Source organism: Chaetodon auriga, chromosome 4 (genome assembly GCF_051107435.1).
Source record: "Chaetodon auriga isolate fChaAug3 chromosome 4, fChaAug3.hap1, whole genome shotgun sequence".
In the NCBI taxonomy this organism is placed as follows: Eukaryota; Metazoa; Chordata; class Actinopteri; order Chaetodontiformes; family Chaetodontidae; genus Chaetodon; species Chaetodon auriga.
The window spans coordinates 8010288-8082376 of NC_135077.1; the positions used below are offsets into that span (position 1 = coordinate 8010288).

Here is a 72089-nt window from a genome sequence, read left to right on the forward strand (position 1 = left end):
CTGTGGCATCATCATTGTTTTCACAGGCCGTCATACTGTGAGACAACTGGTCTTCATGTAAGAAATCACAGAGCTTTACCTTTGATTTAGTTCAGCATGTAAAATCAATACGATGAAATTTTTAATGGAATTTTTACGATGCATTGTTCAAATTACGCAGTTTTGTTGAAATATACAGTTGTAACATGTTATTAAAGCACATACAAACTACCTTTCTGCTCCAGATCTTATTAAAAATGCAGGAAAGGGAGTAAACTAAAACTCAAAACTACATGTGTGCATGAATAAAGCTATAACAACAAAGACGTAACATAAAATATATGAGTACATCAGTGTCAACAAAAAATAATGAAAACTTAAATTCGTCATTGACACCGAACAACAACAACTATGATTTCTTTTAAGGTGGTGCATTATTTTCATTGTGGTAATGGAATGTACCATGAGAGAAAAAAAAAAAAAAAAAATTTCAGTTTCTGTGCATAAACTGTACTGTGGTTACTGTACTTCCCTTGTAAGATGAGGTGGTAGTTTCTGTTTCAAAGCTAAATTCCCCTGAAGAGAAAACAGATGCAACGACTACATCATCTTTCAAAACTGAACAGAATGACCAGGGCCAGCACATGAGGAGGTTTACCGAATGTCAGCAGAAGCAGCACTGAATATATCCCAACAGGTTATTAAAAGGAAACTTCTGCACACGTTGGAAAACCATTGATGCTGTCAGTTGTAGTGTTTTTGAATGCAGACCAGTGTATCTGTCAGTAGCATGTTAAGGCCTTTTCACATGTTTTTATTCAAATTCTTTGTTTTGCCTAGATAGTCTTTAACAAGTTGAGGCAACATAAAGTCCTGCTGTAACTTATGAAGTAAAACAATTTTGACTCCAGAGTGAATTCTTCTAAAATTAGGAATCAGCGAATTTCTCTTAACGACCTCCCTTGTGGCTTCTCTTTACTTCCCACAATACAACCGCTGCAGCAGCACAGCCTGATAAACATGTTACGGACAAACTGAAGAATGAACATTACATTCCTTCACCATGACAGGATGGTGTAAGTAAGACACATGACTGGATTATGTATGATGAGTGATGAGAGATCAGACGCAGCATTTTCTTAATTTGACAGTGTGACAGAGGAGAAAGAACATCTTGTGCTGTGGCTTATATCTTACAAATCAACTTAAAATGATAAGGAAAACATGAGTATGAGTTCTTTTCACTTGAAATTTTGACCATTTACTAAATCTGTTCGAAATATGTGTCTAAATAAACATGATTAGCATACTTCCCAGCATGCATTTGTGGGAAGCTTATTACTTCATGGAAACTGGGAAAAAAAAATGTTTAAGTACATGCTAAGATACGTTATGGTTCTCACCTGTCATAGTAATGAGAACAGTACAAAGTATTGAGAGAGCAAGTAGCAGCATCTGTGTTTAGCACCACTGTCCTATTTAAGCTTTGGTTTAAAATAAAAACAACACAAAACAGGATTGACAAGTTCAGGACGTGTGTAAAGCAAACCTGTGGATTCAGCACAAACACCTCTGATTAGAAAGGTCGTCCAAACATTGCTGTGGACATTGTTTAGCATGCAGAAGGGAACAGTTTCCTGTTGGCTGGCGTTCTCTTCCTGTCCCCACTCAGTCAAGTGACACACAACCAGCCATGTTCTTCCTCTACAACAGGAAATGGACCAGCTTTTGTCGGCAGGACTGAGGCAAAGGCAGTGAACCTTGCAGATACAAAGCCAAATGCAAGATTTATTTATCTAGAGACAGGATTTGCTTCTATTCTAAGTTCATATTGACAAAAGATTCTTACTTTGGAGGCACCCAGTGCATATCTGTGCAGTAAATATATGACGTCCTTCTGCTTTCATGCTCAATGACAAATGCTGATGCTGAAGGAACAGTGTTACGTGGTCATCCCCTTTACGTCTTCTAAACATGACCACCCAGTTTCCTGCTTTCCAGCCTCTCTGATTTTATGTAATCAGATGCCAAACTGTACAACTTTGCTATTCAAAGCCTAAAAAGTCACAGGAGATCAAGTCAAAGGTAAATCAGTATTTTTCTCAGGAAATAAGGTCAGAGTCAAAGTGCCAGAGACACAGAGGATGCAGTGCATGAGTTTGAGTGGATGTGGTCAGTGGTAACTGTGGTGAAATCAGCAGATGAATCTCACCACCACAGGGTGTACTTGAGTCATCACATCAAGCCCTCAGGGTCTGTCAACATGGACGGTGCCTTTGAAGGGGAATGCTTCGTTCACAACAACACTGAAACTGTGGTGACTGTGGCAACAAAACTCGGTTCTGTCAACATATATACTCATATACATACAACTGTGTGTGTGTGCGTGTGTGTGTGTGTGTTTGTGTGTATGTGAGGATGGGGTATATGTACAAGAAATGAAAGTGTGATTAGGAGAGAATTGAGAAAGCCTTTGCACATTACCGTATGTACTGGCTTGTTACCTATGAGGCCTGCATGTGTTTGTGTCTGTGTTCTTCGCAGGAATCACACCTACATTATGTCCCTCTCTTGGAGCGAAAGACGAACACGTCATTGTTGATCTACAATCACGAAGTTTCCTGAGGCTGATCCTGTTTCTTTGGAAGAGCTGTCACTTCCTATTGCACACTTGCTTAGTCAAAGTAGTCTGTTAAAATCATTTTAATATACAAATTTTAACAGCGTGAATCAGAAAGTCACGGGAGCAGTCACGTGAGTCTGTGCGAGAGTTTCTGAGTGAGACATGCAGTTGTACAATCTTTCACCATAAACTGGTACTGTGAGTGCCAAAACATCAAAATGTTGAGTGTGCTTTAGTTAGTATGAGCTGATGTTGTACATAAACAAATTAATTACATTGTAAGTGAATATTTTGCTGATTGGTTCAAAATTAAGATATTTTACATCAATATTTTAAAACTTTACAGGGAGTGCATGTTGATTAAAATGTTCATTATTATCATCATAAAACTTTTCCTCAAAAAGTCTTTGCTGTTGCAAATTAGTAGAACATCGCCATATTTTTTACCCAGCAAGGACGATTTGGTTCCCAAAACGTGGGAACTTGTTTGTGGGAACATTTTTGGAATGTTCCTGCACAACATTCTCTAGATGTTAAAACAGCAAATTTTTCTGATGTAAAACCAATGTTAGCGTGAAGTTCCCTGAACATTCCAGGAAAGTTACTTGAGGCTGTGAGAAATTTGCAACATAAGGCTTATTCAACTAACCTTCCAAGACCTTCCTGAGAACGTGGCCTCGTGTTAGTTCTAAGTCGAAAAAACTCTCCTTTCAACATCACAGAACATTAAAGGGAAACATTCAAGTCACCTTCATGGAACATTCAGCTAACCTTTCCAGAACATTCAGCTAACCTTTCCAGAACATTCATTCAATAAACATTCCCATATCCCAAAATGTTCCTAAATGTTTTGGGAACCAAATTTTTCGAGCATGTCTGCCTTCAGCTCCACCCTGTCAACATTAAAATGCAGTTTCTGCATCCATACTAGAGCTCACACAGGCTACAATACTCCACCGCAGTGTTTCTCTGTGAGTGTGTAAGCACACCAAGTCCAGTTTAATTAAGTCGAGGTAATAGACAGAACAGAAAGTCAGCCGGGCAGTAATCTAAATTCAAACAGCAGGCAGAGAAAAAAAAACATAACAACAACAGGAATAACAAAAGATGAACTGCTGATCTGCAGGGAGAATAAAGACAACCTGGCAAACAGGTGGTGGACTGATTGGATAATGACAACAGGTGGTGATAAAACTGAAGGGAAGCTGAACAATGACAGGAAGTTAAACCCATGAAAATGCATAAAAGAGACATACTACAAAATAAAACAGGAAATGCAGTGAATTAGAGTCCATGCATGCCACCACACAGGTTAGCATTTTCACTTCTTTCCAGTATTTATGGTACTATACTACTCTACAGACATTAGAGCTGTATTGATCCTCTTAACTCTTGGCAAGAGAGCATATAAACATATTTCCCAAAGCATCAGTCATTTTGTTTTAAATGTAAGAATGTGTACGGTGCCACTGTCACTTTTTCTGCAGTGACTCAGAATTAACAAAACTGTAACCTCCTCAAGCGTCGCCATGTTCATTATTTAAATCATGCAACTCCATAACCTCTAAACGGTCTGAATTCTCTGGTGTGCCATCTAGTGGTATCCTCCAGTAACACGCTCAGTACATAAACAAGTATGTGAACAAGATATTTGGGACGCAGCTGGTTGTCTACGTGAACACATGTTTACAAACGCAAGTATATATGCGGCCTATCTATTCTCTTAAAGAGCTAACAAAGCTCCATGGCTTTTCAAATGAATAGGACAAGTCCACCTCTGCCTTCTTTAACAAACAATTTGATAAAAGAAAAATGCACAAAGGAAATCTGCGAGTGCTCAGGTTACATATAAATGAATTCTTGAAATGTTGACCTGTTTGACCTGTTCTATCCTGTTACTCAGGATAACAGCGTAGACTATATATATAAAGTAATATTGTCGTCAAACTTGTACAGGTGCAGCAAGTCTCCTTTTCAGACATTGTATAGTTGCTTAATTGTAGTTCTTTCTGTCGCTGACTTGATTCCTATCTCCTGTCACATGGCGAACACTGCCCATCAAATTGTCTGGATCCTGAGGGGAAGGAGGCAGACATGCTGGGAGGTATCTGGGTCTAACACTCTGGGCCTCTAACTCTCCCTGTTTACCCATCAACATCCTGCACAAACAGCCCTGCCTTAAAGTCAGACAACAGTGAGTAATCTTGTCCAATCTGTTCTTCCACTCCTCTGGCTTCTGCTTCTTCCCAGCAGGTTGCAGCCTTGAGCGAAGAGCTCAATTCGCGTCACGCAGAGCTACCAGGCAGGAGGACGGTTCGTCGTGTGCGCATGCAGCCGGCTTGGCTGTTAAACTAGGTGTGATCTGAGAGGATGATAATAACTGGGACTAATGTCAGTGAGGATGAGGATGACAAGGCTGATATACAGTAGCAAATGGGATCCCATCTGGGGCAAAGTGCTGATTAGAGGTAGAGCTGGCCGTCTGGCTGACGCTCCCGTAGAGCTCTAGCTTTACAGGGAGCAGGTTTTTATGTAATTCATCATGACACACGAACTGTTTGCGCTGGGTTTGCGGTTGCAGTGGGAACATCAGCACATACTGAACAGCAGAGCGGCCAACATTAACCGGGGATGCGGTTATACTGTGACAGTGATTTGTGTCATTTCCCCTTGAAATAAGCTCAGTATCTTCAAATATAGAGCATGTGTTCCCTGCTTAGGAAAGTGAGGGAAATACATATGGAGGTTTAGTTTCAGGAAGTTTGAAAGTGAAACACCCACTGGAAAGCACCTTCAAGTCCCTTTTCCTATAGCTATTTTCTCCAACTTTTCCTGGTTTGGTTTGCTGTTGCGGATAAACTTTCCAATCCAATGTCCAAAGTCCAGTAGGTTCAAACAATGCAAATGATCTTTATTCTGTGATTGAGGGTTTCATTCTTTTACCCAGTCATGACCACAAGCTCCCCCTAACCTTAAAGGAAATTCAACATGTTGGGTCATATGTTTATATAATTTAGATGACTGATTTAGATGAGAGGATTGATATGCCACTCATGCTTGTTCATAAGGTTTATAGCTACAGCCAGCAGCTGGCTAGCTTAGCTTGGCACTGCTATGCACGTCTGACACATAAATCCTCAATAATTCAACAAACTGTAGTTTTCACTGTTTTTTGTACAGATTAAACAACAAGGTATAAAGAGGTCATTGGTGAGTTTTGGAGGTTCTGGTAGGCAGGTTTCATTATTGTTGGACAGACCTATGCTAGCTGTTTCCCCCTGTTTCCAAGCTTTGTGCTAAGCTAAGCTAACCAGCTGCTCATTGTAGCGTTACATTTAGCTCACATACATGCATGAGTGGTATCAATCTCCACATCAGGCTATTTGCGCAAAAAAAACCTAATAAGTCAATTTCCCAAAATGTCAACGACTCCTTTTGTCACAACACTTTCATGATGAAGTCATTCCACATTTCTGCTTATTTCCCAAAACTTTGTGAGTCTTTGTTCGGTGAGATAGTGCTGGGAATAAATGACAGCGTGCTCGGCAAAAGTCCCCAGTTACATAAAGATAGAAGTATGTATTTAGTTTCACATGAGGTATTTACTTTCATAGCCTGCAGGCAGGAGCGATGACACCTTCATTAACAACACAGGGAGTGCTGCTCAGAGGCGAGGCTGAGGTCTGTGACTCAGCCACGACAGCTCTCTGCATTCACAGGACTCCTTACTTCCCCATTACTTACTATTCCAACAACCTCTTTTTTATAATTCATTTATTATCTTTGGTTTGAATTAGTCATATCTGCTATTTACACTGTAAACATTCTGATATGCTTTATAACATTCATTAATCTTAGATGTAGATTGAAAGAAAAGATTGATAGGTGAACACTTTGTTGTTGTGTTTCAGTCACGAGGCGTTTCTCAGATCAGTCTGACTAAACGTCTCTCAGATCGGGTGGATAAGTGAAAAGTGACACACTTGTATTGAATCAAGTTTGCTGACATACAGAGAGACAGCAGAGGAGTGTCCGCCGAACAGCTCTCGATGAACATGCCTCTTGCTTGTGCACAAACATCAGATATTCACCTGGACACGCCCCTTGAGTTGTAACTGCACGTCTTCTTTGTGAGTCACCTGTGTTTGTGTTTTTTTTGGTAAACTTGATTTGCTGTGTCACATGTCGAGTCTGCACACGATCATGTGATCCAGTGACAACATGTAAGCCTCATTAGAGGGTGAACAATTTTTTCAGTCGTTGGTCCCGTGGCTCTCTCGCCTGACAGCCTCTATAAATACTTTTTTTTTTAGTCTAATAATCCATAAATACCATTATATCAAGTCGGAATTTTGTTACAATGTTTTTATTTTTTAATCTTTTCAATATTTTTTGCGTTATCGCTCATATTTCTTTTGATATATATGTGTGCTCTTTTATTTTTTATTAACCATTATCCTATGCGGATATAACTTTTAATGAATGCTATATGTTGAAATGGTGAAATGATTTGTTTGGCTACTGCTTTGAATGTTGCAAATCTTTGGACTTGAGACAATTTCAAGCAAAATATAATGCCGAAAGGTAATTTACTACCCACGGAAACTTACCAAAAGCACCTGAGGACGTCACAGTGGCCTATAGATTTAAGGCAAATGGCGCGTAACCACAAAGGCCCCCGTTTGAATCTGACTGAGGACCTTTGATGCATGTCCTCATCTCTCTCTCTCTTTCCACATTTCCTGTCCTCCTCTGAACTGTACCCAAGCAAAAATGGCCAGAAATAAGCTACAATAAAAACTTTTCTCATGTGGTGTCCTATGACATTTCCAGGATGGCCTTCTCCTCCCCAGGCTTGTAAAACCAGAACTCCAGAGTTAAACAAACACCTCCTCCACGGATGTTGTGATGTCTATAATAAGTCATAATTGTGACTCTGCTCAAACAATAACGTCTGACCAAAACACCTCATCACTGTGTCAGATACATACCCTCAGATTCAGATGCCATTTCTGTTCTGTGGCGTCTTTGGCAATACTGACAACCTGCCTCGACACCCCAAGGCACCAACCTTCTCCCTCAGGCCTGTCAGTGACTCAAACACAGATATACTTTTTTTTTTTTTTTTTTTTATCTCAGCCTCTCCTGGGAGCAGCCTGGTTAAGGCCACAGGCATCACTACCACTGCTTTGCAACCTCTCATGAGCCCTTGGGGGGGTGGACCTTTAAGGAAAGTTAGGTCTCATAGCAGGAGATGAAGAGCAAGATACTATTTTAAGCTCCTTGCTCATGTATGGAGGTGTATCATCACCTAGAGCAGCAGTTGGTTGGTGGTGTGTGTTGAACAAAGACAAGAAGGAGGATTGTATCCACATACGCAATGCTCTTCAGCACTGATGGCTGAATCATATACCACTAAATTTATTCTTATCTCTACATATGGTTAAGATTGGTCCGCATGCATCATCGTGCGTAAGAGAGAACCGCTGCATGCGTGCTTGAAAAGCATACACACACGCAAATAGTGAGCAATGACAGCGGAAGGGTGTGTATTTTTTTGTGTGTGTGTGCACAAGTGGGTGTGATTCCTGCCTCTCTGTCAATACATGAACTGCGTGACTCTTCAAAAGGTTCTTCGATGACACACATCACAACAGGCAGCGCTCAGGAGGATCCTTGGTGGCAAGTTAAGCAGGTTTAAAGAGTGCGGCACTTCCTGTGTTTCAATGGTTCGTCGGTCAAAGCTACAATCTTCATTTTCATGACAGCAAACCTCATTTATTTTGTTTTTTTATGGCCACTTGTTTAGGCAATAGCCATTCAAGGCTGCACACCTCTAATTTCTCAGCAATGTAACAAACTTTACTGTTCGCTGCTGTGGGGAAAAATCTACTCATATCACATGCAGGATGAAATCAGATTGCAGTTGAGATTATTATTCTTCCGTATTGAGATAATGTGAGTTTGTTTGGCTGCACTGTAAACAGATGCACCTGCTGCTCCTCTGAAAGCTACAGGAGTGTTTGCAAAGACGGGCAGATAAAGAAAACTAGATTGTTGTGGCAGAAGTTCAGAACCCAGAACCTGAGCTGCAAGAGAGACTTCATGCAGTTTTAATAGTGACTGCAGTCAGAACATGGCTTGTTATTGCGAGAGTACCTCTGTTATGTAAAGTGCACGGATGATGCATCACACATGCACAAAAGCAATAACACACTGGTTGTACAATTTCATACCATAGTAAACGGCTGACATAGTAATTTCACGGGAATGTGCTGTAAACAAACACAGACAAGATACTGTGTCGAAAGATCAGGGAGGACTGAAAACACCTCATTACTCTTCAGATAAGGAACAAAAGAGGAACAAAACCCAGAAGTACTGACTATAGGTGGCAGAATTAAAACACTACATGTTGAAAGATTTCTTTAGATGCTCTACTTTATACGTCATTGCGTTCGTGATGACCGACTTCTGTTCGGTTGGGTTTTTGTTTTCTTTGTTTTGCTCAAACTGGTCAAACAACATTTTTCTGCTGCTACAGATACTGTGTTGGCGGTTGTAACATTTTTCACAACAATTGAAGAATTGTGTCAATTTAAATGTTGTCATTTGAGCATCAATCACATCCACACTTTTTGAGGCCATTCCTCTATTGCTATTTTTCATGCATGTAGCTACTTAAGTCAGAAGATGCAGCACATTTTGTTGAATTTAATCATCTGATTTCCCCTATTACATATATTGAAATTGTGAAGGTACCACTATCCTGGAAGAGGAGGTGGTTGAATATAGATTATCACTTGAAGTGTTTGGTATTTATTAGATGTTTAGATAAAAGTGTTTAGGGTGTCCATTCAGAGCTTATGTTTTACTTCTTCTGTGTATCTATTGGAAGTCTATTTGCAATTTGTGTATTTTTCTAAATGTCTACATGGGGTATGAGACAAAGTCTTTTTGTCACTTTGTTTGAAGTGATTGGCTGTAGCTCTTGTCACTGTGTATGTAGAAAGATTTGATTCGTTGAAGGCCACCTGATGATGTTTCTCACCCTAATGCTGGAACATGACTATCCAACCACCATCACATGTGTCACTATAGGGCGTGGCCTATATAACACACCAGTGTCTGGGTCTTAAAGTGGTTGTGGTTGATCTCAATAAAAGAAATGCATACAGAGCCAAAGTGAGCAACACTTCTTTTCTACAGACAGTCGTCAGTCAGCACAACAGCAGGCCTGTGAATTGTTAAACAAATTGAAAATGTGTCTTGTGATTAACCTTTAGAACAAAACTATGTGGATAAAATCTGGATTTCTGAGCTATAAATATCTGGGACTACACATTTTCCTTCCAGTTTTTTCTTCATGGACGCCTTAAAATAAACATTGTGAACACTTCAAAGATGTGAAACTGTGGCTCACACCACCAGCGGCTGCAGCCTCACAACCATTCAACACCATCCAGCACCAGACAGCACAGCCTCCTCCTTTGTCTGCTTCACTTTGCTTGACGCAAGGTTATCAGTGACATCATCGGAGGACACCTGCCCGTTGGCGTCACAGTTTCTACTAACAAGTGTATTGACAAATCCAGTGAGGCGTCTTAATGTCATTCTACAGGCATTTTGCCTGCGTCTGGTTGCCTCAAAACATGACCTGGATGAATATCGACGTCAGGCAGCATGACGGTTATGCTCGAGTGTGTGTATTTGCAGTGGACTGCATAGCACACTTGAGAAAATTATCTTGATGCAGGCTATTGTATCCACATCACACAAGACGAACAAACCAGTTTGGGACAGAAAAAAGCTAAAGTAAAAAAACAACACCTGTCTGCTCAGGACCACAATTAGGTAGAGAATGAGTTCTTTGAATGTAGAGATTTTTAAATAATGTGTTGATCATTTTGGAAAATAAAAACTTCTAATTTATTCTTTACATCAAACTGAGTTACTGTGTCACAAGGTCTGTTTGGTGAAATATATCATAATGGGTGGTGCTGCCTCTCACACTTGAGTCATGACAAACTGAAACACATAGAGGAAATTTAAGCCTATGGACACAAAGACACATGAAAAGGAAAAAGCAAAAAGATAGAGTGAGACAGATTGAGGAAGAAAAGGAGAAGGAGAGACTGTGACAAGCCCATAGGCACTAACACACATTCAGAGAGAGAGAGATGGAGTGTGTGTGTGTGTGTGTGTGTGTGTGTGTGTGTGTGTGTGTGTGTGTCTCTCTCTCTCTCTCTCTCTCTGCGGGCACAAACACAGGGCAGAGGAAGCAGAAGAAAAAAAAAGGGAAGCAGGACACACAACGAAGAAGCTTTAATATATAATCAAGTGGTGACTCATACTCTTTTGTCAAACGCGCGCGCGCGCACACACACACACACACACACACACACACACACACACACAGAGACCAAAACACAAAGCTCTGGCTGACTTTCTCCCCCAGTTCTTTTCAAAGAGCAGATGAAGGAGGCAGGCCTCTGCGGACTGAGATGGCAGGGTGACCCACCACCCCAAATTGGCTTGATGTAACAGGATGTGACCATTCAAAATCACAGCCTGCCTCAGAGCGTCATCCACTGGGCTAAGAACCCCACTTCACTTCTGCATGTCTTCCTCTCTCCTCACAAAATGCTGTTTGCTTTCCTTCGCCTGTAACCAAAAACTGCACCCCAAATCAGGCCGTCTCCCACTCAGGGTGCCAGATGGAGTTGTTTTTGGAGGCAGAGCCTTGTCTGAACCGCTTGGTTACAAACAGATCTTCTTCCTTAAATTCTTCTTATAACTAAAGCAAAATGTGTTTGTTAAATATGGCTATTTTGATAATCACACTGTACTTTGTTTTAATCTGAAACACGTAACACGTTCACTGCAGGATCTGCATCTTGGGCTTTGCTTGGCCAACTGCTTATGAATAATATGAAAATGTGATCCAGATATAACCCTTGGTGGTATCATGAGTTTAGGGCTCACAGGAACAGGAAGAATATGAAACTTCCCTCAGGCATCTCCTGAAATGTTTCTGTGTAATTTTATAGAATTTTATATTTGGGCGAAGAAGGTTGTTGCGGTCATACAGAGCAGTGCATTACCAAAAGGAACCCTATGGGTTTTAATGATGTTTGCATGCAAGCTACTAAGCTTCAATTCAGCTGAAGAACCTGATACATCTTTCTGTGTTGTGTGTGTGATGCAGAATCAGGTGTCCACTGATTCTTTGTTATTCTGGGGTACGGTCTGTACATGGGGCCATGAATGTCATTACATCTGATGAAAATGTGACTGCTGTTTGATGAGAATTCTGCCTCTGAAGTGTTGTTTAATCAGACCAACGTCTGGACAGATCCACTTCACCCTCTCCATCCTTACTGAGTGTTCAGGTAGGACGAGAAGCAGACTTTAGAGGCGGTGTGAGTCCATACAAAGTCAAGAGAAAGATGTGAGCAGATGTGAATTGGCTCTGGGTGGTTAGAGGTGATGCAAAGAGGTAAGAAGAAAAAGGTAAGAGACTGGAGGGAAATACACAGACATAGTCCACAGACACAGTCAGTGTGTGTGAGCGTTGCTAACAGCTCATGTCTGTGTAGTTTGTTGTTGGGCAACCATCAGTGAAAATCATGTGAATGATGTGAGGTGGAAACTAATTTTGCTTTTTGTGTGAATACATTGTTAGAGCTCACCTCTAATGGGCCACATCTCAGTCATTAAACCACAATATCTTATTTTTCTGGCCACTTGGGAGCAGTGGAAACAAGCTGTGAACACATCATTGACATATCAGCATCTTTTAAGCTGCTATATCTTAAAGACAGAGCTGCTTATTTACACATCCAGCAGTTATGGAGCAACATAATTCTTTATTTGGAGTCTTGTTTCTTGCCATCTGATTAATGTAAGTCCAATATTCACTTGGTTTGGTCCTGAGCAGGTAGCTTACTGTGGAATTTTTTCTTTTTTTTTCTTTTTTACTTTAAACATCTGCCTGCTGTGGCCAAACATGATGAGAGCTGAGAGGGTGAACCAGTTTATTCCACAACTGTCAAGACAACCCATTTCGTTTTCTATTTAAAAGAACTCCAGTCAGCAAAGTAATAGTAAAAAAAAAAAAAACAACACAAATACAAGACTGATAATGGGGAGCCACTCCTCCACTCATAGTGTTTAAAATAAAGCAGTTGGAGTCTTTTCAGAAGACACATCAAGTCTTGTCACAAAGGCTTTATTGAGATGTGTGGTGAGGACCCTGCAGTGATCCCAGTGTGATTCACCCCTCCTCATTTCCTGTTGACCACAGTCAGGGAGCCACAAAGCACCACATGGATCAAGGCAGAGCGAGACCACTGCAGATCAGAGGCAGATAGAGCAGGCGAAAACATGACTCTCTAAGCATTATGAACAGCACCACCCAGGCGAAGTTCTCATTAGTGGATGTGTGCGATATGATACGGTGTGAATGATGCCAGGTGTCAAGCATACCAGATCTTACACTGTCACATTCTCACATGTGATTGGACTGGTGGCAGCTTGACTCATGTTGTTGCTGTTGTTGTTGTTGTTGCTGCTGCTGAAAGGCTTGGCTTGTTAGAGGATGCTCTGAGAGAAGGAGGCATGAAATAACAAAGGAATGTCTGTGATACTCTTTCACACAAATGCAAACCCACACAGCCTCACACGCACTCATTTAGATACAAGCTCACTCGCACAGATGCACGCACTTGTTTTTGAACACGCAAGAAAGCGTAGGCGCACACAGGCACGAGCTCTAGTTTTTCAAAACAGCTACACACTAGATATTATATGCACATGCACACTCGCACACACAAACACATGCCCACACACTCTTACTCTGTGAACTCTGTGCAGCACACAGAGACGACACACTGAATTTGACTTCCACTCACCATTTCTCCTCCTCTACTGTAAGAGGGGGGAGCAGTGCTGCTGGTGGTGTTGACGTAGCAATTCTCATTCTCGTGCTCGAGTATTATAGCCAATCCTAGAGGATTAAAGACACAGAAGAAGACGAGTTAGTCATTATCCTTGTACGAGCGTCATCGCTATCATCACACCAGTCATCTGCTGTACAGATATGTTAATTGAGGGGTTGGATCAGCCTTAAAAATGAGAGAGGCAGACACCTTCACTAGCAGAAGCTGTGGGAGACAACAGCGGATGAAAACTTTTAAAGTGCCTCCACAGCAGGTGTATTCCTGGAGTTTCCTTCGTCATCTGTGTGAAGCAAAATGCAGCTGACGAAGTGGTTTGACTCTGCAGCTCCAGCTAATGATGTGTGGAAATGCATGTAAGCCAAAATTAAAGACCCAGTCCCCCCAAATTACAGTTAAAGGGAAACAAATTTTCTCACCATCCCTTTGTGGTATCCTGAAAGCACAAAGGTGATGAGCATCTGAATTGCAATTTGTCACTGCTCAAGTGTTTCTGAGGTGGATATCTCAAAACCTCTAGATAAAACACAAACCGTCTGGTCAGCCAGACCCCATGTGACAAAGAATATCTTCTTGTGATTTGGGTGAACTCGCCCTGAACTGTATTATGTTTCAGTACATCACACGAAAGAAAAGATCTCCGTCTCTTTATTGCCGTTGCTTGCAGATCAATACACCACTGCAGTTTATTTCTTTGTCTCTTTATTTGCTGGTTAGTGCCCCCAAAAGAACAAGAGGAAAGATGAACATGAGTATTTTCTGATGTCCTCAAGCTTTTTGTGGATGTACGCTAAGATATTTTTAATGGTGTGATCTGGCAGTCCTTGCTTAAAACAAGTAGTTCCGATGTGGAATCAACGTCCAGAGTACACCTCAGGGGGCACTTCAGATCCAGATAAGATTTGACGGAAATCAGAAATGTGTGGTCACTCGTCTTTGGGTGGCTAGCTAGTCTTAAGTTTATGTAGTCATAGATAGAATGAATCTAGCCAATAGATGTAGACAGGTTGAGGTAGACCAGACTGGTTGGTGCCTTTGAGGTGGTTGATAAGAGTGTCAGAAGACTGAATGGAAATGTCAGACATGGTTGTGCGTCACGATGCATGGTAGTTGAAGGTAGCGGTGGTGAACTCTGAGAAGGAACACTGATTCTAAGACTAGACTAGACTAGTCTAGAAGTCTAAGAAAGGAGACAGATAACCTGAGTACAGAGGAGTGATGCTGCAGGCAAGGATGTCTGAAGTTAGGAGCAAACGTTTTGGTGTAAAATGTGATTCAACCTTACTGAGACCTTTGATTAACATGTTGATGTGTGAGTGGGACAAGGCTGGACATGGTCAACTATGCACGGTCTTATGAAGGAATTAATTCCGCTGATGTAGACCTATGATGGAAGATTTAATCTTGAGGGTGGAATGGGTGAATGTGATGAGGCTAGAGAGGGTCAGGACATCAAGATAAGGGAATGAAAGGCTGCGGGAGGTGTGGAAAGCTTTGAAGCAATTCCATCTGGTCAGGTATAATGAAAGCATACATGGAGCGATACTGTTGAGAATCACATGTTGTGAAGCAGTGACTTAATGTTCCAGCTTCAGGGTCAGGCTGAAAACAGTGGGACCAGAGTCAGGAGAGGGTAGGAGGCTGCAGCCTGTTGTCAAATTATCTGGAACGAGACACAAGAAAGTGAATCAGGAATGAGCTTCGTGACCTGGGATGTGGGATGCTCGGATGAATGGGTGCTGGGCTGAAACTGGGGTGAGCCTCTGCATGAACTGAATAATGTCAAGACAATGCGACTGTTCTATGTTAGTGATGTCTAGAGCAAGGTCAAGATAATCACCAACAAGAATCTGTTGCCTGAGGATAGGAGACACAGGGGAGTGGTTGGGGGGATGCAACTGGGAGCACTGGAATGGCAGTGGGTAAGGTAAAACTGTGTGCAGAGGAAATGGGGAAGGCACTGGAACCTGCTGCAGGTGGAACTGTGGGTAAAAAAGATGCATTTAAGATGGGATGGGTAACACTACATACATAAGGGTTAAGGGGAGAGGGTGGGGATGGGGATAGGGAGTGGGAAAAGAGAAGCTATGAAACTGGTATTAAGGTGGGAGGAGTTGAGGTGGCTCAAGAAGATGGGATAGGAGAGGTAAAAGAAGAAGAGGGAAAAGATATGGGGATTGAGGGAGGCATGTAACATGGGTTGTTTGTGACACTTGTGGAAAACAGGGGGAGAATCAGAGCTCTGAAACGGGGAGAGCTTGAACAGGCTCCTTTGGCTGTGGGATGTGCCATGACATCATCTGCATTGGTGTGGATGTGACACCAGAACCTGAAGGTAGTCTGGACACTGTACGTCCTTGAGCAGGTTGAGAAGTTTCGCTTTTTTTGTCAGAGCAATGGAAAGGGATGTTTAACTCCCTGAGAGTGTTCTCAAAGCGAGCGCTTGTCCTCTTTGATATGTTTGAGCTGCAGGGTGGTTGGAGTGTTGCCATGGTGAATACAAGTCACCGTGGCTTTGCCTGTCACTTGAGCACCTGGACCTGGAGTGGGTTGGAGAGAGGCGTCTGGAAGGGGTGCCATTCTCCAATGTCGCACACAAAATCTTCCCCTGGAGGTTCTGGAAGTCGAGGACCAACAACATTGGAGTTGTCGGAGGCTGAAAGCTGAGTGTGTGGGGCATTATTGCCTGTGCTGCTGGGGATGGATGTTCAGAGATGGAGAGGACTCCAGGATTCAGGAGTTTGCTGATCTTCAAACAAATCACTGTCTGAAGGGTTGAGAAGACGCTACTGGTTCATGGTATAAGGTAAGGTAAGGATGGGAAAGTAAATGAACCAGATGAGCTCAAATACCTTTATGTGTAAATGGGATGTGTTCAAGGTGTGGTCTCTGTTCTCTAAGCTAGATAGAAAACTCATCATGTGTATCTGAAAAGTGAGGTGATGCTTGTTCCTGGCCTAAAAAACTGATTCCTCCCGTAGAACCAAACAGTTTTAGCTGTTTATTTGTTTTCTCAAGTTTTTCTGTAATATAAAAATGACCTTGAGCTGGTTGACGGACAACCAGCTAATTAAAATTGTGAAACAGAAAATGAAAAGAAAAAAAAAAAATTAACAGTGTCATGCTCACAAAATATTTGGCATTCTATTGCATATTCATAGCGTATTTTGTAACAATACTTCTAGACCATGAAGAAAAAAATAAAATAAATACATTTCATCGTAATGGCTGTGACATTGCTTCGAGAGGGATCCTTTGAATGCTCTCACATAAATTAGCTTTTGAAGGACAGACCTTCATTGAGAAAATAATACCACTTTAACAACTAGTATATTTTAGAAATGCTCAGCAATCCAGAGTACATTACAATACAGTGGTTAAATGCAGTACATTAGACACCATGTCCATGATTACTTAGCTCTGCTGAAACAATGCAGACCATCAGATCCCATCTTCACTCGGTCACACTGGCTGTGGCTCGGTGCTCTGCCATGTTATGGTGGTCCTGGTAGCACAGATCAACACCTGGGAGGGAGACAGGGAAGTACTGAGCGAGGCAGAGACAGGCTGATGGAGACATGACTGGGCTAATGCTGCGTTTTGTCATACATACTAACAACAGTGGTGACTCATCATCAGCCCCCTTGTTCTCTTTTATTTCATCAGACACTACCACATTTTCTCAGCTTAATGTCTTTTTGTCTCTTATTCTCTGTTTTATCTTTGTTGTGTGGCTCTTTATGTTGCCTTTTAATCTCTTTCACCCCCTCACGTACACACACACACACACACACACACACACACACACACACACACACACACACAGGGTCAGATGCCTGTGGATGATGTGCTGCTGACTCCTTGCATGATGTGTTCCTGTCTCAGTGCTGACACACTTGCTGTTGTAATCAGACCGCCGTGCATTCATTCCCTGTGCTGCGAACACACAGCTACATTCATAAATCTGCTTTCATAAAAACAAACCAGGTGCACTGCTGGTGAATCAGCCCCAGAATAACCAGGTGTGAGGCGGCAGGGCTGTTGCTGCCCTGGAAAAAGATTTGCATGTTCAGCAAGTCAACTTTGTTTAATTTGAATGACCTAAATTCATTCAAAAAACTCTGCTGAGAATAAACAGGAACTACTGGGTAATTAGCATTATCAGAAATTAGCCACCGTGTCAGGATTATAGCTGCTAGATTTCTACTTAGATCCTCAAGGGAATAGAAACTATGTGACATGATTTGTTTGACAGAGCGCTGTTCTCTCTCCAAACAGGCTTGTGGTTGCACACATCACCTGCCAAGCCCTGAAAGTCTGAGTCAACAACATGAGTGTGGATGATTATCAACTGAGACATCTCTAGGGCAGCTGCTGCAACTGGCTCAGTCCCCTCTGCCAGCCGTGCCCTTTAAAACTACAGGATTTTCCTCCGCCTCAGCAATCTCACTCGTACACACTAAAAGGACAGTCACACATACAGAGAAAGACATGCACAAAGGAAGTTCGGTTTCTGTTATCATAGAGATCATGAACCATTTGTTGGAGGATATCCTTGCAGTGAACGTTACACACAAAGGAGTCAGACAGGACAGACATTTTGGCTCATGTAAAAGAGAAAATGCTTCTAGTGAAATAAAGGTAAATGAACATAAATAAAAAGACGTACAAAAAAATTACATAGATCAAAGTCAGCTGAATGAGACATCAGCTCTACATAGCCCTCATTAGTGAAGCCAGTTAAATGGCAGAGCACATATGAAACAGAAATACCAATTACTGAATATTGATGGACACAAACATGATGTAATACCAGCTCACAGTAGTGGGTCACCCTTCTTTAGTTAAGTTAGCTAATGCTATCATAATGTTATGCTATATGATGAACAATCTCATGCTATAAACAAGCATTAATTGAGTTTTTGGGTGCTCAGGGGCAGCGGAAGATAGCTGAAGATATAACAATATTGACAAATGATCCCATTATAAAGTTAATATGCTGAACGTGTTAGCAAACAGTTGCAAATGTCCATTTCCAGCAGACACAGAGCAAACATTAGCATTGACTTGCAGTTGTGTTCTTGTCCACCTGGAGAATTTAAGTCCAATACCGACCCTTCTTTTAGCTCTATTTTTGGTCTCCACCAACTCCTGAGGGAAATTTCTGGCTCTTTAGCTGCTACATGTTCACCATCCAGTTGCTAACATTATCTGATGCTGAATGGGAGATGCACAGTCAGTTACACTTGTGTTGTCGAGTCGAGATGTCCTCTGTGAGAGAGGCCTATTGTGTCATCAAGACAATGACAATCTGAGCCACACACACAGACTAAGATCTGCATAATGAAATATGAGATGCCAGGACTTCCATTCACTTTGTTAGACTCAAATATACATCCAATATCCTCCCATTGAAAATGTGGCCACTGTCATGATTCATTGTCACCGATTCATTCAGCGTGAATGAAGAGTGATGGAGCAAACAGAGGAGAGGAGACACATTCAAGGATTAGTGAAAAAAGGAGGATGGATCCCTGCAGCCTTCCTCCAAAAGCCGCGCAGTCGTCACCTTTCCAGAGGCCACAAACAGTGACAAGTCACACTGCATGACACACAGAGAGATGTGAAACAGAGATAGAGTGAGGAGAAAAAGAGGAGAGGAGGAAATCACGCAAAGAGAAGAGAGGAGAAATAAATAAGTCCGTTCAACAGTCAGCTCTTTCATCATCGTAACGACAGCTTGACAAAAATACACAGCTAACCTTGAGTGTTCAGCAAGGGCGGCCTGTCTGTGTAACATCGTGACCGAGTCAGCGCAATGGAAGTGTGTGTGTCGCCCACATGTGTCAGTGGTTGTTATCTGTGTGGATGTGTGTGTGTGTGTGTGTGTGTGTGTAGAGCAGGAAAGTGGAAATGACATGCCACTCCATCAGCAAAGTGCTACTTCCCATTTTTGCAACAATCACATTCAAAGAGACAATGCCCAGCAAGACAGGGAGGGTGACAGCAGACACAGACCTTCCTGCTTAACCACGCAGGGACGGGATTTGTCATGGCTGCCCATCTGTCACGCTGCGAGGCAGACAGGAAGGTAGCGAATGCTGCTCGTTAGTCATACATGAACCTCTTGATTGTCTCCGACTGTAATCTGATGATTTTGACACGTCTCTCATCTGCATTTCTTTGCATTACGTGAGATTCATGTAACACACACACAGGTGGAAATCTCTTCAGAAGAAGATACTGGTTAAAGTATGTGTAAAAAACAAAGGATACACCGTACAATGGACAAGAAATACAGACCTGAATGCTTTTAAAGCTGCAACGTGCAACTTTTGATCTTGAGTCCCCTCCCCCTCGCTGACAAGTGCTCGCCACTACGCTCTGTCAGTGGTGCTCATTAGATGGTGGAATAGCTCCGGAAAGCCCCTCCTCCCACACCTTTCCGACATCAGATTGCTTTCCATGTCTGAGCATTGTTGTACATTTATGAAAGCAACAATCCGACTTTCACACCCACCTCCTGCTGTGATTGGCCCATTGGGAAAAGGTTTGAACTCTCTTTTTCACTTGTTGCACAACTAGTTTGGCACTTTTCACGTGAGCAACCGACACTGTGACTGTCTTCCAGCAGAGGCTGTGAGCCGTTATCCCCATATTTAAATGATATCACACCTTCCCTCTCCGCCAGCTTTACGTTCCACCTTTGAGTGTGGTCGTTCAGAACAGCTATTTCCACTTTTGATTAAGGGTGTTGCACAAAATGTCTTTCAAATTTCTCTTTGAGCGTAAATCATCGTTGCATCCGAAGCTGAGGTAACTGGCATTTCATTTACGTTTAGCGATTTTCATGACTGTTGTTAAAATTTTCCTCCAACTATGGCCGTGTAGTAGGCCTTTGGGCAAAAGTGAGCAAGTAAAGAATGATCATGATCATTCCCCAACTTCAACCAACACGATGACTGTGGCCAACATGTACTCTACTATGCTACGTCTTGCAGATGTCTCGACCTTTGTTGCATGTCACTGTTCTTGCTCTCTACCCATGTTTCCTGTCCATCTCCACTGTAATCTGTCAAATACAGACCATCTCGTCTACATTTACTTTCATGAAACTGCTCCTTAAAATATTCTCACCTGGTTCGATTCCAGCCTGAGCTCTTTGCTGCATGTCACCGCTTCTCTCTGCTCTGCCTGTCCTGTCTCTCTCCAGCTGTTACTAAAATCTAAAATAAAGCAGAAATGCCCAAATAAATAAATAAAAATCTTTAAAAAAAAATTCCCAGGGGCTTCAGCATAGCTAACATAATTAAACTATCGCCACAATGTCTGAAATAGGCGAAAACATGTTAATAATGTGTGATCACACAGCTGAAAGCATGTAAGGCATCGTCATTCTCCTGAGCTCGAAATTCAGCGAATTAAAATGACAGAGGAAGACAAGAAGCATGCAAGCCTTCGCTCATGAGCCCTGATGCTGATAAAGAAAGACTCCATGCCAGAAAGTGATGTATGATCATTTCTGCTGGGAGATTAAATTGGTGACTGATGTAATTATCTCCACCAGCCACAATCTCTGGTGAAATGAGGTTCAGATGGGTTTCCGCTGATAGCATGGAAAAAGCTGTCACTTCTAGTTGTCTGTGTATGTAAGGCCTGACAGTCGTTGTATCAGCGGGTGAATCGCTGAAGAAAATACCATGACTGTCACTTGTGTTCGACACAAAGCGACACAGAGGACGAGGTGAAAACAATGCGGAAACATTCATTTTCTCCTCAGTGCAAACAGGAAATGTATTTATGTGAGTGTCAATGGGATACAGGGAGCAGTTGCGTTAGTAAGCCTCTCTGCTCCTCCCTAAAGACTTAAATGGATGATCAAATTACAGAAAACACATTTATTTAAGAATTTTCTGTCCAAGATGCTCATCCAGGCAGCGCAAAACATAAAACCAGAGGATAAAAGGCTCGTCAAGTGATTGTTTACAGCGGACAACACAGAAAAAAAGCAGAAGTGACACGCCTACTGTCTGCTACACATTAGTGATAACATACATGAGTCACGCTTTGGGCCTGCAGCTATTTACTTCAGCCTGGGATAAAAAAAAAAGAAAAGAATAAATTTGCAGTTGCTGTCAGCTTTGGAGTCAAGTCAAGGAACCACTTTGTCGTTTGGGAGCTCAGCGAGTCATTCTGAGACCCATTTCAGCATAAATGACCTTTCTGGGCTTCTGAGCTGCTGTCAAGAAACGCAATCAAACACCGTCTCTGCGTGTCAGAGCTCCTTCTCATCCAGCTGGATTAGCCACTTGAATGCAACGGGCAAACAAGCTGCTCAGGAGCACCTCGCCTGAAACCTCTCGACGCTCCCCGCTCGTCTGGGTGACTCACGGGTCACATTTCCATCCAGGCTTTTGATATTGTTCTCGCCAAGGACTGATTAGGCCGGACTACGTGAGGTAAGGGACGGACCTACGTGCCCTGCTGGGTCCGCTCACCCTGACAGCATGACTAACCCCACAGCAGGGAAGGAGGGAGGGAGGGGAGCGATCGGGCGCTCGGTCAGGGCATGACGTCGACCAGCCTCCGAACCAGTCCTTCTCCCCGCAACTACGATTACTCTCACTGTCTGTCAGGCTGATACACACAGACACACGGCCACACACACACACACCTGCCTCCTCCGTTCAGAATTACAGCACACCTCAGGTCTTGACTACACGCCGCCAGCCACCTCAGAGACATGATGCATAATTTGTTGTGTTGTGACCCCCCACCCACCCCCCACCGCTGCCTCCCTCATCCATCAGCAGTGAAGGACATTTGTGAGGAATTGCTTCCCTCCTCTGATAAGGCTGCTGTGATGTCAGATGCCCAGTCGCTGTGGGGATGATGACTCATGCGCATCACTGGAGGAACCCCCACAGCCACCACCCACCCCACACCCCTTACATATCCCTACGCGCTCAGCCCCACCGGCCTGCTTCATTTCACCTCCTCATATCCCCCCCGTGGACTCCCACTGCTGCACTATCACTGCAGTAATTGGTTGCATGGGTTCTGCAAGCGAAGTGGAGGCTGGCTGATAAACAACAACAACAACAACAACTACAATATGGAGATGAGGTCCAGAGATGAGTCATGAACAGAGCTCCTCCTGTGACATTCCTCAGAGAGCCAGCCAACAGTCACTCTCTCTTATTTCAATCCAGGGAACCAAGAGCATGCCAGAAAGATTTCAATTAGGCGGCAGAGCCTTCTTTCTTTGTTTACACACACATTCACGTGTCACTGAAGAGCGGTCACATTCCCCCCACACACCTGACCCACATGACCTCGAGGACCTTCATCTGTCAGTGGATCTGGGTGCTCTAATTCAAGCACAGCCAATCCAAAGCACTTCGTGTGAAAAGCTGCCTCAGTATTTTTAGCTGTCTGTCCAAAGAGGCCAAAAAAATGCTTTTCAGGCGATCCAAAGGACTCAAGGACTTCAGCTGCTGAAGGTGGTGGTGACCTTGGCTGAAGTGCAGCCCTCTGAGAAATAAAACCATGCTTTCCAAAAATCACACATCTATTTCTGCTTACAAAGAAAAGTCCAATTTCTGACTCAGTGGTTCTCATTCCTGGTCCTTTCTAAACTGGCAGCGGCAGCAGCTCATTGCTCTCACCTGCTGTCTGAGGTGTAACCAGCCTTTGATTGGATGCTTTGTCTCCGCCACAAAGTGCTATTAAAACACCTGTGTGGAGTCGGTGAGGTCTGATCTGTTGTGTAGATTTGAACTGTGGTGGTCTTTTCATCGCAGCTGACAGTCTTGTGTAAATTCTGCTCTACAATAAACCCCTACACCAACACATTTAACACGTCTAACTAGAGTTGCTGCTGCTCTCAGCTGAGTGAAAAGACAGCAGGGATACAGCAGTTATAAATAACATTTCCAGAAGCTGATGGCAAGATGAATGACGCAATTAACGCACAATTAATAAATAGGATTCAGAGTTTCCTGTGGCTTTAATCAGCTTCTTTACCACAGCGCAGTGTGTTGACTGTCAGCTGAGAAGGGTGTTTGTTAAAAAAAGCCTAGTTTCCTGCTGTTTGACATTCCTCCAGCTTCATATTATTGTTATTGTTATTAATTTACCTTCTGAGGAAACAAGGATCAGTGTAACATGAGCTATCAGCATTACCTTGGAAAGGTTTATGTGAGTTTTCTTCTTCTCATGAAGGATGACGTTCATGACTCGCTGGAATTCCTCTCATGTTCAGTGCAGTCGGTTCGTTCTGTAGCCGAAGAAAGCTTTGGGCTACAATTGCAATGCTTGAATGGCGGCAGACATGACTCCTTCAACCCTCTGATGTCTGATTTTCACAGTAACTCTGACTGGAAAACACAAACTCAGACTCCTGTTTATCATAAGGTTATTTATAGCTGCTGGGTTTTTTTTTTTTACCGTGATGTCTCTCTCTTAGACGTGGGAGTCACAGTTTACTCACGATGTCCAGCCGTCACAATCACAGTGCTTTTGTGCATCCTAGTTCTGAAAATATATTTTATATTTAAAATATATTTTGTTTTGAACTTGCACATTGACTCAAATTTAATGCTCAGACACACTTTTTAGTTTGGCCTGTATGCACAGAAATAGCACAGAAATATGGCATCCAGGGTGTTAAAGCGACACTTGAAGGTTCATTGTCCTTTTAGCTTTTGTTTTTTTTTTTGTAGCTAATCATTTGTCATTTGAGTATTTTAACATGTGGAACTCATTAATATCCGATCTGTCCTCCAGCATGAGCTCACCAAGGCAAGTGACAGCAGTACGGTTAAAGTTAACTCAACTCAAACACACAGTAAATCAAATTTCTTTGAGATCCATGAGACCTCTGTGGATGAAGCCATTGTACACAGTGATCAATCAATCATCCAGACTCACTGCCTGGCGGCTGCAGGGTTAGTTTGCATGAAATACAGCTACACCGTCAAATATTTTCCAGCCATGGCTGCTACTTGTATTGAGTCTTTGGCTTTGAATTTAGGCTCTCAGTGTTGATGTTCGCCTCTTTTAGCTTTTCATATGTTCACACTGAGGTCACATAGTGAGAGGGGACTGACTGCATATGAAACCAACTGAAAGCAAAGGCAGGCGTGATTTGTTTCTGTTCAACACTGATGTCGGGAAAATGATTTTAGCAACATGAGGAAAAAGTCTGCAGTGTGAACATCATCTGTGATTTCCAGCTGGTGCTAAAGGATATGAAATACTCTGAATGGTGACGGTCAAAGTACAGTGACTCAAGTACTGCACTTAATTCCAGGTACTTGTACCTTACTTGAATATTTCCATTTTATACTTATTTATTTTTCATACTTCTGCTCTATAGATTTTGTTACTATTTTGTCACAATTTTCACACCCTTCTTGTCCAGTGAAAACCACATATCTCCAAATTTGGTTATTTTAAACTTAAGTATGAAGTGAAAATTCTGCAACGTCTTCAGCCATTCAGCCATTTTAACCCTCCTGGATTATCTGAAAAAGTATCATCACGATGCTGAACACAGGGCTGTTTTTCTGAGCTCATGAAAAGTTGCCTTTATAGAGATACGTGGTTCTTACAGAACAGTGACACTACAGACGTGTCATGATCATATAGGATATGATGCACTGCTGTACATTCAATCAAGTCGTTAAAATGAACACTTAACTGCACAGTGAGCAGCATCAACGTTTTGCTGATAATGTTTATATACTTTGAGTATATATGAAGTATTTTCACAGCCGATATTAGTACTTTTTATTTGAGTAAAGCGTCTGAATACTTCTGCCACTGCTGGTCTCTGGAACATCGATATGAAGCTTGATTAAGCAGAGATCTGTGCAGCAGCATCAGAGAGCGCAGCAGCATGTTCAGCAGATTTCTGTCAGCATGCTGATTTAACACAAACACAGTCAGTCAGTGGTGACAGAACACACCAGTCAGTGTGTTACTCAGCATTTCTAGGCCTCTTGTGCCTCCCAGTGGTTCGAACTGTGTTGAGTGATAGTAACATGATTCAGAATAATGACGTCACCCTCGAGAGGTATATATTTTCCAATGGTGATTTGGTGAATTACAGCAGTTGATTAGCTCTAAATGCAGAAGATTACATGCCTCTCCTGCTTTGGTAAGTGGGAGGAGAAAATGATGTCTTCTGAGCATGAGTTTGATTGCACATCACTTTTCATTATTTGAAATGGTTTCATTCCTATCATTAACAGTATGTACTGATTGCATATGATTCCCTTAATCTGCCATTCATAACCACACATAATACAAAATGACTATTTTGATGAACAGGAACCACCAACTGTTTTTGTCCTCTAGATGGCAGCATCTCTCTGTGTATGACACCATGATAGAGCAGCCAGGATGTAGCCTGTGTCGCCGCCTGCTAAAAGGCATCACCATAATATTCCCTCTGAAAAAACAAGTTCAGTCGCTTTGGAGTGGACAGAAAGGATAATATATTCATTAAACAGTTTAGTGCATGATCTCTCTCTTTGTATTTGAAGTGTATGATGCAAAATCTCCAACCCCCCCCACACACACATGCACACACACGAAATAATCACTGCTATAACTGCCTTGTAGCTTCAATTATGAGACCACAGGATGGAGTATTGACACTGATGCTGCTTCTGTGCTTTAGCGTGCAAAATGTGTGTGAACCTGCACATAAAGAGACAGTATTTACTGCCATCTCCAATGACACATGCACTTCTCATTATTTACACACAACATGTCCATTTATACACATCCTTGTTTCCGGCTGAAGATGTGACTTTGGTTTTGTTTCAAACATTATTAGCACCACAGATGGACAGAGTCAGCCAGGACTCACCAGTGCCATCTGATGAGGAGCTGTAATACAAACCACGTTATTTGTTCTTAATGTTACAGCAGGTTCTTCATATCAATGAAGGAGCAACATCGTCATCATCACCGCCTCTCTTTCAGCTTTGTACAACTTGGGAGGTCTTGGACATTTTTCACAAGCTGCGATCACTTGTGAAGAATATCTCATGTGGTGCATGCTCATGTGGTCAACATGTAACTCTCCACACGGGACTGCTTTGAGCACGTACACGTCACGTGATCCTCCACAGATTTACAGCACGTGCAGACTGCTGGAGGTCTGACAGGCAGCATGATGGCTGATGTGACACCTGAGAGCAGAGTGGCTGCAGCAACATGGTGTTTTCTGTGGCTGCACTCAGTCTCCTGTTGAAAAACCTTCTGTTTGAGATTAATTTTGTTGCTGCTGCTGTTCAATCTCTCAGGACTGAGATCTTTGACCAACACGTTCTTAACTCAGAGTCTGCTTACTAGTCTGAGATGTGGTTTAAAGTTCAGGAAAAGGTGGATCTTGTGACCCATTGAAAGGGTCCAAAACCCAATGTTGGGAACCATTTAATAAGTTCCAAGGGAATGAATGAAAAAACCTGGTTTATCCAGGAGGTGGGAATCAGATGGAAAATATAACGGCTGGTATAAAAACATGACACTTTTTGGTATAAAGAGGCCGGTTGAGTCATTCAGGTTTGAAAATCTTGGTGTTTTTATTGTAAGTATTGCATCTTCAACTTACACAGCGAGAATCATCATCAGACTGCATGTTTTACAAAGGATGGCCACAGGTTCAGAACAACGGGAGGACTCCCTACGTGGGACCGCTCGATCGCTCGGGCAAACTTGACCTCACGCACCCGTTTGCTCAATGTCAACCTCCTGTGAGACCGACGCCAGAATGGAGTGTGGTTTACAAAAAGACAACTTCCACTTTGTCGGGCAGGTGCACTTCTGGCCAAGCTGCAAAACTGGAACTCGACACTCCTGGACCCTGACCTGAACCACAATCAGGACTGCATGTCTAAACCTAGCTTTAAACACAGAGGTAAAAATATAGCTTTGTCATCACCAGCTTATGAAGATATGCTATTGTTTAGAATCTGCAGCATAGCCAGAAACTCTTTGTCAGACCTCTTAGCAAACTTGGGCTGATCCCTGACCAGTCTGCACAGAACTGACAGTCAACTTTCAGAGCAAAATCATGTGACAGAGCCTTAAAGGTCCAGCGTGTAGGATTTAGGAACATCTAGCAGTGAAGTTGCACATTGCAACCAACTCGCCTCCACCCCCCTTTTCCAAGTGTGAAGGTGGCCTTCACTTCAATGTGGAAAGGCGCTCTCTAAAACCAGAGTCTGATTTGTCTGTTCTGGGCTACTGTAGAAACATGGCAGTGCACCATGATGTCTCCATGGAGGAGAACCCGCTCCCTCTGTAGATATTAAGAGCTCATTCTAAGGTAACAAAAGCACAAATCTCATCTTCAGGTGATTACACACTAATGAAAACATAACTATGAATATAATATTACATTTCCACCAAAAAGATCCCCCTAAATCCTACTCAGTGGACCTCTAACTTGCACACTCACACAGAATATACTTGTCTTTTTATAACAAATACTCTCCAGAAGTCTGTTATTGACAGATTAGCAGGTGGAAAACAGCCCAGCTGAGATCAGTGCAGACTGGCCATAGACCAGGCGCTTCTCTAAAACTCAGCCTTAGTAAGATCAAGGAGCGCGCACACACACACACTCACACTCACACACACTGTACACTCACATGAGAGAGGACAGACCTGGCTTCAGTAAAATCAGTTCTTATAGCTTGTTTTATCCCTTCTTGGAATACAAGATCAGAGTAGTTTGCCACATGAGACAATACAAGGAGTGCCAGACAGTTTTCACACATTTTTAACACATCCGAATCGTCCCAATGTAGTAAAAATATATCTGTACTCCGAAGCAGGTTAAAACACCACTGGGACCCGATCCAGGTCTACACGAGGAGAGAAATTCATTTTGTCGTCAAACACGGGACTTTTTCCTGTCAGCAGTGCAGGTTCATAAAACTAACACATGAAGACCAAAACAGAAACCAAGAGAAGTGGAAGGTTAATAACTTAAACAGGGGAAGAATAAATGTAAACTGTCCCTCAGAGAGAGAGTGAGATAAAGAGAGAGGACACTGAGGTGTTCTGAGGTGGTTTTGGCATTTTTGTGTTTTTTTTTTCTGTGTTTTTTTTTAATATAATCAAGCACCAAAAGTGGTGACTTTCTGATTCAGTGCCAAGTCCAACAACCTCAACACAGCTCTGCAAAGAGCTTACAAACTCTACACCTTAATGACGTCCTTCGGAGAAACCAAAGGATTTGTTCTTGGTTTAGATTTCTTTAAATCCTCAGTCAGAGGCCTTGTATTGTAAATGTAAGACACATTTTGTCATCTAAAACATAAGTCTAATAGAGACTACAATCCTCCGAATAGAGGAAAGTGGAGTTTTAGACCCCCTTTATTGTGTAGTAGCTGGCTCAATATTTACCAGTAAAGTCTTGGCTATGGATAAGCCTTGTGCAGAGACGACCCCCCAACAACTGGACATCAGAAATGGTCGACGTTGAGTGTTTCACCTTGTATCAGAGGGAAGCCATTTTGCTTCTCTGCCGGTCCAGGTGTTTCAGGTGTGCGTGCGTCGCACAGCGTGTTGTTGGGGAGTCGGCTCGGGACAACGCTGGAGACTCTAAACAGGCGAGGCTCAGCACTAGGAGCAGCTCAGGGGCCAATTACATTTCAAGTGTCCATTGAATAAAACATCAGAAAAAATGAAAACAAAATGGCTACATTATTTTTTTTTACCCCCTCCCACCCTCCCCACCCAAAAAGAAAATAAAACCCAAACATAATATATACACTTCTTAAAATAAGGAATGAGGAATAAGCATCAAAAAGAGGAGGAAAATAAGACAGAACCAAAATAAGTTAACTTCTTTTTCCCCATTGCTTGTGTTCTTTGAGGGATTGAGAAATAAATATTTAAAAGGCCGGTGTTTTTTTTTTTTTTTTCTTTCTTTCACATACAAAAGGATTCACGAGAGCTCCATGAGAGAAAATGACAGCGGAAAAGAAAAGAAACAAAATACAGAGAACTGTGGTTGAAGTGCAATTCTTAATGCCAGTGGAGTTTGGATGGCGAACATTGACATCATAACACCCGTTTTCTTGTCCTCACACTTCAGACGTTTCCTCCACAGATCACCTGACCACCTGTGGAATGCCATATACAGCCCCCCCACCCCACCCCCACCCCGACCCCACCCCCCCAATCCATGAACATTATAAACAAGAGAAAGAAAATCTAATAAATAAAATGAGTGCCACACAGACTCAGCATTCTCCGACTGGGTCGCCTCTCCGCCACCGGGTGGGAAATTGTTCGTTTTTAATCGTGTTGGAGAGTTTTTCTTTTTCCTTGTCAGCACAGCAACAGAATGAGTAACTTTCCAATGTTTGCACCAGCAGAACTGAACAAAGTGATCGTGTCCATGCCGCGTCCGTCGCCACTCTGACGAGGATAAAATCTTTCCCCAAATCAATTTAAAATGCACAATAAACACAGGTCGAACAGTAACAGAGGCAACAGTTCTATCCACGAGCTCTACCTTTTTTTAAAACTCATTTTTAAAGTTTAATTTATTAAACTATTTGTATGTACAAAAAAGAAAAAAGAAATTTGCTTTTTGGACGGTCACACAGTCTTTAGGGGAGAGAAAAAAAAAAGCGGGAAGGAGTTCAAACAGATGAGACAAAAACGACTAGAAGAGTTATTGCTTGTTGCTGCTGGAAAGAGGATGGACATCTACTCCAAAGTTTGTTGTTGTTTGGACTTTTTCCTTGTTGCTGTTGTTTTTTTGTGCCGTTTCTATGGACAGCTCTAAAGTAGGCAAGTGCAGGATAGCTTGTTGTAGCTGCTTGTCGAGGGGGAAAGAAACCAAAACAAAACACACACACGCACACGTTACATTTTCCACTCTTTTAAAATGCACTGAGCACCCACATTCGACAGGAATGTTTGTTTTTTTTCCCTCCGTTTCTTTTGTGGTCTTTTTCCTACGTGCTCGGTTGGGAACAATCACGGCAGATGCACTTTGTTTGCTTCAAAAGCTCGGTGGTGGTGGTGGGTCTGATCGGCTTCCCCGTTGGTTTGTTTCACAATAGCACCAGTTCGAGTGTCTGAGCTTCTGCAGTGTCGAGGAGAGGTAATGAAAAAAAAAAAGCAATAAGACAAAGGATTAAACTCGGGGCTGAAGGGACGTTTATCAGGGCCAAGCTCTGTTGATATGGCAAAGTTCACCCACAGTGTTCATTTAAGTCCAGATCAGATGTGCTCCCGTTTATCCAGGCCCAACACAAGAATGTTAAGATGGGCTACACACACACACACACGCGCACACACACACACAGGAGACACCCGAACAGAAGAATTTAAGTGCCTTTTGGATCAAATCAGGGGTTGTCCATCTTTAAAAAAAATCAGACATTTGATGGTTCGAGGAAATAAAGGAAGTAAAACCATTCAAAATTAAGATGATGAATATATCTTTTGAAGTCTCTGAGCTCCCTAGAGGAGAATTAAAACCAATTGGCAGTCTCACATCACTGTGTTTGGGTCCCTGGTGTCAATCAGGAAGGCTCAAAGTTCAGAAGTGAACAGTGGGTTCAGCAGTGTGGGCAACTAAAGGCTAGGAGCAGGAGGGGGGCGCTGCTGAGAGGCAGGAGGGACAGGAACCCGTTAGCTGGGCGCGCGCCTGCCGTCGGAGGTGACTGGGTGTATGTATGTAGGAGGATGGACAAACGCATGGGAGGGCAGGCAGGTTTGGCAGGGATGTGGTGGTGGTGGTGGTGGTGTGGCGCTCTAGGAGGAGAAGGCAAGTTTGACACTGCAGGAGGAGTAGCCCTCGTCGCTGGCCATGCTCTGCAGGCTGCTGTGGTCGTCCAGGTCGCTGGTGCTGGCTGTGCTCACACTGTCCAGCTCTCCATGGGAGAACTCCGTGCTTTCCACGTCCACCTCAATCTCCTCTGCAGCCGAGGACGGAGCGATGGAGCGAGAGAGGGCGGAGGCAGAGAGAAGAAGCGGAAAATTTAATTGTGATTCTTAACAAACAGACACTGTACGGCATATTTGTGGAGATGGCATGTGGAGCAGTATTTTTGTGAATGTCCATGAATACCATGAAAAGACCAAAAGCATCAGTGCATCCATTTCAAATATCTAACGATCCCGATGCTGCATCTGCAGAACTCACAGCCAAGACCATTTGCTGCTACTGAAGAGGTCAATCTTTAAAGGTGCAACAAATACATATCTTCATTTTTAAAAAGGTGAAATAATTTCCTTAAACAAGATTCTCAGCAAACATTACAAAAACATGAGTACGTACTTTATTTATTAGGAACTATTTTCCCCTGCAGATTTGGTGCCCTAGTAAGTATTTTTATTCATATTCTGACAACAAAGCTAACAATAATTGTTAGTAGGACACATTTGTTTTGTTTGTTTTGGTCTTTTCATGGAATCTATTCACAATATAAAAATATAATAAACCACAGAATCAGTGGACACTGAACAGTAGACCCTTTAAGCAATGCAACATCAAAAGGAGAAGCATTTATACCACCTGACCCAATGTCGTAAAATTAGCCTGAGAGCAGGTGGAGGGTCTGTTGGCCTTGTAGTCGCCAAATAAAATCCTGTTTAAAGACTGCGGCCTCACTCACCTTGGTCAGAGTCAGAGCGGTCGGAGCAGAGGGTGGAGCCCACACTGTCCATGCGTATCCTCTCCCCCTCCCCCGGGCTGCTCTGGGCTGCAGCACCGCTGCCTCCCCTAAGCAGCTCCAGCTGGCGCTGGAGGTGCCTCTGCTCGCGCTCCAGAGACTCCAGCTGGTACTGGCTCTTCCTGTCTGTCTCTTCAAGTTTCTGGTCAGGGGAAAGAGAGGGTGGGTGCAGAGAAAAGGTTAATTATGCGTGCCATGGACAAGACAAGACTGTAGTGTGTGTGCGTAAGAGAGGGGACAAAAATAATGTTGAGAAAAAAGGTGAGGCGCAAGAAAAGTAGCGGATTGCTGAGACAGTGAAGAGGTGAGAGTGAGAGAAGGAGAGCGGGAAGAACACCTTCAGCAGCAGTGTTGAGACACTGAGGAGATGATGTTATCTGTGAGGAAATTCCTTCCACATCAAAAGGCTTTCAGAATACAAATGCAGCACTCCCCTGCACCTGTTTTAACATTCAGACGCTGAACTTGTTGTGTCCGTTAGATTTTTCCCCCGCCAGCCCTGACACCCCTAAATGATTTCCTCCACCTGCCTTGTTTACACCGTGTCGCTTTCTTTACTCGCTGCCTCTGTTTACGCCTCGTGCCTTTTAAATGTAAGCGAGGGGCAGTGGCAGGGACCGATACGGCCATGTTGTGCTCTAACCTTGTAGCCTCATGTCACGGTCGACAGTGATGAGCGTGACCCCCAGCGACGGACCAAAACAATGGGCCATCAATAAGCGATGGAGACACTCAAGTTGACAGCAGCAGAAGTGCAGTGTGTGTGTGTGTGTGGGGAGGGGGGGGGGGGGACAACAATATCAGCTTTATGCCTTCCCTCTCAGTTATGTGAATGCACGCTACGCCAGGATTCTCACATGCACACTGCTCAGTCTCAGGCAGTCACATGCCTGTTTTTAAAGTGGATGAACAAGCGTGAGGCGGGTTGTCTTAGCGTGTTATATGCTCTTCATAAGTGGATGATCGGGCAGGGAAAACATCGCCAGTGACCAGCTGGGTACTGGTTTGTTTGGGTGGGAATTATTTATCTATGTACTGTAAACTTTAATTACTTTAATTTAAAATGGCAACTAAGAGCATATTCAAGACAGAAAAATGAATTTATGTCATTTTATTCACTTCCAGTAAACAAATCATCTACAGCCTGATGTCAGGAATCTCAGGATTTTGTGATGAAAACAGCCAGCGAATGAAAATTGCAATATAAATGAAAATGTCAATAACCCCATCATGGTTTACAGAGCCTTCATGATCACATTTAAGTCATTACCATACCATTAACGCGAATGTTAATTTCAAGAATAAATGGCTCCTCTCCAAAGCCTTTTTTAAAATATTTTTTGTTGACCAGCCAGCTGTCATTAAAGCAACACCCCGGCATGTTGCTTAAAATGATAAGAAAATCAGCCTGTTCTCTAGGAGCTGATGAGCAGCTACGATAGTTAGCTACCTTCAATGTGCATGCGTGTAGAGAGTCAAAGGTCAGAGGATGTGTGCATTCAGATCATTGTTCACCACACTATGTTAAAAATCAAGCACTTTTCATGGTGTACACTCAAATTCAAGCACATTCCTCATCTTGAAAATAAAAACGAGTAAAATGAAGCATTTTTCTAACTTTCAAGACTTTGTGCGAACCCTGCCGCATGTAATCCGTTTGATCTCAACAGCATTTGTGCCATGACATGTCCTAATCCGCAGCAACACGAATGAACTACGCAGTGATTCTGGCAGCGGGTAGTTCAATCTGCAGGGATTTATTTTTATGTCTGGTAGTGCATCTTAGTGCATGTATCAAGCAATACATTGTCATCTGGTCTTCATCTTTGCTCAGCTTTGTCACAAAACGCTTGTGTGTGTGTGTGTGTGTGTGTGTGTGTGTGTGTGTGTGTGTGTGATGCTACCACAGGCTTTGCCCTGTTGGACGGATATTTATGTGTCAAACTAAGTCATCCAGGTCCAGCTTTAGCTCTAAGCGGGCTACTTATCCTTACCTTTATGTGTGCTTTGGCTTTGTTGAGCAGGCCCAGGGTAGTGTGGCGGTTGCAGTCAGGTCCCAGGGGTATGAGGGCCTTCAACCTCTCCAGACACAGCCGCAGGTGAGCTCGTCTGCAGGGGACAGACGGAGACAGAAAGACAAACAGAATGATTAGACGCTTGTATGACAGGGAAGGGCCTGGAGGGTGAAATGTAAAATATGTTGCATGCTGGTGGTTCAAAGTGTTGCTCTGTAGCATCTGGGAAATTGTTGATGATTTTTTTTTTAAACCAGTACAATCTACCAACAACTTTCTCTCTCTCATAGCAGCTATTGCATTTCTCTGCCCCTTAAGTGGTGTTTTCTATTTTCAAATGCACACTGGTGAAACACAGATGTAGAGATATTTATATAACTTTGCACCCACCCCAAGCAAAAGCAACAAATGTTCAACTGTTCTTTGTGGCTTCTGAGTATTTTTTTGGGGCTTCTGATTATTTAACACAGTGTAGGCATCTGAGAATGAATTTCTCTTTTTATACGATCTGCAGTGCAGGCTCATTGAGACGCAATGTATTCCTGCTTTGTTCTGGAAATCCCCAGCTTATAGTTCACACAGCAGGTTACATATGATTCACGTCTCATGTAAGCCTTGAGACGATACATTATCCTCCACTGGTATGTCTTGCATCTAAGCTTTAGTTACCCTTCTCGCCTACATTACAAACAACAAGTTTCAGCTGGGGTGAGGGCGGGGAGGAAAGGTGTAATGGCATTTCCTGGACCCTGCTCAGCTCGTACGCTCCATCATCCTGACAGTCCCTTACTCTGTGACTGCAGACAGGCCCCAGGTACCATCTATCCTGCTAATGGCCCTGAGTTGAGAGGTAAAGAGAGATAATTGTGGCTATAACACAATCAGCGCTCCATTAGCAGGAGCTGCCCTTTCAACTAGCCTGAAGGAAACAGTGGAGAGACATTAAGAGTCAGTGGACTCAGTGGAGCAACCCAGACTCAGGAACCATCACTGGGGGAACCTGAAGGAGACGAGCCCAAGGGACCCGAGCACTGATATCTGTGGGCTAGACCGCTCCCTGCTATGCACTGCTGCCTTAAGACTGATGGAGGCATGTGAGCGCTGGCTGGAGTATATCTGTCTGTGTGCATGTCAGAGTGTGTGTGAGGAAGGGAGGGTTCAGCTATGCATGGATGGCACTGATAAGAGCAGAGCAAGCCATTACACCAGTACAGCATGTGAGTGTGTGCTTAAACTACATGAACAAGACAAGTGCTGCGTGTCTGGGAGAGCCAAAGAGGAGGCGTCCTATTTCAGTGTGTAGTGCTAAAAGTCTGGAAGTCACAAGGAGCATAGTACACACACGTTTTCAGTCTGGGAGTTTGTGGTGATGAATATCGGTCCAGTTCAGGTCATCTGTCTGCGCAATCAGTTTTACTAACAGGAGACAGCAGAGGCCACCTTTGCTCTTTATCTGTGAAATGTCTATCTGTGTTTGTATCATCTGAACCCCAACAACACCATCCTGCCCTGCGCACACACACACACACACACACACACAGATATCAGCTGGCAATTAATCACATTCTGCTCTTTGGCAGCAGCCTGGGGGAGAGATACACGCAGCTCTGCCTGGGAGATGTCTAGGACACGCTACAGAGAGGACAACATGGCAGAATATCTGTCTCGCTGATTCTAGTTCGGACCATTTTGTCCAACGCTGTAATTCTGATCATTCCTTGCTCATGTGGAAACAAGGCATGGAGTGTACTTTACTGTTCTTGGCTACATAACCATTTTCAAATTAAGTAGGCCATGCACATGGAATGTTTCAACATTGCTGATAAGACAATCAATTATTTATTGTGCAGCTGTAGCTGAAGAGCTAACAAAAATATCATTTCACATTACATGCAAAGAACACACATACTTGCTCATAAAACTTCCATTTTTACATATACAAACATTTTTCCAAATGTGGGCAGAAGACACTGGTCATGTATGTGTGTCAGTCTGTCCTGTCAGGCACTGAGTTAACAAAGTCCAGACACCGGAGACCACGATCTCTTCCTCCGCTTCCATTCAGATTAAACAACCATCTCAGCAGACAACCTCAGATAACCCCTACTTACAACCACTCCCAACTGACATGACGGATGTGCAGAGGAAGTGAGGGGATGCACTGACCATAAAGGCATCGCAGAGCATCACCGCACTTCTGGCCCTGGCTACGACTGAAATATCCCATTATGGTTCTTAGCGCTCCGACTTCTATTAGTGAGTGTGGTGTCACTTGTTGGGGCTGCCGAATGACCATTTTTTGCAGAGTCAGTGAGAAACCACAAACACTCCTTCACACCCACATGATGATGAGGAGGAGTAGGAGGGGGAGGGGGAGGAGGAGAGGAGCAGTCTGTTCTCTTTTCAGCTCTTAGAGTCCTGGTTCTGTCCTTTTCACAGTCACCTTACGTACTGTACGATCTCCTTTTAAAGCAACACATGCTGCTGCGTGGCAGCATCGAAACACCCTTGCTGTGCCTCTAATTGATAGCCAGATGTGAGACGTCTGCATGTCATTTGTCCTAATCTTCGGGTGCATGACGCACTCTGATAACTACAGAAGGCAAAGAAGTGCTCAGAAAGCATAAAAGGGAGTGTCTGAGGAACAGTGTGTGACTGTGTGTGAAGAGGGTGTCTGTACTATTGTGTAATTCATGGCCATCGAGTGTCAAGCCGGAGCTCTTATTCTCAGCAGGCTGCTGCTGTGTTTGAGGAATCTTTCCGGGATAAAAATCAGCCGATGATGTCTTCACAGGCTACTTAAGATAATGGCGGCGACTGGTTTATCATGTCTTTACCACCAGCACTATCTCTGACTGTGTCACTGAGGGGTTAAAGGTCATGAGCTTCTGGCTACTGATGAAACCCCCAAGACCGGTCCCTAATCCCTAAGAAGACTTGTTTATCATGTCGACCCACAGCCAAAGAGCTTAAACCATTTGCAGCTTACGATATGAGTGGCAGCTTGTGACCATAAATACCTGCCTGTTGCAGCCAGGATTTCTCTTCGCCTCTCCGCCCTCTTGTAGCCACGTAACACAGCAACCAGTAACAGAGCCTACTGTTTGCCTGAGTTCTTAGAAAAGGCTGGTGCTAGTTACATAAACAGCTATGGATTTACTGTGCAGCCCCATAACTTCATGTCCTCGGATCCCGAGGCAAAGGATTGGTTAGGTAGACTCCGATAAAGGATGTGATGTCATCGCAGGATGACAGGCAGTGTCAGTAGGTTGCGGTTAATGTGGCGTCACTTTCATCAGTGGGTTAAACTGCTGTCCTGACAGAGCAATAGCATGTTAAGGAACCAAAAGCTTCCTGTTTGTAGGCAGAACTAATGACAATATTAGCGGTGCTGTGAGTTAGCTACTGAACGTTTTTGAAATTATCTAAATAGCCTAGATGCAATTATTGAAAATAAAAAGGGCCACAACTGCAGTGAACGACAGGAACAGATGCAGTGGAAAATAGTTGAAAAGATCAACAAAGTGATTAAGGAGTAATTATAAATTAAAGCATTCCTAATGCAGACTATTAGCAGTGAAGGCTGGTGCACTTTGTCTTTCCAGCGTCTAATGAATGGCACAGCGAGCGGCTGTTTGCCTGAATGGGGAACTCTTCATCTGTGGCGGATTACATAACACGTGGCCAGTTGCTATCAGGACCTGTGCTCCAAACTGTCACGCACAGCAGGGATACCAAATCCCTCGCTGACAGGAAGACAACACATGCAGAAAAGCCTTGTTTTGCCTCGTATTCAGCAGAAGGAGATTCCTGGGAAACTGAGCGAGGATAACAACGCGTTTCATTTTGTTTTTATTTGGTTTGTGTTATTTGCTGCCCTGCGGGTATACCTTAGCAACCCGCTGCTTTAGAAATCCCACGCTCTCTCCGGTTGTGAGGCAGTGTGCTTCTGTGGACTCGAGCCTTAACACAGATCGATTTATAATGGAACTGGCTATTCAAAGGAAACCACATCTAAAGTTGCTGCTGATCTCCCACAAGTTCATGGGAGTTACCTGGAACTCGCTGTGTAAACATGCGGCGCTTGCAACAACATTTTTAAAAGAGCTGTGCAGACAGAAGCTTTTAGCTTGCATTTATGAAGATGGTCTGTTTACTTTCATACTTCTCCTCCACCACGAAGCCTCAATGAATCATAGCTCGGTTCACAAATGACCCTGAAACATCACAGAATTTATTCTACATAGGAAGTGAAACAAATGTGATTCAGGGCGACTGAACATATTCAATATATAGCAATTATTTGGTTATATTCTTACAAATTGTGCAATGCGTCTGCAATTCAACTCAGTTTTAATTTGTTTGTATATTGCAGGTCATATCTTCAATTCTGCTGAAAATTTGCAGTACACGTCATCATGATTACTGACCCATGTGGGGCCACTGCAGGTCATTCATGGACGCATGAATCAGTCCATGTTCTGACCTGATGAAGACGGACTGGGTTTAACAGGTTGTCCATTTAAACAAATCTGTGGTGTGGAGTCACTGTGAATGAGTGTGTCTTCACTGATTTATCACCCTGCTCCACACGTTCGAAAAACGGGAGAATTCAGGTGTGCAAAATCCTACAGGCACGACTTCCGGCCTCACCACAGACACAGCCGGCCTTCCCTTTCCTCCTGAGACAATGGGGCAACTTCCACTCTACCAGCATGTGTGCGTGTGTGTGTGTGTGCATCTCTTCCATGCTTGTGTGTGTGTTCCTGTGGCTCGTGTTCCTGATGGGCCCCAGATGGGTACGCAGGCAGGCAGCTCCTGCCTTTTGGCTTTGACATGTGAGCGAGCAGCCAGCCGGCCCCGGGTCACTGCACCACGCCTTTCCTCCTCATCCACCCTCCTCTCTCATCCCCACTCCCCATGAATCACGTGCAGGACCTTTTTCTACCCCAAATCCAATGACTCTGTCTTTTTCTCCTCCCTCTTGGGTCAATTCAGTTTAATTCAAACGCAAAGCTCTGTTTCATTTGTACGTTTAAATGCCAATGAGAAACGCAGAGAAGTGGGTAACAATTAGAATCGTGACCAGTGATAAATGAGTGTTTATATTAAAACAAATCTGTCATCATTTCTGTACTGCTCTTCTCTCACTGGAACTGTTTCACTTGTTGTTGAAATGCGTCAAACTGGCTCTGATGTGATTGAAGCAGTCCTTTTTAAAGAAGTACTTTGAAGCTCTCCCTGTTGGTATGGGAGAGCTGCCCACCACAGCTCTCACGAAGCCTACGCACATCATATGTACATCTCTCGTCAGCGCTGCAAACAACAGCAGCACTGCACTCAACCTCTCTCATCCTTGTATCATCCGTGCACACACACGCAGAGTGCATGTGCCTTTGGATGAAGGGCACACACACACACACACACACACACACACACACACACACACACACACACACACACACACACACACACACACACCTCAGAGTACATGCATGCACACAGTCTGATATCTGATATTTCTGTAGTCTGTAAAAACATGTTAAGCACAAGCTGACAAACACGCCTATACACAAGCATAAAGGCAACAACAAGCAGTAATTCCAACATCATCGTCTTGAAAATATCTTGTCCTTGACAGTGTCTGAACTGGTTGTTATGCATTTTCAAGGAACATTTTCAGGAACGTTTCCACAAGCCAGGGAACCTTCTCTTACGAAACTCGGGAGCTTCACCTGCGTTTCAACTGCAGGAACCTTGTTCCAGTGTTTCAGCTGGGTCATAGCTGTTCCTGCTCCTGGGGTGCACAGCTTAGCTTAAGGCCAAGGATCATTCAGTCTGGAAGCAAGCATGAGCAGTCTCTCATACCAATATCAGGAATATAAATGCAACAGACAGTAGGAAACAAGTCATATATTTTGAATCTATTTTCAGCAATTTCCCACATATATTTATTGGCGTATAAGAACCATAAGAACCTCATAGTTATTTTCTGAGATCATTTGATTTTTGAAGCCCTACATTATCTGATTTTAACAACATCTAATCTTCCAGTATTTTCCTTATTTTCCTTTTTTTTGTCAATAGGGCACACATTACATAAATGATCTTTTTCTAGTGATGTTATTTTGAAGTAATCCCTTTGACTAAATTATGTGAGACATAATTTTACTTGCTCAGGTGCATCCTGTTATTTTGCAGACATCGCTTGATGGCCATGTGCTGTACATAATTAGAGAGCCGTCAAGATAATTACTCCATTTTTCTGTTATTTACACTAACGCAAAGCCTTGCTTGATTGTCAGACGAGAATTTGTGCAAATCTGATGCCTGATGTTTTCTGTGGGCAGTGGGTGCAGAGAAGGGAGGGAGGTGAGCACAAAAAAAGGGAAATGCATATTCATGTGAATAAAATAAATGCCAATAAAAGAACACCTGGCCAAAAAGAGCGACATGGACAGAAGAGCATTTTCCCCCTGAATTCAGGGAACAAAGGCAGCTGAAAGCAGCGCTGGCAAAGCAGCCTGAATTTCTGCTTATTTTCATTCAAAGTCCTCTGGAACCAACACCGTTAGTCGAAGAGCGAGAGATGGGAGAAAAAATATGGCTGCCCTAGATTCCAAACTTGTGAATACATAAATAATGGATAACTTCTCAGGCCATCCAAGATGTCTGACATAATTACTGGACGCGCTCTGAAAGGGGAGGGTCAGATTTCCAGCCCAGATACCAGTCGATACACTTCACTTTGGCAAATCCCACACTCTCTCAAACCCATTTAACACACACATACACACGCACACACTCCTGATTTGACCTACTTCTAATACATGCGGAGGGGGAGGAAATCTGACCCTTCACCCAGTTATTACACTAATTACACATCACCAATGACCGTCTCAGTGGTAAATCTCCTAAATTGACATGCGAAAGGAAATTAAGACATCATTACAGAGGCCCTCTGAGGGAGAGGAAAAAAAAACTTGACTTTGCGAGGGTGTTCTATTGTTCCTCTTCTGCCTGACTCCTTCTCCTGTGTCGAGGCTCATTTAAAGCAGCCGCAAATCATGACTCAAAGTGCTGTCAAAGATTACTGGAGTGATTAGAGTATTTTGCAATGCAAAGCCTCATTTAAAGTAGACTAAGCCATGTCCATTGAGCACTACATCAAATCAAGTGCAAATGATCTCGCTGTGTGGTGCAGGGTAATTAAATCAAACACAGACAATGTGGGCACAGATGTTTTTCTTTCTGTGTTTTGAGCATTATTTTTCCCAAACATTCCAAATCCATTATCTCACGGTTAAAAATAGCTAGCGTGAGATGCTGGTCGCGTAAATGGTCCCGACTGGTCACAAAGGCAAATCACAAGCAGGCATCCTTCTCCCAGATCATACATAGTGAAAGAACATGTGAACATGTGGCACACTGAGCCATACTCTGCAGATGGTGACATACAATATAAATGGAGAGGGGCAGGGCTCAACTCGCATGGCAGCCTATACATTTGCTCCCCATGATACTTTGCTGCAGTTGTAGGAATCGCTGCTGAACACATTCAAAGCTGTCGAGGACAGATGATCACGGATAAAACAACTCACACAAACAATCCCAATGGCTTGGCGGATCTATTGCGCATTTGGCATCGTGCATCAACACCTGAGCCATTTTGAGCCAAATTTTCCTTGACTGGCAGTGGCATACAATGACATGAAGGACTTGCATTTGACTTAATTTATGGTGAAAAATCCATTATTAGAGTACAATGAACCTGAACTGTGCCCTACGCACTGAAGCCACAGCGTGAGCATTTATAATGTAACACAAACACACACACAACTACAGGAAAAACAACAGCTCTCTGTGTTTGCTCACCACTTTTGTTTACTGGCTCGCTGAGTTAACACAAAGAGCAGGGTTGTTGTTCCTGCTAAAGATGCCTCTTCTAGGATTCTCTGCTTTTTAAGCCCTCTATGTCTTTCTCCCTTTCATGGAGGGTGGGTGTCATTCTACCCTCTCTCACATGACTGCTGTCAGGGTGCACAGCCAAGGTCACATGTTCACCCATACAGACAGTTTCACCTGACTGAATGGGTCTTTTTTTTTAATAGGGGAAACTACCACTCACTAGTTTGACTGCTGGAACAGTCATCAGAGAGCGAACAGCCTGGCTGCAAAACTGGCGCCTGCCATATGTGCTTTAGCCAGCGACAGCGTTATTATCTGAGCTATAAATGGCAGGTTCAGGAAATGACAAATGCAGATGGAGACAAGCTTATATGTTGAACAGGTCTGGATTAGGATGGCAAAGTCGTTCCTCGAGGTTTCCTTCTTGCTGAAATCTTTGTGTTGATGATTTATGATTTGACAGATGGTTCTAACATTAGCCCATGGATGACACGTGTAACTCGTGTTTAAGTGTCTGGACAATGCACTGTGCTGCCACTGACTGTTGAAACCTATAGGACTTTAAATGACGTCTTTGTTACCGAGACGAAGAAAAGCAAACATGAGAGCTGTACATCGAAGCTAGTGTGCTGATATTTTGTCCACTGGTGATGCGTCACTCAGTCCGTTGTGTTTCTACACACACACACACACACACACACACACACACACACACACACACACACACACACACACACACACACAAGATTAGAGCAATCTTTGCCCCACAGCAACTGTGGGCCCTCTCTTTCTGACAGACTGATGCTTCCCTCATCTCCTTTATGAAACGCAGACAGATGGGATAGATGCAGAGAGTCAGAGTGAGATAGAGAGGGTGAGAGATATAGAGAGTGGGGGAGGAAGGGGAGTGTTGTGCCTGTGTAATCTGCCCAGAAACTAGCCACGGGCACAAACGAGAGGCAGTCTGTCAGGAGTTCCACTGGGTTTAGTGAAGGCAAACAACTAAAATCTATGTTTTAAGTTTCAAATTCTGGCTCAAATGTTTATAGCAGTGCGACATGTTTAGCCAAATACTATGAACTACCAGGAAACACATGAAAGACGTGCATGCTATATGTTTAGCACAAGTACCGCAAGTGTTTTATGCATGGATGGCACAACTGGAAATTAAACCTGTAATCTTTAAAGATTAAGAGGTGTGCTCTACTCATTGAGCTACAAAAGACATGGGACTAAGCCAGTAATAGTATATTCTTTGTTCTGACAGTGACTACAGGCAAGTGATCATGAGGCTACTTCAACTGTCAGTGTAAGAAAAGTTCTGTTAATCTCCACGTCTTTATCTTTCACCTGACAGTGAACGTGAAGTGAGCACGGAGGACACAGAACTTTGCGCCTATTGATAGAAACTTGCTTTAACACGAACAGCTCAACTTTTCAGGAAAAGAAAATGCTCTTACTCAGATGCCACCATCTTGGTACGACAGCCCCTAGCCCACGTCGTAACCGTTCAATCATCCGCTGAGAGTTTTACTGCACTGTCCGAACTGACAGCCAATTGTCAAGTTTGACAAACAGGGCCGAGGAATGAGGGGAATGCTCATCTCCCCCCCCACACACACACACAGCAACCGCGCTCCCGTCTAAGGAATTAAACAATTATTAACAAGTCTTGGGATTCCACGGGAGCTACGCTGGCTGATGACCCATATTCTGGTAAAATGGCAGGGTAGGGGAGAAGAAATGCAGGGTGAAAATACAAGTCTGCATGTGGTGGGTGGGTGTGTGGGAGAGGGACTTTGACATTTGTGAGCATTCAGGCAGTTGTGACCTCAATCCCAAAAAAGAGATTGAGTGGAGAGAGTTCCGATTGGCAGCAAAGCTCACTGTAAAAATGCATATGGATTCAGGGCTGAAACCACACTGGAAACTGGGGGCTATAAAATGCAAATGAGAGTTCAAAAATCAATTTGGACTCACAGGAACCCACTCCACCCCTGCTAAACCAATCCCAAGGTCACAAATGGTAAATAAAGTGATACGCAGTTGATTGCTAGGCAGACCAAAGCTGTTGTCACGCCAAATCCGCTGAAGCAACTCCAAGCCACAAACAGCGTCCGCCATGACGCGTAGCAACAGTGCAGAGCAGGGATGGAGGACAGATTGGGAAAAGTAGAAACAGAGGAGGCAGAGATTAAGCAAAAGACGGGTTGGAAAGGAAAGGGCTGAAAGAAGAGTGCAACAATTTGCCCTCTTCAAGCAGCAGCTACTGACATAAACACGTGCGCTCACACACCTACACAAACACATGCAGAGTTCACCACTGGGGAGGGGGGGCTAGCTGTGTGGCAGGGCCAAGAGACTCTGGGGCTGAAACCCATCACCAACACACGGATTAGTTCACACGTGCACACTGCCTCTTAATCTGCTCCACTGACAAAGGTTGGAAGAGAGAGAAAAGGGGAAGAAGGCGAGACAAAAAGAGATGAAGTTAACGAAAGAGACGGCCACAGAAACAGACCTGGGGGAGGAATGGACAGGAAAAGAGGTGCAGGGGGAGACATACCTTTATACAATAATCACAAGAACTGAAACGAGCTATGTAATCAATACACTTGGTCTTCGGCAAATGCCCCAGATCCCTTTAAAGCGCACGTGCACAGATCATGTGACATCCATCTGTCCAACCCCTTTTTGGGGGGGCATTTTGGCTTTATTTTTATTAGTGGAGCAATGACATGCAACAGCTATCTTAACCGTGAATGTACATTGTCAGTGTCTTAAAGCCTTACTCCACCATAGATGTCACACCCATCCAGCTCTCCCATTCGTCAAACTGTTTGCTTCGTGAGTCCCACCACGCACACAGTCACTGACCCACCCACAACCCACACTTTCCCCTTCAGCCCTGTGTGACACGAGGGGTGAGGCCAGGGGCTTTGGATTAAAACTCCAATATGGCCTGGCTCCGAAACTGGGCCTGGTGTAAAGCCAGAGAGATGCAGCCAGATGTTGGCTCTGGGGGCAGGGGGGGTGAGGGGGGTGGACATGTGTGGGAGGGGGTTGTGGGGGGGTGTTTTAATACATGCAATAGAGGGTCGAGGTGGGAGTGCACTCCATCAACCTTTACACATGTTGCCCACACTCACACTCACTTCCCCACTCGCCTAAACTCACTAACTTGCTAAGTCACTTAACCCAGTTGGCACACTGGTGTTTCCACTGAGGTTAGACTTCAGTTCACACAAAAATGATGACATTAAGTGTATGCACTGATGATGACAAAGGATGTGCGGTAGCTGCTGCGAGAGTAGGGGGTGGGGACTTCTCTCACTGCTTCTTCATCTCACTGCTCTCATTGGTGAAATGCTAACCTCTATGATTGGTCAGAAGGCAGTGGTGTTTCCCCCTTTTTCCCCAGCTGTACGGCTAAAAATAGAAGCCATAGTCAGATTTAGCCTAATTGAGTCTGTCTTGTGTCTTCAACAAGCATCCTATTTTCTCCACTTTCTATAAATGTCTCTCTGTCTCTCGCTGTCTCTCTCTCTGTCTCTCTTACTGTCTCTCTCTCTCCTTAAGGTGCAGATTAAGTTAGCTCAGCTGCTAACGTGACAAGCTGCTCCAGGAAAGAGGAAGAGGAGTATTTCTTCCTGGAACAGTATGTAACTGCGGCTTCATCCATTTGGCCTAAATTGGCCTCATCAACAAGGCCCAACACAATGCTGTTAATGGCGCAGGCTGAACAGCACAGTACGTGGGAGGAACTGAACACTTTGCAGAATACTGCAGTACAGTCTGATCAGGCAGTACCTATTTCAAGTTGACTAATCTGAACACCTATGAACAAACTGATTTTACTAAAAACATGCCATTTCTGTCATTGAAAATAAGAAGAAGACAGGACAGCTCAAGCTTCAATCTGCTGACTAAGCCCATATGCCCATCCGCCCTCGTTCCGTTTGGTTACACTGTCCTTCCACAGAATGCTGTGCAGATGCATTTTTGCAGGATAAGGGCAAAACAAGGAGGCGCCAAGATAAGACGAGTCAAGGGTCAGAAGAGCGAGACGAGATTGGAGTGATGGGTGAGCCTTCAAGTGCAGACATCCAATCCCCTGTGTGGGGCCTTTTTACACCTGTCTACAGAACATGCGTGTGGGGATGGATTCTGCAGATGTGAGGCAAAGCAATGAAGACCTCTAATATTACACTGTCTTCTATCGTTTGACAGCAAGCCAGTGGAGATGCCAGGACTTACAGCATTTGATACTGAATTTACAGCAAAGAAAAGCTGATTGGTTCATTGTAATAATACATGAGAGATGCAGTGATGCTATTCCATTTGTGCTAATTCATAAAAAAAAACTGCCATTTACCAAGTTCTTCTCCTAACTAAGAAGTTTCCACTGCAAGAAGCAAATACAGGAAGTGAGCTTATATCAGCAGGATGCTAAGACTGCAAAAGGTCTACTCATTCTTAGTGCTCTGTCGCCCTTGTCACTTGTGCCTTTTTCCCCTCCATTTGCCCTTATTAGGAAGCAAGAACACCTGGTCTGATCTACACTGTTTGTCTTCAGAAGTATGGATTTTTCAATTTCTTGATCGTAAAGGCAAGTGCCTCTCCTAAAAGGTATGCGACTAGCCCCTTAAGAGTGCCAATCCACAAAACTGTGTACTGTCAGAAACCTGGCAACCCAGAGAGCTGGTGCGATTGAAAGGTAAATCAATGAAGGGTAATTTACCCCTCCTAAACCTCAACTCAGATCTGTTCTTTTCTGAAGGGAATAGGTGCTTTCCTGTTGTGCAAAGTACACAGCTTAAACAAGGTACTTTCACCATCCTGTGCACAAAATTGACTTTAACATTTAATAAAACATGGCTTCCTCATTACAACTAGGTACCGGCCACACTGCTTGGCGGACTTGGTGGTTTTGTAGCCACAGCCACAATTTGTCACCATCTGACTGTTTGTGGTGGCTGGTCCCACCTCGATACTGGCTCATGTCTCACTGCGTTAATTACAGTGCGGAAGTGCTCACTGTGCACACACTGACACAGTGGAAGTGTGGATCAGGCTTGCGTGCTGCTCAAAGCTTCCCTTAGTCAGGTGTGTTTGACCTATCTCTCTGCTCATCCCATCAGCCTGTCAATTACTTCCTTGTCCTCTGACACAGTCGTTAGCTAAGCCAAAGTCAAGCTAGGCTATCACGGACCAGCACCGGGTGGCCTGAGAGGGGGAGGGCGCATGCCCCAGCACGTGTGCATGCTCTTGCTGGGCTCACCAGACCAAAGATCAAGTCCCTTAAGCTGCTTTTCTGAGCCAAGAAAAGCTTACAAGTCGTCACGTTGGTCAGAACAAATGGTCCCAGTTTTAGGCCCTGCAGCAAAGCCTGAGAATAGGCTGCACTCAGTGGGAAGACAACAGAAAGACTGGTGAAGCAGTTTGACTTTGTTCTTGAAGCACCAGAGAAAATGTAGCCAGGCTTGTTCATCTTTGACTGCTCATCCAACCCCAAGGCTGGAACAACAGGACTGAGTTCATAGGCCACTGCTTAGAAAGAATGGAAATACATGAAAGGCTTCAATCCCAACTGAGATCTGTACCATTTGAAAAACGTCACACCTCGTGCTATTCGGAGGTTTCACTGTCTTGCCTGAAGTAGTGAACTACCACAAGGTCTGTAATTGTAAGACAGATTTAATAGGATATGTTTAAGTTAAGTGAGAGGGGTAAGCTCAAAATCTGACCATACATCCTGACAAGCTCGTATACTTTGCAGCAAGAGGCAGAAACCTTCTCACACACAGGCACAAGCAAAAAAAAAAAAATAAAAAACCTGACAGTTGAGAACACCCTCACCAATACACAGCATCCATGATTACAAATGAGGTGTGACTATCTTCATTTACCATTTCACATGCCACTGAGTCAAAACAAATCCCGAGAGGGCAGACCTCATGGATGCTCCTTACATGCCACCCAAGGACATCAGGCTTCCAAGTCTAATGGGCAAGACTGAGCCTTTTTAATATTCTAAAGGCACACACTGAAAGGTGTTTAACACACACTGTCTGCCCGACTCCCCTCATGAAGAATCCAGCAGAAAAGCTAATATTGCTTCCACTGCCTGAGCACTGGTGGAAAAATAATTTGCTGTGTGTATTATAAGCCTGGCCTTGACAAACAACATCAGAATGAATAGGTCGCAGTAGAAGGTAAATAATAAGCGACGGTTCTTGTGGATTTATTGTAGCAAGTAAAACCCTGCTGTATTGATTATCCATAAAGTCCTCATCCAAAAAAGTAGGAAAGAAACAACTGGTTGAACAACAACAGATTAAACTCTGAGCCGTGGAATACCTTAGTCCTGTACTGAAAAACATCTCAGCAAACAAGGATCAACAAACAACTAACCTGAGCCGGGGAATTTGATATTAACATGTTTAAAAGAAAGAGGACTAATAGATGGGAGGCTGTGAGATCAAAGCGGTGGAACGGCAACGTGCAGGCTTTTTACTGTTAAACCCGACTATAGCAGTGTAATTTAGCAGTGGCATGTGGAAGTAAAATAGGGCTGTTAGGAGGTACATGATCAAAGCAGCAGAGCCACCACGTTATCTGGTCCTGCTGCACAGTGTGAGCATCTGGAATGTAGGGTGGGTTTTTTTCCCCCTTCTTTCGGTGCCTTTTATCCACGTCCTGTGGTCTCTGCTGTCACGACGAGTCTACTTGTCACAGAGGTTATCGAGACCTGTGGTAGCCATGCGAGGCAAATTGTCTCGCCGGCAGCAGATAAACAGGGTTGATAAGTTTTTTAAAAGGCCCCAGTCAGGCTGGACCATAAGGAAGCTGCCTCCAATTCACAAGACTTGGAAGTCTGCTGAGATGGAAGGAAAGCCACCGCCGCTGCTGTCGTAGAATCATGGCATAAGCCTGACACACTTGGGTGAACAACTATGCCTGATACGTATAGCTTACAGTGAGGCACGTGCTTAAAGGGAATTGGATTAACGGCTGGCAAAAAAGGAGGGATTATAAACGATTCTGACTTTAAGAGTGCTTCTAAAAAGATGGATTACCATTTCAATTTTTACCCTCTTTTTTTACTAATAGAAAATTGAATTGGCCTCGTCCTGGTCAACGACTAAACAGCAACATCACGCTCACTGTGTCGAGCTGTAAAACAAAGACAAGAGTGGGGAAATATCTGGATTGGGTTCAGTGGTGTGGCCCGTTCCCAGCCCTGTACCCTCCCAGCCCACCCTGCCCTGCTGCAGCCCTCTCTCTGAGTCTGCATGGCTGCACGGACCAGCAAGGTGGAGCCAGGAGGGAGAGGAGGCGGAGGATGCTTGTATGCATGGCAGGAATGAAAACACGCTGATGCAAATCTAACGCTTTTTGACATTTGGCTTCATCAGTTTTATTATGCATAGTGTTTCATTTCAATTAATTCAATTATCTCTCTGATGGTTCGAGGACCTACAAGGATCTGCAGCAACATAATTTAGTGAATGTATGCCACCATCTAAAACCTACAAGGATCCCTTCTGTTCTGCCATCTACAGGCTTTACACTGGTCTGCTGTGACTGGCAGAGATGACTGTACACCATAAATGGCCATAGGAACAGGCAATACTACAAAGGGGCTGACTGCAAGAACGTGGCGTGACGAAAACTCAGCTTTCATACTGTGTTGTAGGAACAAACATCTGAGCTGGCACCCTTTTTTTTTTTTAATATATTTGTGTGGGCGGGACACTGAAAAAAATGCAACCCCGCATGGGTGCCGCAATCTGCCGAGGCCAGTCAGCCGACCGGCTGGCCTTGTGTGGCATCGCATATGAGCACCACGATGACACATCAAATCTTGTCTATATTTAACTCACTGGATGCCTATCCTTCCAATGTTCCCATCCTTTCAGAAGAGGCTGCCAGGAAGAATGGCGAGAAAAACAGGCCGAGGTGATATGTAATTACACTGAATGGATCCAGCCTCCCACATCCTTTCATTGTACCCACACCCTCAGAGATAATGAAATGGAAGGCGAGTTTTTTTCTTCCATTTACCATAAATCCTGCAAGTCTCGCCACTCTTATTTATGGTCTTGAAGAAAACCATCAACAGCTTGACTCTTGGAGTCTGCAAAGTCACAGAGCATAAACACCAGCAAGCACCCTATGTGGGTGGTGAACTCAATCTGATAAGGGCTTCTAAGAAACCAGTCTCGGTCTCGGCTCTCTTAAGAAGACCGTTTGGTAAACCATCAGAAGCCACAGTCTCCCTGAATACCCCACATTTCTTCCACAGCAGATACTATCTTGACTGCAGAGATACAACTCAGTTTAGAACTATGCACAGGCCAGGAAACTACCGATGGGACATTCTGTTCAGATATGGGGATGACTTTGTTGCCACTACTACACCAATCAAACAACATCTCTGCATCAAACAAGCTCTGCACTTTTAACATTCGTTCCAGCTCTGCATGCATGCACCCTTTCTTGCCCATTTAAGTCGAAGCCCTTAGCTCGGCAACCAAAATGTTGTATAACTCTAAATAGATGCAAAGAGTGTGTACACAAGAGGTGGAAACAGGGAGGTGAAAAGATAAGGGAAATGTCCTTAACTGAACACAACTGGGTCACCGCTTACTTTTGCTTTTAAAGACCTGTTGAAGAGGAAGTGCTTACTTAAAGAAGAGCAAAAATATTATGGGGCAAAATGAAAACAGGACATGGCGGACTTGTTCACATGTCAGGGCAGGGTGTGCATGTGCCTGCAGGCTGTGCTGTATGATTTGAAGGTGAAATGCTTTGAAAAATGTAATGCCAACTCACCTATTCTTCTCCAGCTCATTATGTGTGGACCTGCAAAGACAGAAAACAGAGGTTGTCAAATAAAGAGCAAATGTAAACTTTTGCATGCTCAACAAGCACAACAGGCCAACAATATCCCATCCTCCTGAAAAGGTGATTCACTCAGTCAACTATATGTGCTCTCCAAACAGGGGCCAAAAGGGGCACTGTGAATTATCTTGTCAAATCAAATCCATGCATTTATTAATTAATCCCAAACGAGAACAAGTGTGGACACAGTGCACTGGAGCCCTTACACCAACAAACGTCATCATGACAGCCGGGCATTCCCTGTAGCCTTATACAGCCTCTTCCCCTGTAATGCACAGCACTACTCTGGGAAGATGTTTCTGTGTGTGTGTGAGTGAGTGTGTGACACCGCAGCCTCTTATGCACACTAAAGTTCATACTGTTTGTGTGTGTGTGTGCATGTGCTGCTGGGCAAGTGTGAGCATGCACACACACATATGCACACCCTGTGCATGCAGCAGTCAGGGTTCAGAGCTCTGTTAATAATGTAAAGTGAATCAGCTGGTTCTTAAGAGTCTCTTTGTGTGGCAACATACTGAAGGGAGACAAGCCCTCCTCCTGATGCTTAAATGGCCAAGTTCCCATCCACACAAACTGCACTATACCTCGCCTCAAGGGGCACTGGTTTCTTTTTTTCTGCATACTCTCCTGAGTCAAGTACAAAGCACTTCTCTATATTGTGGATTATTGATATTGCAATATGCTTTGCTTGTCTATTTTTTCTCAGTCGACAAAACTACCATCTTGTTAATGCTGAAGCAGGGAATATGGAGAGAACAGGAGACAAAAATGAGGGAGGAAGGACATAGAGGAGAATAAGACAGAGGGACTTCCGTCCAGTCTGTAAAAATTTGGTCCTGCCTCGGAGGAAATTATTTTTTCAAGGTTAATTATTTACACCGATAAAAACTCTATATGTATCTACTTGAATACATTACTGTAAGTGTAGTTCAGTATGCAAGACTGGATGTTAAGTCAACTGTGACAATATATTTGATGTAACATGACATGGTCGATGGCTATGTTGAGTGACTGCTATCACAGGGCTCACAAGGAAGCTGGTCTGGGGCCATTTCCTGAAAAACTGTGAGAACCTAAGTGCTCACATGTGAACTCTTAACAGGTCTCAACTTACATATTCTACAACCTTGTAGTAGCCATGCATGACTGTGCTCTGCATCAGCCAACCAGTCTCACACAAAAATCACAAAACTGACTAATCTAATGCAGCCCCATCTCTTCTGTTGTGCTGCCACAAGCCTCACAACTGTCATCTTTAAAATGGGCTTCAGTTTCCAAATGAGTTCTTTGTAGGGAAAATGAATAGTCACAGTCCTGTGTTCAATGCAGGCTTTTACATACATACATAATTACTGTCTAATGGCAGTGGGTCCACTGATTTCCATAACTGTTTGTGAGTCAGAGCAATAGTTTTGCTAACAGAAGATGAATACTTTGGAGTGCATTGTCTGCGTCATCAGCTGTCACTGTGCTCGCACTGTGTCTGCGTTGCTTGGAAACCCTCATTCTGATCTGTAATCTTGTCGAAACTCTGAGCATTTCACCGTAATTTGATTTGGTGTGTAATAATGTCAGGTTTTTGGGCTGATTACTATTTTTTAGCTTGAAAATGACAGCAGAAAAGCAAAGGACAGCGTGTCACTGGAGATACAAATAATGGTAAGTAAAAACCGAAAAGCTTCAAAAGCTGGTAATAATACAGACAGTGATAAAGAAAGTTACGTGAAAACCCATGCATTAGTTTTCCCATAAGAAAATAACTATAAGTCCATTAGGGCAATGCTGATGTCAGTTACACCTTCTATTAACCCAAAAATGAGGCAGGTCTTAGGTCCAGTGGCCCCACAATCGAGCAACACACACACAAACACACTACACCAGAGATCAATCTAAATCAGCTTGCGTTCCCATTGGCTTTTATCACCACAAACCCATTTCCCTGAATCAGATATCTGCGTGTCTGGAGCTCAACAACAATGCAATACAGATTATAAACTGGCTCAAGGCCACACACATAACTGCAGCACATTTCCTTCTGTAGGCATGTATGTGTATGTGTGTGTGCATGTATATGCACACAGAGTGGGTCAAGGAGATAAAGCAACCCTGCTATAAACAGTAGGCAAGAGAGGACAGAGTCAGATAAGCCCATCACTTTAAGCCTCAACATGCCACTGAGAAGGTGGCTGCAGCTGGAGCAAGCTTGTGCCAGATAGCACACACTGTTTAAAGGAAATGCACTGTCACAACTATTCTAATCATTATATTGTCAGAATTTCAAAGAACTCAATCTAACATTCATTAGGAGTGTCATCAAAGTGAGTATAAGGGAGGAATGAACAAGAACATTTCTATGAGTGAGGTGTAGGGACTGTGTGGCCTCATCTAGACACCGTCATCGGTCAATCATGAAATCATTATCTCGTTTTGTCATTCAGATTGCACACATAGAAGATGATGCGAGTTGCAAACTCTGCGGCTGATGCAAGGCGCCTTTACTTCTGTGTGCATTGTAATGCAAGGTGGTCACAACTTTGACTAATTAGCAAGATTTCTCAACCAAGTCAGCAGTCTGTAAATAGGGCTGCAGAATAAAAGTAGACCAGTCATGGCGCAGTGATAGCACTAAGGATATTCATATAATGCGGTTTTGTGGGAATTAAATCAAACTTCATCACATCATGACCCAAACACATAATGTTAAATGCTATATGGTGTTACCTGACTGAAGGAGCTGTGAACATGTCTCTGTAAAGAACAGGACCGAACGACAGTCTTCTTGGTGCCATTTTCTATCATGCTTTTGAAAATCTGCACCCTCCTGCTCGTGAAGAGTTATCCGCATTAAGAGCTGTATTAAGGGGCAAGATACGTTATAAAAAACTGTGTTTCAGAGGATTTAATTTGATATTAATACTGTGATATTGTTCTGAAACATTATTAATCTAAGTACTCAGGAGGAATTTCTCCATTACGGCCAACTCTCTGGAAGCGTGATGCATGCGGCCTTAGACCTATATATGTGATCGTGGCTGTTGCCATGCAGAACAGGCAGTGTTCTACGCTCATGATGAGTAATGCACAGTTCCTGTTTGTGGCCTGCTCTTACATTAATATTAAAAGGCTCAGAGAGAGATGGGGGGGGGGGGGGTCTTGTGTTTGATGTATGACTGTCAATGGACAGATTAATATAAGCAGCCTAACCATAAGAAGAAACACAATGCCAATGGGTCTTCACTTTGGACGATTGTCGCTTGCTTCTCCGACTGCTAAATGTTTCTGTCATCAGTGAAAGCGTTGTGCTTGACAAGGGCTCTAATCTTTGTGGCAGCTATAGTGATGTGATTATCAGACCGTGCTGCATCCAGCTACACAACAGAATAGACTATCAAACATTATGTTCTGCAACACATTATCAACAACTTGATGATGCATACAAAAGGAGCAAAGAACACGAGAAGCCCAAACATGCTCTGCTTTCTGGGATATTGTTTAGATAAAGGTGAAACAGCAAATGACTGACTGTCCTAAACATCAGTAGACCTGCAAAAGGCTCTATGTATTCACCTTTGGATGTCTGCAAAAAACACTGGCCATAAATAGCAGCTTTTCTCCCTTAGGGCAAAAGACAAAACTATCCGTCTCTCCCACACTGTAAAATACATTTGGCATGGGAAAAAAAATGAGCATGACTTCCACCAAAACCTTCAAAAGTAACTCATTTGAAAATAAAGCAAAAGCCTGTACGTTTATTTAACCTGGTGTGAGAGGAATGCATCACATTACAATTGACTTTTTCGTCTCAAAGCCGTCACTTTCACCACGATCCCTAACCTCAGCCACTGCAGTCCGTTTGACAATCAGCTGATGAAAAGCTAGCAGAGCCGTTGGTCCCCCCCCCCCCCGCTGACAAAACAGTGGTGTGGACACCTATGTACTAAAACACGTTTATATGAGTTTCACAAACATCCATTCAAACTTCTTTTCACAAAAAAGTGGGAACTACTGCTAACCGCTGTATTCACCTTTGGTTGACAGCTTGCTTGTTTACCAAACGTTGCCATAAAGCGACTGTTTATAATCAGATGGTGTCATCATCATCATCATCATCATCATCATCATCATCATCTCAGTACGCCACATGTAGGAGATAAAAACATTACGAACAGCTATCACCGTGACAGAGAAACACTTTCTTACCTGTTGTGGTTACTGCTGAACTTCTTATTTCGGAATTTTCTTTGCCTCTGGAAGTTTGTGTTCTGATTTGACGGAAATGTCGAAGCATATCCGTGTTCACACTCTGTTGAAAGAAAACGTGTGGTTAACAGTCAGCTGAGTTTGGACACTTTTTTTGTCAGCCCATATGCCACAGTCCTGCAGGTTGACGTGGACATGCACGTAATAGGCTCCGGATCAGACCACATGAAGTCTGCTGACACCACTTCCTTTTTTTTTTTTTTTTTTTTTTGGTGTTTACTGTCAAACAGCAACAACCATCGCCGGTTTTAAAAGCAGTCAGCAGAGCATGTTAGCGTCTTTTGCTGACAATTACTCATTGCTCAGCTTCACACACATTTGAAGATATATATTCACCTCTTTCTCTCCTTTCTAGATATTCCGCAGCTTCCAATAACCGCTGGATATTGATGAGCTGAACCGCCGTCATTCTTCCCTGAGGCTGGCTGCCGCTAACGTTAGCTAACACTTACGCTCTCCTCGGTGTCACGGACCGTTAGCTTCGCGAACAGCACAGACGACAGCTCGCTTTTAAACAGTGGCAAGACAGTGCATCGGTTATTACTACCCGGAATGATACTTAAGAAAAACACGTCGTGTTGTTATCTTGTTCAGAGTCTTCGCCGGCTCACCAGCAGCCTTTGTCGAAATGAGGAAAAAAAAACATCCAGTGCTTCCAAGCTGGCAAGCTACAGCCAATCCTTGCCAGGTTTCGTTGTTAGAAAATGTCAAAACCAGTGTATCAAAGTATTAAAAGTTCGTAGGAAACACGATATTAAATCTTTTACAAAAAATGCATACAAACTATATAAAATTTCCCCGAGGGAGCCTGAAGCCAGCACAGTGCCTGCTGCTGCTCGTTTCCTCTCCTCTCCTCTCCTGTTTGTTTACCTAGCTGCACAGCTGAGAGGCGGGGGCCTAACGGAGGAGAGGCCGGTCCAAGCGCGATGCATTCTGGGAAAGCGAGTCTTCCGGTGCAGTTATAAAAATACTATCAAAGGCGAAGAATATCTATTATTTCACAATTTAGCCTGCCTGCATTGTTATCTGTTAAGTAAACGATTGCCCATTATTTATATTATGTAAAAATGTAATCATGTCAGGTCAGTGTAATGTGTAAATCTGTGGGACAGACCACAGGTCAGTGTAAACTATTGGAGGATAATGCGGTGACTACTATTCTTGCTAAACTTAATGGAGGTTATTGCTACTACTGATTGCAATGAAGAAAAATAATGTTGGATTAAATACTAATAATGAAATATCCACCATTATTTTAGATCACAGGGTTCAAATACTGAATGAATATTGCTCATAGGCCATTTTTTTTAAAAACAAAAGAAAAAAAAAGCCAATCCTTGCCGATTTAGGCCATCAATCACTAATGGATCGATTGAAGGGGTTACTTGATATGTTACTGACTAAACACAATACACAGTGTGTGATATTTATTCCTCTGACGGTCATTTTTACACGGTCTCCTTCTCCCCGCAAAATACGCCCTACAATTCCCATGATTCAACGGGACCGTGGGGGTGTGCTCGCAGGCTGAAGCCAGGCCCAGCAACACATGACGTCACCAGCGACCGGGCGTTTCATTGGCGGACGGCTTTGACAGGCGTCGAAGGTTGAGCCGGAGTCCTAACCAACCGCAGAGGAGCATTGCGCCATGTGGAAACCAGTGCGACACGCCCACAAATAGCAGGAAGCAAACAATCGTCAGACGAGCTGAGCAACTGCGATCTGCTGCTGCAAAAATTCCCACGTTACATTATAAAAAGGTGATATCACTCGAAAGACTTTGCAACGCGCATCAGCACCATGTGCTCTGCTTTTCTGCACAAGACAGCCCTGAGCGGACAGACGCATACGGAAGCGATGGGAAAAAAAAAAAACATCTTATTTCATGACTCGTTCAAAGGAAACAATTACATCATTCATCACTATTCTGGGAAAAGTCAGTTAAATATTGCATTTATTACAGATGATCTGTCATTAAAGTTGGTCTATTTGCAATTTGAGAAACCATGCCATCTGCAATCGACCTCATATCGAGTTGGCTAATTCCTCACAGGTTATAAATTATAAACAAGAAAAATGAAAACAGCCAGGCCCGACACTGCAACGTTACTATAAATGTCCGATGCGCCGTTCGGTTGTGTCCTCTGCGTATTTTCTATAAAGATTTGGGTTTTGTCGACGGAGTCTGCGGGGGCACAATGACATCATCCTAAACTGAGTTGGAGGGCGCTGCAATGTGGTCAGATTTATCATATCTGAGAGGTAGCCAGCATGCACACCCACACACCCAATCATTATGTCATATTGCTTTATCTATGCTGTAGGGAAAAATTACAGATTCCTGAGTTGAGAGTTGTGCAGTCGCAAAGCGATGCCCCCAACATGCAGATAATGCAGGTTAAAAAAAAAAAAAAAAAGAGTCCATAAAATAAGGAAAGTGCACATGTTTATTCTGTCCTAGAACTGCACTGAGTATATTACTCATGTTAGTCTGGTTCAGGCACAGGCTGTGCTTACAGCAGGCAGTGGTGCTTAGTTGAATGAACTCAGCCCTTTGTTGTCTGAGTCTGTTGACAATGAAGTCTTGTTTCCCTGAAATTCAGAGGCAAATGAAAGGGATCAAACGCAGAACAAATAAACTCACTTCCGTCCTTCCTGTCGGCGCTCTCAAGAAACCTAGCAGCCTCCAGCAAAACTTGTACATTTTTCAGAAAAGTGTTGATCTGCTCCATGTGGGAGTCTTTGGAGTTGAAGACGTCATTGAAAGGGCAACTAGACATCTCGAAATCTTGCTGATCCAAGAGAGACGCCTCGGAATCAAAGAAGAACTCCTCACTCTTCAGACCTCCTCTTTGCCCCTCACTTTTGGCCATTTTCCCCCTCTTAGTTTGCGTGGCTTCGGTTCTGGCGACGTGCTGAGCTCAATGAGAAGTGAGGCAGCTACCAGTGGATGCTGCTCTTGTCAGATGGCTCCTCTTTTCTTTTTTCTTTTCAATGAATGCGGGGTGTTTAATGTGGAACAGTGGCCAATGTCAGTAGATGGTGGTGCATGGGAAAACGAGAGCCCGGCCCCCCTCCGGCTGAGGCGTCCGCATGGTCCCTGTGCCCGTCTACCCCTGTATGTGGTCTACATAGAATAAAAGACAAAACTGGTCGTACAATAACATGTCAGCGTGCCATTTACACAGTCTAGTATGCTATTTTATGCACATTTGATATCTTTCAATTGCTAAGTACAATGTGATGATGCAGAAGCAATAGTGACAGTAGTAACATCATACTGTGGTTATGGTGGAGGTGGTACAAGCAGTCATAGGAGTATTATAGTAGGCTTATACAATTCTACATTAGCGATTCATAATGGGGCTCAAAAGTGGGTTTAAAACGTGAAAAAGCTGCTCAAAAGTTGCATTAAAATGTGCAATGCAATAATTCACAAATAAAATCATGTCAAAGATCTCACAGATATGGTACATTACGTTTGGTACACTAGGATGCACAGTAGTCTTCCTCAAAGACGGTGAAGCAGTAATCGAAAATGAAAGTGAATCAGAATGAAAATATCAACAAAGGGTGTGAGCTCATGAGGAGGATGAGCGGACAGAATTATGACAAGATTGTTTAAAGTGGAAAAACTAAACATTTGGGAGTGAAGTCACCAATACTTATTAATGCTGATTAAGCATTTGGGGCTTTTTAAGAATGCTGAAAATTAACTTTAGTACTGAAATTGTGCTTAAAGGGGGTAGGTGATGTATTAGTGATAGCAGCAGTAGTTTGCCTCTTGTTCTTCTTTTTTTTTCTTTCTTTCTTTTTTCTTTTTTTTTTCCTGACATTTTAGGCCGTTAAAACATCAAACCTCAGGTGGCTTTTCTGTAGAAAACACCAATCTGAGCCTTGAAGTGATGTGAGAGAGAGGAACTTTAATAACCATGTGTAGAATGTCAGTGTAGTACGTCTATAGATCCCTTTTTATGTGATAGGAATGGTGACTGAGAGATAAGGCCTTAGCCTTGATCTTGTGCCATTCTCAGAAGACCTTTAGCAGAGCTGTTTTTATACTGTGGCAGAGTCCATTTTGAACCATAACATGTCGAGGCAGAGGCCTGTACTCAGCTCTGATACCCCCCCTCTGCCACTTCAAAGAGCCAGCGGCAGCCCATGACCGTTTGATGTTAAGTTCACAGAGACAGAAACTTTCAAGTCCAACGCACAGGGGAATCTCTGAAGGTCCCTCCCGCCCCTGCTCCCACCTCTCTACCCTCAGTAAGGGGCGTCCCGTTTGGAGTTTAGAAGGTGCCACAGCAAGCATATTGACAAAAAAGGTGGATTTTGAGAAGCACTTGGCCATATCCTCTTAAGGATTTTAGGCCAGCTTCCTCATTTTAGGTTTCTGGGCTCAGTTTTGCAGGCTGTGCTTTTTAGGTTACATTCGCCTCCTGTACTGCATAGCTTCAGGGCAACAGCAACAGCAGACATTAAAAGTATAGCGTGAAATGGTTTTAAGACATGACCGTTACATTTTCATTCTCAGTAAGAGTCACAGGGGTCACAAGCCCAACAGATCACAGGCCACTGTTGAACCAGTCAGGTCACATGCTGCAGCGAGGGCAAAAAGAGGAATGATGAAAAACAGGAGGGAGTAATGTGTCCCAGTATGACTGGTCACAGTATGAAAGTAAGACTTAGGAGAGACTAGCTCACGCTCACGGCTATGGATGTCCTACAGGCACATTGTCTGTAGCCTCACCCTGCACAAACAGGTCAAACCATTCCTCTTCATGCTTTCACTCCAATTAAATGAATTAAAAGGCAACACCCATGTCAAAACAAGAGGACAAGTTGAGTAATAAAGTCATGGAGAACCAACTCAGACTTCCAGAGGAGAGACAGGGACAGAGGTCAAACACTTTCAATGAGACAATCTCATTTTTCTGAGCCTAAGGGGCAAACCACAACAACCACCAGCTCATCCGCATGTTAGTGGGGAGATAAGCTAATTGGCAAAAGCAATGCCAAATCCAAATGAAATGATGCGCTGCAACAAAGATTGTCCATTAACTGTAATACTCTTTGATCATGAATAAAAATTGGGGCTGCACCTAAATGTCAAATCAAATCAAAATAACAGTGAAAAATGCCAGTGACAAGGTGGTCTTCAAATGCTTTCTTTGTCCAACCTATTGTCTAAAATGCAAAAGTGTTCAATTTACAGCAATATTAAATAGAGAAAAGAGGTGACACCCCCCCCCCCCACCACCACCACCATCTGGAGCCAGGGAATAATTGCCACGTTTAGCCATGTTAGTGGCATGGCTCTAGGGATGGTAATGCTGGATGGTTGGTCAACCAATTTGGTCCAGACTGAAATATCTTGACAACTACTGGCTGTATTGCCATGAAATTTGCTACAAAAACTCGAATGACTTTGATGACCCTCTTATAATTCATGTAGCACCATCGTCAGGTCAAAACATTTCTTGTATACAATACTTTGGTTTCTGGCCAAATACCTGCAAAGCAAATGATAATGGGATTCGTGCTAATTAGCAAATGTTAGCATGCTAACCCACTAACTAAGCTGGTGATTATGGTTAATGTTATAGCTGCTAAACATCAGCATGTTTGCAGTGGGATTGTGAGCTTGTTAGCAAGACGTTAGCATTTGTACCTAAAGACAACTTCACGGAGCTGCTAGCATGACTATTGACTAAATTGCTTATTAATCCATGCATCAACATTGCTGAAGATGAAAGTTTTTGTTGAGAAATTGATTATTTCAGCTTTAGTAAAAGTTATTCTGTTGAGTGACTTGTGGAGAGTTTAAACGGAAAGCGGTAGTAATGATAAAGATCATAATGCGATGCTAACAGAAACACAAGCCTATAAATACTCATCAGAAACTACGTTTTCATATAAAAACTTTCTGAGGTGTAATGAACACTGATGCAACCACATTTCGCCTGGGGGGAATTTCAGAGTTTGTATTGCTGGAGCCATTTTGCATCATCCCTGACTGAACGTCATCTCCTCAGTCTCTGTGGATTGAGGATATATTACAGTGCCCGGCAAAATGAAACTCTCAGATCTCCCAATGTAGGAATGGGAGACACATTGACAAAATAAAACGCTCAGCTATAATGGGCCTCTCTCAGCCGTTATTACTTCCTCTGAAAACTCACTGACATTTTCGTAAATGTCGCAGATTTACATCATTCTCGGAGGACCACTTCAGCTGGTGGTGTTCATGGGTAATTAGGCAACATCCACCACGTGCACCTCCGCACTTGGGGAGGTAGAGCGGGAGGAAAGGGAGATATATGGAACTGAGCGAGAGAAGGAAAGAAGGGGAATAGGGTTTAAAGAAATGGGGTGATAGCTGAGAGAACATCATTGAATCTCTTTACAATAAACATGCACGGCCCTCCAGAGGGAAGCCTTTGTCCTGGCAGCGGGGCGCAGGGATTTGAAGAGTGGCCATTCATACTGCTGACCTTTTTACAGCCTTGTATCCCTGTCTGTTTAGTTTTCCAAACCACCAGAAGCACCCTTCTGCTTCCCATTCACCCAGCCGGCCTTTTGACCTCCGCCTATGCTGTTCCTACGAGGTGGACGAATAAAAATATGAACTTTCATTGCCACTAAAGAACTCACAGGTTAAAAAACATGCTGAACATGTTAAACACTGTAAGCATGTCAAATTAAAAGATGCATATTCAGATGCGTTATAAACATTTGTTTCCCATGATTGTAGATTGAGCATGTGAGTGTCAGCTGCAGGGTAGCACCACCCTAAATCAACCTCACTCTTTTGTTTTGGTCTCTGTCCACTGGTGTGGTTAACAAGGCCTCTGCAAGAGAGCCTCGTCCTTAACCTTTATGTCCTGTCTTCATTGGCCACAATAGGTATTTGTTCTCCATGGGAGGTCAAGCCTGATCACACAAACACCCAATGCATGTCCTCCCTGCTGTTTTTTCTTCCACAGATCAATTACTGTAATTGTTGGCTTACATGTGAACCAGCCATGGTGGTTCTTTACATTTACACATAGACACACACAAATCTGCAAATCTCAGGCTGAGTTGTCCCAGCTACACAACAAATAGCTGCCAGTATGTTTCAGCTACATCTTATTTACTAAACTCACTGTGCAAACTGACGGCAAGCTAGCACAGGTGCATGAGCGTAATTGCTGGCTGCTCAAAACACCTTCCATCAGATAGAGGGAGCAGAAAATGACTGGATGAGAGTGACAAAGCATTTTTTCATGGGAGCCTCTTCAACTGACCTCACGTTGACACCGCGGGCTATGCTACTGTCAGTGTGCTTATTTTCCCAAGGGCCTCTGAGCTGTGTGGTTCTCTGCTTTGTCAGGGCTTTCTGGCCAAGATACTAATCTGTCTTCCATCAAGATTGCAGTCAGGCTTTTCTTTTGTTTGGCTCACACCGTGCGGCTGCTGGGGAAAGGCTTCCTGGGTATTATCTCCATTCCAGGATATTCTCAGCCCTTCCTTGTGATACAGTATCAAAACAACACATTATACAGCTGCACTCCGCCCTGTTCCTCAAATCAGCACTGCTGATGCGACTACTACTGCGCCTCTCAATTGCAATTCTCACTTCCTGTCTCAACACTCTCCCCGATGCATTTCTTCACAATTTTTTTAAAAGAAATTTCACTTCTGTATTCTACGTGAGAGAAGACCCTCGAACCACTCGCGGCACCAACTCTCTCACAAACCTGCAGATGAAATGACAGTGTGGGTGAAACATAAACCTGTTAGACGACAGACTGGTGTTGCCCCTCCCCAGGCGATTGCCCTTTGGCTCTTAGTGACCATTGTCTGCCTCTGTTCCCAGGCACTGACATCTGGTGACAATGGCCACGGCGGGAAAGAGGAAAGGGAGCCTGCGAGCATGCACTTGCACAAACACATACATACAAACACACACGCACACATTTGCAGACATCAGAGAAACAAACAAAGTTGGGAGCATACAGAACTGAGACAAAGGGCAAAACTGAGTGAACACACACACACATGCACATGTGTACAAACACACACTGAACACACACCGAAAAGAAAGCAAACTAAATCTCTGCACAAAGATGAACTCAGAGGCAAGAGCTGAACCAAAAATTTATGATAACACAAATAAACACACTCACATTTGCAGACAGTTACACACACACACACACACACACACACACACACACACACACACGCACACACACACACACACACACACACACACACACACACACACTCAAAGGCATAGGAGGGCCCAGATACAGAGTGTGACACGCAGACACACACACACACACACACACACACACACACACACACAGGGGTACATGCAGAGCCATACAAAATAATGCACAGACAAGTCAGATGTGTAAATGCTTATTAAGAGTTTAAAGGATCATATAAAATCAGCACACACAGACAAACACACGGTCACACATTCAGTTAAAGGGGAAAGTTAGACAGATGGGCAGAACAGGACACACACACACACACACACATCCAGCACGTCCTTTCTCTGCCGTCAGTGGGTCCAGCGCCGAAACACCACTGAGAATGTCGTTTTCTTCAGGTCCCATGCTAACCTGTCATTTATCCACAGGAGCCTCAGACTGCTGTCTCTGTGTCTCCACAGCCCCACTGGAGGTGTGGCACCGCACTCCCCTAAACATTACAGCAACTCCCCCTGCAGTCACCCGCCTCTACCCTGTGTCTCTGATGTGGGGATGCTGCCAAATTAGCCAGGAGGGCCTTGGGGCAGTGTGTCTCCTCTGCAAATTAGAGAGGAGAGAGAGCGAGAAAGACCAGAGAGAGAGGGTGTGCACGGGCCAGAGAGAGAAAGAGAGACATTGCAGGTTCAAATAGCTAATGACCTGCATAGGAGGGGAGCGGTAATGGGAGTCGAGCAGAGGGAGTCGGTGGAGAAATAGGACGAGAAAGAGACATGACCTCATCCCTGTTGCTTGTTGAGCCTGATCAGACCAGAAACAGGCATGCCATTCAGCTGCACACCCCCACGAGACTGTGAGCTTGTTGATGCAGTGACTTCTATCTCACAACTGATTGCAAACCACGCCACCTGCCTTTTGTGGAGACAAAATTACTTGGTGTGATTCACCCAATATGATGGCGTCCTCAGAGATTGTATCTGCCGACATGGTGGATTCATGAAATGCATGATTTTATGCGTCAAACTACACAAAAGTTGAGCTCCTCTATGTTACAACTGCACATTTTGCTTATGGGAACAAATCCACAGATCTTTTTAGTGAGATTTGCAGGGGAGAGATAACAGCAATAATTCATGTTTTCATGATATCAACAAATCTGATGAAAAGACCAGAACCAACAATGTGTTAGTCTGTATCTGAATACTGTCTGACTTCTATGGCTCTCAGTCGCAAGTCCATTAGACTTGAGTAAAATAGCTGGGCAGTAAATAGTCACTGGTAATATTAATAAATAATGGGAGTAAATAGTGGAGTATAGAGAATAGAGGAGTATTTTCAGCGGCAGTTCAACACATTTAGTGGTCTTGTGAGTATTAACAGCTACAAATAAAGTGCGCAGGTGTTCATCATAACGAAGAAAGATGTCAGCCAGGACAACAGTGTGGCTAAATGATGTATGCTTAAAGGTACATTGTGTAAGAATGTGAAGCAACTTGCGTGTATCAATTGCTTTGTTTGATTTGCTTGGCTGTCTTAGTTGCATACAACAGCCTCTGGACTATTTTCTATGTAAAGGGGAAGATTTTTTCATGTAAAACCAAAGGATGTGATGTTAATAGCAGCTTCTGAGTGCCTGCCTTCCACTCCCCTACAGCACCAATAGTGTGCAACACTCGCTAACATTAGCTTAGAAATGGAGTCTGCTAACATCAACAAGCGATGGGCATCAGCCACAACATAGAGTCCAAAGTCAAAGCTAACATTACTCCTAACATTTCAAGTTGCTGTAATGGTGGTTTGATTCTTGCTGCACAGCTAACTTTGCACAACTAGCTTGCTGCATACTACATAACTTATCAAACAAATTCTGTCTTTTTCAGGCAAATCAGATTATGAAATACTCTTGTGTCATCCTGACTGGATACTGTCATGACACCTTGGGAGGACAGTAGTCAAAGAATTGCAGTGAGCAGTTTAACTGGAGGACAAAGAGACAGAAAGCTCTCAGGAGCAACACTGCACCTGCAGCACAAATGGATGAAGAAATACCTCTGGATCTAGCTGCTCAGTGGTCAGAGTTGGATGAAGCTGCAAAGGACAACACTGAGGACAGCAGGGATGTGGTTTTTCTCATCAAAGGCACGCCAAAATTAAACACTTGTTGGAGCAGAACAGGATACTGAAGGACAGAGAGATAGATGAGCAGTTCTTGAAAGATGATGACATGAAGGTCAACTACTACTCTGGGCTTCCATGTTTTGCTGTTGTGATCCGTGTGCTGATACAGCTTCTTCCCTTGCCAACCACAGACAAGCCAAAACTTTCTCCTTTCAGATGCTCCTCTTAACTCTGATGTGCCTGAGGCTGAATCTGCCAGTCCAGCACATTGCACACATCTTTTGCATAGACGGAAGACTGTGTCCACCATGTTCAGAGACAGAAAAAGTGCACCGTTGACACACCTCAGCCCTTTGGTGCACTGGACAGAGACACATTGCTTGCAAGGCAGCATGCCACATATGTTTGTGGACTGCTTTGAAATGAAAATTGAGTCAAATCTGAGATTTTTCCACTACAAACACAAGCACACCATCAAGTACTCTCATCTCATTGCCATTACACCACAGGGAGGTATCGCTTTCGTTTTCAAAGGGTGGGGAGGTCACGTGACAGAACTGTGGCCTTCTTCATAAAATAATGCCTGTGTCAGACTAATGTGTGCAGAAGTGAAAATCCCTTCATTCACAAGAGGACGCTGCCAGCTGGATGCAAAAGATGCAGAGGAAACACGGCAGCTTGTTGACCTCAGGGTGGAATATTGTCTGAAAAACTTTTGTCTAACAGAAATCTTAGCTGTTGCTTCAAGTATAATTGGACAGTTGTACTTGCATGGTCATTCAGTTGTACATTAAAATGCCACCAAGTTCATTTCCTTGTTCTATCTTCAGATGTGAGGTATTAAATGTGGCCAACATAAGCTGCCTTCAAAAAACAACAAAGCACAAAGTGTTAACACACACACACACACACACACACACACACACACACACACACACACACACAGAGGCACAATTACACTCTTGCTCTCATCTTCCTTGCAGCTGCAGACAAGTAGCTTCAGACCCCCGGAGACACCACGGAGTGATGATTGTGCGCACTTGAAGCTGAAGGGGAGGTGAGAAGAGGTGCTGGAGGAGAGGGAGAAAGCAACGAGGAAACAGAGGAGAAGACAGGAGGGGAGATGCTGTGGGAATCCTCCCTCTGTCATTTTCACAGTGGCTTCCTGTTGTCACTGCTCCCATTTCCTGTCCCAGAGGAACGCCTCATTCCTCTGCTCTCACATCCCACAATTCTCTCCTTTGTTTGTGTTTATTTCCCCTCCCGGTCTGCTAAAGGCATCTTTATCTTTTGATGGAGGCGGAGGGCACACCTGCGGTGTTTCTGTCTTCTTCTGTTTTTATGTGATAAAAAAATTTAGTTTCTGTGATTTCTTCTTAAAATCCTTCCCGTGATTACCAATCAAATGACCTGGCTATGCAGGAGCATATGACTGACCTGACTGGGTCATCACACTAAGCAACACAAATGCCCCCTCTATCTTATCTCCCCCTCACGTACCTCTGTCTTCCCTGCCTTTTCTGTTTTTTGTTTTCCCAGTTACTTCTTCCTTTCACAGTCCTTCACCTTCCTCCCCCAGGGGCTGTCTGCGAACCTCCTCGTCTCCTTCCCCTCCTTCTCTTGTGGTTTTCTGTCTGTTTTGTAAGGCGGAGGCGGTGGGGGGGGGGGCGTGCAGTCTGGCTGGGGATGCTGACTGCGAGAGGAGCAGGAACCTTTCTTTGGGTCTTTGCTGATTTCATTATTTTCATTATTGGGAGACTTCTACCGTGGCAATCCCATTAGGATAAGACGGGGCCCAGCAGGCGAGGGCGCGCTGCCTGGGGGTGTGAGTGAGTGTGTGTGTATGTGAGTTTATGGCATGGGGGTCCCGCAGGATAAGAGACTAAACTTAAGCATGGCTGCATTTACCCGGACTGTTAGGGGGTCTAAGTTGTAAATGTCTGAGTTGTGATGTTTGCTTGTTCAACTTTAATAGCTGATTATCCTGTTCACCAAAACCATCAACCTGAATACATGATGAATTAAACAGAGCTCAGTCAAGCACCACAGGCTGATACACAAGTTTAGATTTAGCTGATGATTTCGAGATTTTCCACAAACTAAAAGGAGCATCACAGTAATGTTTATTATCATATTAACCACAAGTCTTAAACCTGGAGCCATCACTGTATGTACTTCTCATGTTAACTAGTTTGCACCTGATGTGCTTTATTGGCCTGAAAGCAAATTAAATGTCTTTGCATCTTGTGACTTCGATTCTATTTACTCTTAAGTGAAACTAACCGTTGCTTCTCCTGTACATAGTCTTTCTGCTCCCTCTGTGTCCCAGTGAGCTACTTAGATGACATGTTGCTTATTTGATCAGTTATTGGTGGAGGAAATGACCTCAGCTGCAGTTTTGAGGAAGTTCTAGAGAAGTATAATCAAAGCCTTTCAGCTGATAAAAAAAAAGCTGATAAAAAAACCCCAGAAAAATACTGTGCCATTCTGGGAAAAGATTAGAATCACACCACAAAAATATTTTTAGAGATGCAAACTGCTGCTGGAAAACATGCAAAAAAATGGTTTGGATGTTCCTCCCTAGGGTCTTGCACTGCAAAATAAAGTACTGAGGTCTGTGTTGATTGCACCTGAGAAGTGCAATGGGATAAGAACAGGAAGCACAGTACAATCTGGTCATCTGTTGAAGCCCACCCACCTAACTAACGGTCTAATCAGCCAGAGTAATTGAAAGCACCTGCATGGGTGTGCAGGACATTTAACGGAAATTCCGCCACAGAGTCAATACCTCCCGCCACCTCTCAGCCAGCCTGTGCCTCTGATGAAGCTCTTCATGAGCTCATGAGGATAAAGTGTGCTTTCCTTTAGTGGTTGTCCATGAGACACTGATCGCTGGCAGTTTGGTGTTTACAGAGGCCGCACAGACATGGGTACAATCTCTAAACAAGCCAACGCATCTCTGTCAAAGCCTCTCCATAGGGTATACAAACAGGGAATACAAAATGAGGCACAGATACCTCATATATACATGTATGGCTCCAGGAGAAAGGCACTTTTTTAAAATTTGACCGGCCAAAGTAAGCCAAATTCACTTAACACGAATGAGCTTTCACCTGGAGCCATACGATAAGCCATCTGATGAGGGTCCATGGTCACAAAGTTCTGTTTATCTACTATATCTTATATGATAAATCACCCTGTTGGCCATTTTTCTGGCAGTACCTTGTCTAGTCTTAGAGCCAAAGAGAGCAAATGTCTCAGCACTGCATTTTACAAGATAACCGCAGCACTCTAAATGAATCCGGGAGCAATGTTTATCATCATTTTCTGGCAGACAATGCTAATTCCTCACTTAACTATCATGTACAGCCACTCTGATGAAGCTCAGAGAGAGCAGAGGAACGTGACATTCCATGAATCATCATGAAAGTGAGGGGGTGTGAACCTCAACGGCCTCCTTACAACATCATCATCTGGAGCCGAACTCCTGCCCTGCACTCATCACACTGACAGTTTTAATGCCCCATTTAGCACCCTTTGTGTGGGATGTATGTGTGTGTATGTGTGTGTGTGTGTGCGTGTGTGTAGGAGTGGCAGAGGACTGGGTGAAGGGCTGAGAGGCCTCAATTAAGCTTAAAGGAATGTGGACACATATGCATGTGTTACACACCAGGCATATTCATGAACTACAAAGCCACACTGCCACAGATACACAGATACAGTCTATAACTGCTCCCACATCCTATACTGACCCCTGACCCCTGAACACATGACTGTAGCTCCTAAATCCCTATAAGTAGAATACTTCGATGTTGCCGTCAGCAAAATAAATGACTTTCGTGCAACAAACGATTCCGGGGTCATGCCTTATCAGTCACAATATGTCTTTCCCTGATTCATCACGCCCCTATCAGGTGACCCTTTTCTGGAAGAAATGAAGCAACATCATGCTGTATATGTCCATGAGCCTTGACTACTGGCATTTAATCCAACATAGATAACAACTCACAGGCGTTGCTGACCTTGATGTTTATGCTAGCAGCTGTTGTGCAGTTAAATTCTGCATTTCATCATGTTACAACTGCCTACATGTGCAAGAAGCAAACATCAAACACCGGCACGCCACAGCCATATAAAGACAAGCAAATTAGCGGTCACAAAAGAGTAAGACACCAACACTCCCTCAGTGCTCTGAGCTCCCAGCCTGGGCAGAGTCAGCAAACAGACCACTAACTGCATGACTAGCTGACGGCATATGGACATCAGACGGAAAACCAGAAAATATTTTCTCACTGAGCAGCAGTTCTCACTCATTCTTCGGCTCTGTGGGTGTGCACTGTGTTACTGGGTTAGCTCGCTGACCACTGTTTGCTATCCATCCACATGTCCATGCCACCTCTGCAAATGAAGTTGACCCTCACACGCATGCTACAATGGTAATCTGGTAAATATGTTCGACTATTAATGTCACCTGTACTCTCTGTTTGAGACAGAACCAGACAAATCAGGAAGTAACAAGGAGTGGCTCCTAACTATGCAGTTCCCCTCAACTCTATGGAGCATTGTAGGGCCTTTGTAGTCATTGTTTTGTTTTTACGGCCTGCATCTTTACTGTTTTGTTTCAGTGTTACGACTGTTAACCACCCCATTTCCAGCAGCAGCAGCAACAGCAGGTGGCTTTTTCAGGAAAAAGCACACATAAAAAGACTGTACACTACCTGTCCAACACCAAAGAGCAGACAGACACAGTTAGCGACTCTAATTTAGCTACTTAAGAGTCAGATATTTCCCCCAGAAATTGGTAGAGACCAAAACAGAGCTTAAAGGTAAGCTAGATGGCTAGATATAAAGTTTAGCCCAACTAAGATTATGGAAAACATTTTGAGTCTAACCATACTGCTATAAACTCACCAAGGCAGGTTCCTAACGTTCTAACAACATTTGTTGTAATAATAATATAAAGTTAGCTCATCTCAACTGAAACTATAATGTTTTTTTTTTTAGAATATATTGTGACTTTCTACTAACTATTTGCAAAATGATATGAAATTTACTCTCTGTTCTCCCATTGACCTACAGTGGAAATAGGGTGACCTTAGCAGTTGGCTGTTTTTGGGTAAGTAGGTCCAGGACGGGCCTCCAGCGAGGAGGAGGGCCAGCCAAACAAAAGGAGCCAAAGGGAAAGAGTGGTGGAGAGGGTCCTCCAACCTCTACAGCCAAAACTAGGTCTTCCATTCACTGAGCTGTTCTCCACAGACAATGGGGCTGGATGGGGGTGAGTGAGTGAGTGAGTGAGTGAGTGAGTGAGTGAGTGAGGACTTTATGGGCATGCTGAGATTGCCAGTGCCAGGCAAGCATGTGTATTAATGTTTAAGGTGTGTGTGCACGCGTGTGAACTAACCTATATGAACGACACACACACAAACACAGACAGAGGGAGACCCTATAGATGAGCCTTGCAACCCAAATATCAGTCCTGTGCAGTCTAAATATGTCTCCCTACTGAACATCTGTGCTTTATCAAAAGCAAATGGCTCTCCTCTATTTATCTCCCACTCTTATAGTCCCTGAATGGTGGTTTGATGCGTATTGTTCAGCCCTCTGGTCATGAACCCAGCTTCGTGATATTTTACTCCCGGGGAGGTTTTACAAAAGTGGAATGGGCCTTTAGTATCCCATTTCCATGGCTGATTACATGTCATATGTCACCTTTTTCCACTATTTCATCCATTCTGCTTCTCGTCGGACATTAAAATGAGTTATGAGTTAAGCTTTGGCTGTCACATGGGAGGCGTTCCTTTCTTCTTTTTTTTTGCCGTTGCAATATGTTTGATATTCAAATATACAAATCTTAATCCACCGCTGCTTGAAAACGACTCTGGCGAGAAGTTATTGCTCCGTTGAATAATTCAAACATTATCTTTTAGGGGGGTGTCTGGTCTTTTTTCCCAAAGAGTCTGGGCAGAGACAATGAGCTATGTGAACAATTTCGGCAAGTCAATCGGCAACTCCCAGGAAAACACAGCCTCTTATTGTGTGCCACAGTGATGGGAGAGACGAAGAGGAAAGAGGGAAAAGTTGATATTTCATATGGAGCCAGTGAGAGGTGGGGCAGAGCTGAACAGAGGCAACTGCAAAGGAAAAGAGAATCTTTCTTTCTTTCTTTCTTTCTTAAGATGGAGAGGGATGACGAAAACAGACAGAGAGACAGAGGGGTAGGATCTCCTGCACTTTGAAAATCTTTAATTCTGCCCAACTCCTGTGAGCTGTGTGCATGTGTGTGTGAAGGGGTGTGCAGAAAAGAAGCGGGGAGGCTATCCCCCTCCTCAGACAAAGGGCGCAGATGGCTGGCCCTCCTCAGCTTTGGGGTGGGGTGGTGCAAGCAGACGCCTGCGACAGAGCGC

General features: G+C 43.7%; 1 protein-coding gene across 2 annotated transcripts; it reads right to left on the reverse strand.

Annotated features, from left to right (window-relative positions):
- Nucleotides 1-28642: 28642 nt before the first annotated feature.
- On the reverse strand, nt 28643-58380 carry mxi1 (max interactor 1, dimerization protein). Of its 2 annotated transcripts, none has more exons than XM_076727608.1 (6): nt 58014-58380; nt 55310-55412; nt 51041-51070; nt 34274-34388; nt 32223-32421; nt 28643-31523 (listed from the first exon to the last, which is right to left on the reverse strand). In XM_076727608.1, the coding sequence occupies exons 1-6, from the start codon at nt 58240-58242 to the stop codon at nt 31360-31362; spliced, it is 840 nt and encodes a 279-aa protein (XP_076583723.1). In that variant the 5' UTR covers nt 58243-58380; the 3' UTR covers nt 28643-31359. The 2 variants fall into 2 exon arrangements, with proteins under 2 accessions (XP_076583723.1, XP_076583724.1); XM_076727609.1 differs by lacking the exon at nt 58014-58380 and adding an exon at nt 55706-56245 and having other exon boundaries at nt 29427-31523.
- Between the last annotated feature and the right edge of the window lie 13709 nt (nt 58381-72089).

Bases quoted from the DNA above. Each gene is read 5' to 3' on its own strand.
- mxi1 (XM_076727608.1), bottom strand. From the start codon at position 58,242: ATGGCCAAAAGTGAGGGGCAAAGAGGAGGTCTGAAGAGTGAGGAGTTC. The intron at 32,422-34,273 runs GTAAGGATAAGT...TCCCCTGACCAG, and splicing joins AAGCCAAAGCACACATAAAG to AAACTTGAAGAGACAGACAG. The intron at 31,524-32,222 runs GTGAGTGAGGCC...CCTCGGCTGCAG, and splicing joins CCGCTCTGACTCTGACCAAG to AGGAGATTGAGGTGGACGTG.